Source organism: Abramis brama, assembly GCF_963993115.1.
Source record: "Abramis brama genome assembly, chromosome: 1".
Taxonomy (NCBI): domain Eukaryota; kingdom Metazoa; phylum Chordata; class Actinopteri; order Cypriniformes; family Leuciscidae; genus Abramis; species Abramis brama.
The window spans coordinates 5,515,218-5,587,306 of NC_139963.1; the positions used below are offsets into that span (position 1 = coordinate 5,515,218).

At 37.2% G+C, this 72,089-nt stretch overlaps 1 protein-coding gene across 1 annotated transcript; it reads left to right on the forward strand.

The window, feature by feature from the left end:
• Positions 1-5,680: 5,680 nt before the first annotated feature.
• LOC311080848 (acetylcholine receptor subunit epsilon-like) lies at positions 5,681-41,950 on the forward strand (the record flags this gene model as incomplete). The annotated part of the gene is made up of 6 exons (XM_084111007.1): positions 5,681-5,738; positions 38,830-39,047; positions 39,140-39,184; positions 39,342-39,451; positions 40,527-40,643; positions 41,920-41,950. 6 exons carry the CDS (start codon positions 5,681-5,683, stop codon positions 41,948-41,950), a joined length of 579 nt encoding a protein of 192 aa, XP_083967133.1.
• Positions 41,951-72,089: the final 30,139 nt, after the last annotated feature.

The window sequence follows — 72,089 nt, forward strand, 5'->3', positions numbered from 1 at the left end:
ATTACTCATCACGTGACATTTCATTCAGCTCAATCAACTCGGACATAAATATCAATCAATAAAGAGAAGAAAAAAAACAAAAGAAAACATAATGCACATTGAGAGCACACGGTTAACACCCCCACTTGCTCTCACATTGTTAACAGAGTATAACGCATCATTTTCCAAAAATCAATGCATCAAACTTCATCAACTTACACTTGGTTACAGGCTTTGTCAACACATCTGCTACCATCTCATTAGTGGGACAATACACTAATGTAATGTCACCATTATTTACAGAAGACCTAATAAAATGGTACTTGATGTCTACATGTTTGCATCTTTGCCTGCTCACGGGATTTTTCGCTAAGGCGATTGTACCTTGATTATCTTCATATAGCTTAGGTTGCGAGTACTGACATGTATCAAGATTTTCCAACAGTTGTTTAAAGCTATGGTCTACGATTTCAAAGATTGTTCATTATTAATAACCTCGTTTAGATGCTGGTTATGGTTCTACAGTACAATCCTAACAATATGAAGAGAAAAAAGAATGAAAAAAATCCATTCACTCTATTGGGTGTACAGCTGCAGAGAAGTTGACCAATGTAAGCTGTCCGGCTGGACAGCTTACATTGGTCAACTGCTCTCATCCAATCCCCCGCTCCACTTGAAACTCCACGTGGCGCTCGCGTCTCCACCCCACCCCGCCCCCCTCCTGCGACATGAAATTTCGCGGGCAAGCAGCTGACAGTCTATGGTAGCTAACAAAGTAGCATCAGCTCAGCAGTGGAGATTTGGGACTGAAAACCGACGCTGACACGGCTGACTTTTTGTTGAGCAGGTAAGCATTTATTTATACTTTTATGGTGTGAGTGTTACATAAATAGCTTTTTATCAGTCTGACAACATGCTCATGCTGCCGGTCGGCATTGGAATGTTAGCCGTTAAGCATCGCCTATCACGGGTCAAAGTAATTATATTTCTTGAAGTGCTTGAATATATTTCAGTAGGCCTAGCGGGTTTCTGTTCGAGCCGATCGGAATTTGAACAAGATGCGCTGTTTACTACCGGTGATCACAGCTTGACTGAGTGACGTTGTTCAGGTCGTTTCCCGGTGGGAGGGATCAGGTAGCACAGAGGGGAGGGGTGTGTGTGTGGAGGGGCGGGATGAGTTTTTTAAAACTTCCCATCCGTCTCAGGCTTTCTCGACCGATTTTCAACATCGTAGACTACAGCTTTAAGATAGAGACACTCCTGTATGGTTGTGGCTAGGGCTATATACTCTGCCTCACAGGTAGACAGTGCGACAGTTGGCTGTTTCTTTGTTTTCCATGAAATCAAAGCACCACATTCAGTTAGACTTACACAATAGCCTGTTGTACTACGTCTGTCATTACTAGCCGCCCAGTCTGCATCACTGTATGCTCTTATTCCCAGTGTCTCATTACATTTTCTGTAACACAGTTCTTTGTCAAGTGTACCTTTAAGATACCTCAGTACATGTTTAACTGTGGACCATTGCTCAACAGTTGGCACTGTGAAATATTGTGACAGTTTGCTTACAACAAAACTTATATCAGCTCTACAGATGGACAAATAGATGAGGCTTCCCACTGCCTCTCTATATTTTTTCACATCAATCATCTTTTCGGCATCATTAGTATAGTCAAGTTTTTGTTCACAAGGAGTCGATCTAGGTTTGCAATCCTGCATGTTAAACCTTTGCAATATTTTTGTCACATATTTTGCTTGTGACATTCTCACACAGTTGTCACTCTGGTTAAAATCAACACCTAAAAAATGCCCAAGTCTTTCATTTGGAATCTTTCAGTAAGCATGTCCTTCACACGTCTAAGAACATTTTCATCACTTGCCACAATCAACAAATCATCAACCCATATTACAATGATCACTTTTTCATTGGCTGTTTCCCATGTATACACACAATAGTCAGCTTGATTCTGCACAAAGTGGTTTTTGGTCAAGTACTCATGTAGTACCTTGTTCCAGTTTCTGCCCGATTGTTTTAACCCATACAATGACCTTTCCAATTTACAAACCAATTTTTCATTTGTGCCAGATTTGACTTCATAACCCTCTGGCTGTTCCATGTAAATTTCGTGATCTATTGGTGCGTTCAGGTAGGCAGTTTTTACATCCATGTGGTGCAAAATCAGATTTTCTTGTACTGCTTTTTGTATTATCACTCGGATACTTGTCAAGTTAGCCGTAGGGGAAAAAGTCTCTTCATAATCGACACCTCTCTTCTGACTGTATCCTTTGGCTACATAACGTGCTTTGCACTTTTCAGATCCATCTATGTTATTCTTAATCGCATAAACCCATCTATCCCCCACTGCTTTCTTACCTTCAGGCAAACTACTTAGGGTAAATGTGTGGTTTTCTCTTAGTGACTGCATCTCCTCATCCATTGCAGTGACCCACTCTTTTGATCTGTCCGAGGTTACAGCTTCTGTGAAAGTTACAGGTATATTACATGCCACTCTATAACAGTAATCTATGTTGATCTGCACCTGATCAGTTTCCTCATCAGATGCCTGTTGAGAAACATAGTCATGGAGATAGTCTGGCCTCTTCCTCACTCTAGAAGGGTATCTTGAAGGCTCAGGCATAGCTTCAACTGATTGGGTCTGAGGACTACTACTCAGTTCCTCCTCTTTGACTGAAGCCTGGTCACTTGCTAGACTTGAATTTACATCCTGCCTAGTTCTATTGGCTTTCTGCTTCAGAACATCATCATCATCATCATCAACAATGGTAGTCTGAGTCTGTTGCTCAACACGGGTCTTAGAAAGAAACTTAACTAACCTGTGCTTTTGTACTTTCCTGCTGTCAGGGAAATAGACAATGTATGCTGGACTGCTTTTATCATAACCAATAAAAACACCCTTTTCACATCTTGGATCCAGCTTTCTTTTATCTTGTTTATAAACAAAACACTCTGAACCAAACTTTTGCATCCTGGCAAGATTGGGCCGTCTCCCTGTTAGCATCTGAACTGGTGTATGTTTGGTGCGTCTGTTAAAGCACCTGTTCCTGATTATGGCTGCGGTCTGCACTGCATAAGGCCATAAATCTTTAGGTAACTCACTCTCTATCAGCATGCACCGTGCCATGTCAAAAAGTGTACGCCAATTTCGCTCTGCCGTACCATTTTGGTGGGGAGAATATGGCGCAGAAGTCTCGTGTCTAATACCATTCTTAACCAACAGAGTTTTGTATTGCTTTGCAGTAAACTCAGTGCCATTGTCTGATCGAAGACGCTGAATTTTACCATATGGGGCCATATCGGCAAGAAACCTCTCCGTTGCTTGTAGTGTGTCACTTTTACTTTTAAGACTATATACAAACACGGCACTGGTAAAATCATCAGTGAATGACAAAACATATTTATACCCCTCTCTGGACTCTGGGTGAATTGGACCGGCCAAATCTGTGTGCACTAGCTCTAGAGGCCTTTTAGCTCTTACATCAGGCTTTCTGTTTCTGGTTTGTGTAAACTTGCCTCGGGTGCACACTTCACAAGTTATAGGTTTGTTTGTTGAACCTTCAATTTTCATACCATCAACAACACCTTCTAATCTCTGCACATCATCAAAATTACAGTGTCCCAGTATCTCATGTACACGTTGTTTACCCATGTCATTATACACATTTGTGTCCTCATAAACCATATACAAGAACACACACACACTAACAGCAGGCCCTGACAGGAGGAGGACAGAGTAAAGGTACACAGGACCTACAATTCCCACACTTTTATTAGCCCCGGGTCCAGTGGACCCGAACCTCCTGTGTGTAATATAAATGTGTAGGGGGGGTGTACAGTGTGTTTTCATTGAAAATGTGTTCTGATATATATTCCTCACAGAAAATGAGCCAAGGCCAATGAGTCTCAGTTTGAAAAAATAATTAATTGTATCATTTTTCTTTTGATAAAAAATGAAAACGGGTCCAACAGACCCGAACACCATACAAGGGTTAAACTTGAAGATGTCGGTGACGATATGCGAGGTTGCCCCGCAGTCGACCATCAGGCCCCTCACGTCGACACCCTGGATGTTTGGCTGGGATCCTGCCGCTCCATCGGTCACCCTGAAAACATACTCGTCGGTCGCTTCCTCGGTGACCCTCCATGTTGCGTCCTGGCGCCGTCTCCTCCTGCAGGTTACGTCGCGATGAGTATTACTCTTGCAGTGGCTGCACCAAAGTTTGCGCCGGCAAGCGCGGGCAATGTGTCCCTTCAGACCGCATCTGTAGCACACCACATCCGCTGCAGCCCGTTCAGTTGAGTCAGCACTGGTGGGTCTCGCAGGCCACTGTTTTGTCCGCACAGCCATTACATTATCCTCTGCAGCTGGAGCACGCATCTCTTCGATGTCCTCGTAGCTCCGAAGTTTTGTTTTAAATTCAGCAAACGTTATCCTGTCATCCGATTGCGTTATATGGATGGCGAACTGTTTAAAAGTCTCAGGAAGCCCCTTTAGAACCATAGCCACCAGCAGTCCGTCACTCAAAGTCTCTCCAGCATTTCGTAAAGCCGTGATAGCAGTTTCAGCACGAATAACATATTCAGTCACACTCTCGCTGCTTGATTTTTGAAGCGAGGTTAGCTCAGTATACAGGCTTATTACTCGTGGCTTTCCTTTACCTGCGTAGTAGTCTCTCAAAATCTTTAGCGCTGCGCGCCCATCGTCGGCTGCTTCTCGCATTACAAGCGACAAACTTTTATCGTCCAAGAACTGGATTAATTCTGCATATGCCTCAGCATTTGAAGCCGCTTCTTCCGGTGTCTCCACACCTGCTGATTCCGTAGTAATTATCTCTTTCAGGCCTTGCAGCCGGAGGTGGCCCAAAAACTTAACCTCCCAAAGTTCATAATTATTTTCATCCCCGTCGAACAGTAGCTGTGACCAGCGACCGCTATGTTTTTCTGGCGTTAGGCCTACTCATGGCTCTACTTAAACAAACGCTTGACTTCTTGACTTTCTGGGCCCATAACCTGTTCACAGAGTAAACGCAACAACGTGTCTGACTTGCAACACACACACAGCAGCAGCTGTGCTCACTCAAGGTGATTTTTATTAATTAAACAACCAATCACAAATATACACACTCTCATTACTCATCACGTGACATTTCATTCAGCTCAATCAACTCAGACATAAATATCAATCAATAAAGAGAAGAAAAAAAACAAAAGAAAACATAATGCACATTGAGAGCACACGGTTAACACCCAGGAATGAGTGATGCGCTTTCCGCTTTTAAAGTTTTATAAAATAAGTAGCCTAAGATATGGCTTTAATGGTTTAAAAGCATTAGCAAGAATAAAAGCACATCATATAATGTAACGCATGCAGCCAAAGGATGACAGAAAAAAACGGGTGCTGCGTTAATTGCGTTAAATATTTACTTACCTTTTCCCATTTCTACCAGTAACGCTTATTGAACTTCCCGCGTCTACTACCTGCGCAGATATCGACGGCACAACTGGGTTGTAGGTTGCCAGGTTGAGCTCACAAATGGGTTGAAATTTGTATGATGTGTTGATTGTACATTCAGCATGTTGTCGTTATCATGTGATCTACCAGCGTCAGTTGCGTCGCTTCACTGTCATTCACAAACCCTCTCCCGTGGCCTCATGGGAAGGTAAAGTGTCCATCATATGAACATGAATCTCACTGGAAGTAGCAGCTCATCCGGGGACTTTCTGCCAACTCTCGACTACTGTGAATTCATTTCAGACATACTTCTTTTGTCACATAGTGTTTTTCGCCTGCCATATGAACCACAAAACCAGTCGCATGGGTACATTTTTTGAAATTGAGATTTATACATCACCTGGAAGCTGAATAAATAATCTTTCCATTGACGTATTGTTAGGATAGGATGATATTTGGTCGAGATACAACTATTATGAAGATCTGGAATCTGAGGGTGCAAAAAAATCTAAACATTGAGAAAATCTCCTTTAAAGTTGTCCATTTATGTGTGCGATTGTGCTGCATTCACTCACAGAAATACATGTTTTATATATTTACGGTGGGAAATTTACAAAATATCTTCATGGAACATGATCTTTACTTAATATCCTCATGATTTTTGGCATAAAAGAAAAATCGATAATTTTGACCCATACAATGGCTATTGCCACAGATATACCCGTGCGACTCGTGACTGGTTTTGTGACGTTCATTGATTCATTCTGCTGTTTGTAACCAAAATAATATGGCAATAAATACATTATACAGTTTACTCAATTTTTATCATCTTTCAACTTCTAAAAAAAGATAAATAAACTAATAAAACCAAATGGTACACATAAAGTGCAGCACATGCAATGACTGTGGTAACTTTAACGTTTGAAAGGAGTAGGACACTATGATAAAGATATTTCTTTATTCAAACTGATGTTTTCTATCAAAACACTGTCATATATGTAGATATTTATGAGCAATATCACGGTCATAGCCATGCTAAATGGCTGTAGCATTAATTTTGTGTGAAAAGATTGTTTTATCAATAAAATAAAGCAATAATTTCACATTTATTGTCTTTTAATAATTCAAGCACTTTTTTAAGGAAGTTTTCCAGTACTTCAAGCACTTTGTACGAACCCTGAACAATCTTTTAGACATCAGATTATAACATATCTATTGTTTTATACAGCGCTCTTACCATTCTACTAACTCTGCTCCGACTACATCATGAGTGTGATACTTCATCTGGAGTTTAACCTGTGGAGTTGTGCAGCGTCCCTCAAGTTCAGTCTTCAGGATTTCACCGTATCTGGATTTCTTCATCATGCCAAGAACAGCTTTTCCGCCCTGTTATAAAATTGAATTACTAATAATTGTCTGTGTGAGTGCCAGCTCTTGAAGCTCCGCCCCCTGCGCCGGGAGCAGCAGCTCATTTGCATATAAAGGGACAGACACAAAACTCAGCGTTTTTGCTCACCCTCAAAAAGTGACAATTTTAACATGCTATATACAAATATCTGTGGGGTATTTTGAGCTAAAACTTCACACACACACTCTGGGGACATCAGAGACTTTATCACCCCTTTAAAGCGCTGATCGTGAGTCTTGTGGTAAACAAAAATGAAAAGCGGCAATTCCTTATTATTATTCAATATATTGTAATATATTAACACAATATAATATTCTGTGTATTTTCAAATATACTGTTAAACCATTTAATATATTGATCATTCATATATAGGGAAATATATGTTATTTTCATGAGGGACATTTGTGTCCTTACGTGATCTCAGAGTCCGTGAAGAGGAACTCCTTCAGCATCTTTTCTTTGTTGAAGCTCAGACCGGAGCAGCCGGGAATTAGTTTATCCAGGAATTCAAAATTCAAACTAAAAATGCCAAAACTTTACCAAAAAATGTGTATCTGAATGCATCTGAAGAGAAACTGACTTTAGGACCCAGAGGAACAGCTGATTTGCTCCATATAGAGCTATAAGGCCATAGAGTCATGAAATATCATGTTATATTGTTATTTTTCCACAAGAGGTCGGCAAAGACACCTGATGTAAGATATTTAGAGCTGAGTTAAAAGGGTTATGCATGAAATTGTGAGTTATTTTGAATTTAAGTTGAAATAATGTGAGGGATGTGCTTAAATGACTATTTATTTCTTATTTATTGATCAAATCTAGTCATTTAAAGGTAAATAAAATAAAAAAATCTCCAAAAAATATTGCATTAAAAAATATACAAATATTACAAAAATGAAATAAAATAAGCTTTCTGGACAAATCATGGATTAAATCATCTAGCACTGCATCAGATTCACACATTTGTGTTCATTTAACTCAGAAATAGGTTGTATAAAACGGTGTGTAGTATTTTAAGCCTATAATAGCATGTGTATAGTACCATATTAATATATTTACATATTTTTGAACGGTTATTTAACCTAAAAATGAAAATTCTGTCATTATTTACTCAACCTTTTTGAGGAAACAACATGAGGGTAAGATAATTAATGACAGAATTTTTATTTTTGGGTGCAATAACCCTTTAATATACTTGCAAGTTGCAACCCTATTAAAATAACTACTGTTGACAAAGTCATATGCATTTGAACATTATATTTCAGTTTTACTTAAAAGTCGGCATGAAACAGAAGCTGCGAAAGTCTTTTCTTCCCTATTGTGACGTATATTATAGTGAAGCGGCTTCCGGAACAATAACTAATGTGGGCGTGGCTTGATTTTGTCTGTGTGGAATCATTGGATGGTTGTGGTTTACTATTGGTGGATCTCATGTGAGTGACAGGTTGCCCCGCCCTCGAGCCAGAAAACACATCATCAGAGATGTCACTGCAAGAGGAAGTTATTCTGATTAAAGATTACGCGGGACATTAATGAAAAAAAACCGGAATATTCCATAAAAATAAATAAGAATTGTCGAATTTGATTTCATGGTGACTTTAATCATAATGTGGTAGAGACGTTCTTTTGTAGCTTCTTTACAGTTAGTGGAACTTAATGTGGATTGAACAAAATTACAATATTAATTTGTCACAAAAACAGATCATAAGCGATCAGCGCTCGCTTTCTGCTCATGTCTCACTCTTTACAGAGATCATTTATCTGTTTTCACTCATATAGCGGCTGTTTACTCTGTACATGTCCTTGAAAAGTGGTTTGCTCAAAAACTAAATATTTTTTTTAGAAAAACATAAATTAATTACTGAAAAACAATATGGCTTTAGAGCAAAAAGATCAACAGCTTTGGCATTAATTGAACTCATAGAAAAAATAACATCTGCAACTGAGAATAAGCAACACACAGAGGGGGTCTTCATCGACTTAAGCAAAGCATTCGACACCATAAATCACAGTTTGCTATTGTCAAAATCATACAACTATGGCATTAGGGGTCCAGCTCATCAATGGCTCAAAAGTTATCTTAACAATCGACAGCAGTTTGTTCAAATTAATGGTCAAAGATCTGATTTAAAAGATATAATATGTGGAGTTCCACAAGGGTCCGTTTTAGGCCCATTACTATTTCTTTTGTTCATTAATGACCTCTGCGAAGTTTCTAAAGTATTACATTTTTTGATGTTTGCCGATGATACCAACTTTTTTTATTCTGGAAATAATTTGTCAGAAATTACAGAAAATATAAATTCAGAAATGGGAAAAGTTAAGAAGTGGTTTGACAAAAACAAATTATGTTTAAATTGGGAGAAAACAAAATACACGATTTTTGGTAATTGTAAAAAGAATGAAAATGTAAGAATAGCAATTGAAGGAAATGAAATTGAAAGAGTTAATGAGATAAAATTCTTAGGTGTTATTTTGAATGATAAATTGAATTGGAAAGATCACATAGTTTATATTAAGAGTAAAGTTTGTAAAAGTATTGGGGTCTTGTATCAGGTTAAAGATGTTTTAGACTGTTTTTCATTGCATATGTTGTACAATTCCCTAATACTCCCATATTTTGGATACTGCACAGAAGTCTGGGGTAATACATACCCTAGTAACACAAGATCTCTGTTTTTGTTACAGAAAAAAGCATTAAGGATTATCAACAAGACAGGCTACAGAGAACCCACTAATAGTTTATTTGTAAATTCTGGACTTCTAAAATTCAAAGATTTGGTTGACTTGCAGATTTTGATTTTTATGTGGAAAGCTAAGCAGAGAGTTTTGCCTATGGTCTTACAAAATGTATTTACTCTTGTATCAGAGGAAGATGGACATAGACTCTTTTCGCACGTACTACACAAAAACAGATGTGTGTGTCTATTTACGGAGTTAAACTATGGAACACCTTGGACTATGAACTGAAGTGCTGCAAAAGTGTTTGTAAATTTAAGAATTTGTATAAGAAAAAAATACAGGAATGTTACAAGAAAAATGATGACTAACACGCTTAAAATGATGATAATTAAGTGTAGAGATAGGTATTACTGAAAATACTTGGTGTTTGGGGTGAGGATTGGGGTTGATCCATTTATAAAGCAGCTGTTTTTTATTTTTTTTGATGTGCACAAATAAGCGACAGGTACCATAAGATTTTCTTCTTCCTGTTCCTTTTTTTCTTTTATTCGTTCATGCACGTAATGAATGAATGAAGTTATGTATGACTTGTGCAATAAATAAATAAACATGTCATATATCCCTGCTGAAGTGATTTACATCGAAACACAGCTTTGTTCTCAAGAATATCTTCTAAGAAACTCAACTGTTGTAACTCGAGTTCGCATGTTTGTTCCAAACACACACACACACACACACGGCAAAACGTTGCACAACGTTTTTTAAACAGAAACGGTGATGCGTTGAACACACTGTTCTGATGATGTAAGAGTTGCAACTATGGCAGCTGAGAAGGCCATTCTTTGTGTTCTTTGTGAAGAATTTTCGGAGCCGGATGAAGTCGGTATAAATATGTGTTTAATACTACAAAATATGCCTGATGTTACAGTAACTGCACTTGCCGCCCAGAACAAAAGAGAACATCCCAATCGAGTGAAGGGATTGCTGAAACTGAAATGGAAGCACACATCTTACCTAATTCAGACTAAAACACATCTATTTAGCCTCACATACTGACTTTATTTGTAGTTCATACTGTTTTAATACCCTGTATTTTCTTTCTCATTTTTAGGAAAAGCACTTAATTACCATTGTTTATACCAATACACTTGCAATGAAGCTAAACATATAAACAACTACATCATTATGCTGATATCCTATATTTTTTACAATAAAACTTTAGACAAAAATGTCTTCTAATATCCTCAGTTGTTGCGTATACCGAGCTGCATCAAACACATTTGTAAATTTAATACTTTCCTTGAACCCATTGTGCGAGTTCACTTTAATACCACGTGCTTTATGTTGCTGCTGATTGGACTGCAGTTCTGACTCACCCACCAAACAAGAGAAAACGCATCTCAAACCCCGTTGCACACCGGTGCACGCCGTTTCCAGGAAACATGACGTTCAACCCGGAAACCATAGCAAAACGTTGCGCACCGTTTTGAACTTGAACATGCCCCAGCCAAAGAGTATAGAAGTACCAAGAGGCGAAACTCAATAGAACGTTCCATTGCAACAAACTCACCCATGCGCAGAGCTGCAGCTCCGCCATCTTGGACTGAACGCAACACAGCTGTCATAGAATTGAACGATACCGGTTCAAATTCAAAAGCGGTTAAATGAACTAAAAAGTAGTTTCTAGTTTTTAATATCTCTAGAGCAGACATCCCATGTCTCCCGGAAGATCCGGGAGTCTCCCGCATATTGATAGCGGCTCCCTGATGCCCACAAATTAGCTAAAATCACCCGGAATCTAGAGCGAGCGAGCAAGAGCGCGCAGCTCCAAACCGTGTAACGTTAGAGCACACGGCAGGAAGGGTGAGGGAGCGAAATATCAACATATCAACCTAAAATGTGGAACACAACTTGTTCAGATTTTTTGCTTTCATTTTCTTGCAGTTCTAGAGTAAAATATATTTTGTAATATATATATTTTATATAAAATATAAATAATTATATTTTAAATTTGTACATTTTAATAAACTCAAACTTATATAACTTTTTTCTGTTTCACTTTCATAATTTATTTCACTTCAACAATAATCTGACAAATTAAAACAAGACCAACCATAGGTCTAAATTCCAAAGCATTCCTGAATTACAACCATTAAGTTTGGATAGTGATTTTCATGTTTATGCGAAAAAAAGTTAAAGGGTTAATTTAGTGATAACAATGAATTAATAAAGCGGTCATTTGCCAGGTTAGGTGTTCATATATCTCTGAAAGTATGCGATTTAAAAAGCCAATTTCGAGTCTTGACAATTTCGACCAAATACATAACATTAGCAAACTGTTACTGCGGTTATGGGATAGCTTACATTAACGTTACAGCACCTGTTATCGTTGACGTTAGCTCACTTTAAAGTTAATAAAAACCTTTTCTACTTTACCTCTCTGGATCTTTGGGGAATCTATGAAATGCTAGTTGATTGGTTGTACACTGGTAGTTGATGGCAGAACACTGTTTTCTTTGTTTCCAATTATTTCCAGACATAATGTTAATGCTGTACAGTAGTTGTGCTAACGGTAAAGCCGTTGGTTCAGTCCAAAATGGCGGCCGCGCTACCGAAGCGCCACCTAGTGGCTGTTGTCAAAACTGCAACGGAGTTTCGCCTCTTGTTACTTCTATACTCTTTGCCCCAGCTGACTGAGACTCTTCTTCGCTGGTTTTAGGATGAATGAGCGCGTCTGCTGCCCTCTGGCGGACTGTTTTAAAACAACACGCGCACGCACAGATCTGATTGTTCCAATAGTAGAATATCCTAATATATATATATATATATATTATATATAAATATAAAATAATAAACCTGTCACCTCAGCAGGGATGACTCCAGTTCTGTTGCGACTGCGAGATTGTTTGCGCGCGTCCCTTGTTTTAATTTCCCGGAAGTGATGAAGGCGATGATGCGTGTTTACGTCACTGTTGCTTTTTAATAATAAAACTGATGAAAAACAATATCTTTCAAAAAAGTGTACCCCAAAAGGGTGAGTTGTCTAACATTTTCTTTCGATTTATGTTTCAATAATCTTATTATTGAGTTCTTACATTATGATTTTGAACATCTGTTGTTCCATTGGCTGGTGGACGCTTGTGTTGCATCACGGGAAATGGTTCGCCACAAAATAAAACGAAACATTTGTGCTGTTGTTGCTGCTATTAAAAGCTCGACTAACAGCGAAACTTTAATGTAAACACGCGGAAACATGAAGCTTCATCTAGATGCCGTTGACTCGTGTGGAGTGACTTTAGTGTCCCTCACCGTCACTGAGACTCGTGTTTGCTGAAGTGACTCTCCCTCAGACTCGCTGAGGAACTCATACTTACCTGGCAGGGGAGACACCATGATCACGACGGTGGTTCACCCAAGGCGAGACTCAGCCATTGCACTTTCGGCTTTGTTGACCTTTGCGAATTCCCCAAATGTGGGAATCTCGACTGCATAATTTGTGGTAGTGGGGGACTGCGTTCGCGCTATCCCCTGATCACGTGGTTAATGAAAGAGAATAAGAATGCGATAGTTATCTGTATGTGGTGTGTTAATTCTTAATAATACGCCGTTACCATGAAAAACAGAGCGTTGCTATGGAGCAGGATTCTAACCGTAGAGTAGAGACGGAACGGACTATTTTCTTTGGCGAAAGCAATACAATCGTTTTTAAATCAATAAACTTCTTTATAAATCAATATTTTGTGTCAAATTATTGATTTATTTGGTAGGTAGCCATGTAATAAGCGGGATAATTATCCCTTACATAGAATACAATATGATTGGTATTATGATTATTGAGTATTACATTACTGTGTCTCTTATATGGTTAGGTTGTGATAGACTTTTAAGCCATTTGATTGGCCGAGAATCAACAGTTACCATACACTCCGACCGTAGCATACCAATCAGAGACCAGAGATGCAGGGCAGTCTAATTTAGTCAGTATGTGGCCTTCTGATTGGCCGAGAGTCTACCATCACTGTAGACTACCAATCATATTGTAGATCTCAACTGTAGACTACCAATCACAGCTCAGGTGCTGCAAGCGCTGATTCTGAGGCGATTTACATCTATCAGTAACGAGCACAAGCAGCTTTTTTATTTAATTCTTTGTTTCCATCTACCATCGTCAAGAAAATAATTAAACACAAAAGTGAGAAAAGGGTAAGTCAACATCTGTTTAATGTCCACATAAACCTGGCTGGTAAATAGATGACTTCAGAAAGTTACAGTACACACAGTTTGGCTTTCAATGTTGTACCAGATTTCTGAAAACTGGTGACAAATAGCCTACTACTAATATTTATTATTAATGTTTGAAATACTATCACATCGTATTACTACTTCTAGTACTGTGATAATATTTTACAGACTGTAACGATAATTTTACAAAAGGACACGAAAATGCTGAATTCAGAATTACTAATTCAAAAATAATATATAGGCTACTTGATACGCGACAAAGAACATTAAACATATTAACTGATATTTGAAGTTAATCTATTGCCAACTTTTACATGATTCAATAAACCATACTTCAGGATTATTTAAATATAAAGAGATATATACATTACATTAATCATGCTTTAATGACATTCATAATTATTAGAAGTTATTTTAAGTAATGATCAGCACAGGAACTACCCGTAATTATGACTTAGAACAGCAATCCCACTCCATTCCACTGCCCAATCAGCAGCATTATTAGAATCAGTATGTGTCTCTTCCCAGCAGGCACCGGATATGGACTACAACGTTGGTCAGACGCTGGAATTTGGTTGAAAATGAAAGCCGGGTTGACGTCTAAATCCAATGTTTGTTTGACGTCAAGCTCCAACGTTGGGCAGTCGTTGAATTTTGGTTGGAATAAACCAAACAAAAAGGTGAAATGCATGGCCGTACACCGTCCAGCTTCACTTAAAACTAACCAGATTTACTTAATAATAAGTGAAGCTGGTAATGCTGTTTGTGGAGTTGTTTACTCCTCCTCTGCTGAGATCTTTACAGATTTAATGTGCTGCCATGCATGTCACATTTTTTTGCGGTGCTTATTCCAACCAAAATTCAACATCTGACGTCACATTGACGTACTGTGTGCTTGCTGGGCACCAGGGCCTGAAATTAACACCCGACCACACGCCAAATGCGGGTGAATTCTGCAATTGGCGGGTAACACTGTCAATCTACCTGCCACATTGGCGGGTAGCCAATGAGAATCGACCCTTCGCTGGGAGTTTGATTGACAGGCGATCTGGCCAATCATAATCTGCCGAATCCGCCTTTTTTGTCCGACAAAGCAGTCAGGAGAGTTCATTGTGGAGGATTTGAAGTTGAACTTGAAAAGTAGTGTACTGAGTAGGCCTACTGACATCTTTCCGCAGTTAAAACTACATTCCATGTTTATTTGATGCTATAAATTAACTAGAAGGAAGAGATGATCGGTTCACGAGCAGCTTTAACTGAGGCACCACAGCGATCTGTCAAGACACATTACAGAGCCACAAAACGGTATTGTCTAAATTTCTTTAAAAATGACCAACTTTTAACGTTGAGACTTTGTTTAATATCAAAAGTAACCTGGACTGTCTTGTCTGTCAGCATGTTGTCAGTGTCCTCCTCTCTGCTGCGCGATGTGTTTTTCAATGCGTGAGATCATGGTTTGGCGTGAGCGCGGTGTAGCTTGTCGGACATAGCAACAGTAACTAAAGGGGCCGGGTCTTTGCGAAGGTTTTTTTTTTTTTTTGCAACTGTTGTTCTTTGACATTTAAACGAAGTCAGCCATTTCGTTGGATTTTAGCTAAAAAATGTGGCGCCACATTACTGGAGTAAAGAAAGCATCTGTGAAAGCAGCGCAGTTTGAGTGTTTCGGAGCGTAGCCTATATGTGATCGGAGAGTCAGTTGGGAGTTGGGAACCGGTGAGAAAATGTCCGGTAGCCTACCCGGTAACTTTACCAGTAATAACAATATTAATTTAGTTCTGCTTAACGGTTCCTGAACGCTGTAACTAACAGCTGCCCAGCCATCAACACAGCCGCCTGTGATTTGTTTACGAGCTGGTCTATATCTGTATTCTAAGAGTTATTATTACTTGTATGGATCTCATCTCGTTAATAACTTGACAGCACTTAAATGTGTATTCTTACAAGTTAAAGAACAAATGTTTGTGCAATTCCTTTTTTTCACCTTTTATGAGGCCAGAAAAAACTGGCTGGTAAAAAGTCACTGTGGCGGGTGATCAAAAAAAAAGTTAACTTCAGGCCCTGCTGGGCACCCTTAATCAAATTCAACAGATAGTAATCAGAGGTAATTGGAGATGGCAAAAGTACATCGGCAAAACCTGTACAACAGAGTTTTCAAAGATAAAGTGAAACCACAGCACTATGAGTTTGTATACTGGTTTTGTTTTTCATGAGATGTTTTGTACAGTCAAAGGCCTTTGGCATAACTACTACTGTCGGCTGGCCTACAAAGTGACATCATACCTGCATCACTCTATAGCGAAGTATTACATGTGGAAGTCTCTCGAAAACTTTTCGAACATTTTTACTATTACAACTCTCAAGTTATACTAATTGTGAAACGTGTTGATTATAGCATAATATTAAGACCTATAGCATTATATTTAGCAGAGGTGTATAGTCCAGGGGTCAGAAAGTCCTGCCATATGTTTATTCCACCCATGAACTGATTTCATTAATTAGTTCTATCTCCTGGCTGAATATGCAAATCCAGGTGATTGGAACAAAATACTGAGGAGGACTTTTACTTTCTGAACCTGGACTTTACACCTCTGGCCACATGTCAGCCAGCAAAAGAAATACACCAGAACTGAACCTTATCTGAGCCACAAAACCTGTGTTAAATATGGAGTCATTTCAGCCTTAATAAGCCTGATAACAAGCAGAATCACTGAAGGAAAGAAGAGAACAGAAAAAGAGACGAGCAGAAACACAAGAACTACAACTGACTTCAGACACAGCCTTAGATGAAATCCACTGAAGAGAAAAGAAGACATTAAATCTGTGAAGATCTCAGCAGAGGAGGATTATCAACTCCACAAACAGCATTACCAGCTTCACTTATTACTAACCAGACTGACTTTATTTCTGTCAGACGTCTACACAAGATTTTATTGAGAATTAACAGAGGTTTAACTCTAATGTGTTTCATTTGAAGTCACCATAACAGTGATTAGTGTTTCCATTAGTTGGGCTCTTAACTCTTATTATATCTTTTGTCCTTTTATGGCTGCTTTGACAGTGGGTTTGTTAATCACATATGCAGCAGCAAAAGAAGGTAAAGTGAAATGAGATCACTTCTCACTTCAAAAGACTACTTAAAGGTTGTAGAGATGAGCATTCACAGCTGACAACAGACATGTTGAGTGCATGAATGCAGTGATCTCGTCATTGCAACTCGATTTCTGCACTCAATGTAAATAATAGTTCATTTGATTATAACGAGAGTCCAGAACTTACTGATAAACTTGAGCTGTTTGATTGACAGTTCCAGCGATTGTAAAGGGAGCGTTCTTAGATTAATCACAGTTTAAATAACAGATTATTTTCATCCTTCTAAGAGATACAATTTGAAGTTGCCCGTTTAATCACTAGGGTTGATTTACGGACAAATAAACAGCAATAAATGTTTTTGAGACAAAGAACATCTGACAGGTTATGCAGCTTTAAAAAGGTTATACTGTGTTTTTACACAACCTGGCACTGCACAGCATTTTGCAATAAGAACTTCTGTAGACGTCTTCTGTAGAAGTCAATCTGGTTAGTGATAAGTGAAGCTGATAATGCTGTTTGTCAAATAATAAAGACTAGTAAAAAAACTAAAAAGATAAAGTAAACGTAACATAAATACTGAAAAAGTGGAAGTCAGAGAAGTATAGAGGAAAATGGTTATTTACTGAGTATGGTGAATAGATGAGTTTTAAGTTGCGATTTAAAGGTCTGGAGATTAGGGGTGGCATGGAGATCAGGGACGTGGGAACTATATTGTGAGAGGGGGGGCGGGATTCTTGAGGGGGGGGGGGGGGGTTGCTTGGGGTTCAAGGCGACCGTTATTTAGAATGTCACTTTATGGTTTCCATGGTGACGCGTCATTGCTTGTCACGTGACACACCGCAGCAGCAACAGAGCTGAATGAATGATGATCTGCTTTTATTTCATTTTTTCCCTTTTTTATTCAGAATATTCACAAATGTGTTAGCTATGGCATGAAATATCTGATATTCCGATTGTCAAATACATGCAAGTGGAATGATTTGTATTGTTGTATTGTTGTTTAAACACCTTTATAACGATCGCATCGCGTTGAGCTGTATGCGCGATGGGCGGCGCCATGTTAATTTGTGCCGCAGATGCAGGTCAGAGAATCGGATCTGTTGGATTTACAACACGTGAATTCATCCACTTCTCCCGAAATACTTAAAAGTAAGTGGCTGGTGAACTGGGAGAAGAATAGAGTAAACATTAAAGTTACTTACACAATGTGTATCTGATGTGAATAAAACGTGTCAAATTATAATGGAAAGGATTATTATTACCTCTTCCATAGACATCAGTGTGTATTTTACAAACTCTAAATGTATTTTTTTTAGTACTTATGTGAATTTATATGTCTGAAACCTAAAATAAACAGTATGTGGTTGAAAACACTGAAAAGTTATGATATATGACAGCTCTGAGCGCGCCTGTCTCTGGCTAAATTCAACATTTGAATTTAGCAGTTGATCATGTGATGCACTGACCGTTCTAATCACACCAGTGTGAACGTACGTGCGAAAGGCTTAAAAACAAGAAATTTTATGACACAAAATTTTGAAATAGGCTTAAATCAAACACATTTTAATTCAGATTCTGTATTTATTTATGTATATATATATATATATATATATATATATATATATATATATATATATATATATATAAAAAAACAACGGAAAACAAAAACAACGAAACAAACAGCTAGCTGACCCCCAGAGGGGTGGGGAAATGGGGGGAGGGGGGCGGCCGACCCCCCCCGCCCCCCCTGTTCCAACGTCTATGATGGAGATTAGGGGGCAGCAAAATCCCCAGTGTTAAATTAACACTGCTCAGTGTTTATATAATCCACACTCTCAGAGTGTTTTGAGTAACACTGAAGCAGTGTTAAAGTTAATGAGATAATTAAGTGATTAATTAAGTGATGATTGAAGTTCCTCTGAACTAATGCAATTCCTCAGACGGCTAATCCGGTCTTCCGCTTGCATCATTTCAAAAAATAAAGCAAAACATGTAACAGGATTTAAAATCTAAATCGCTCTCTTTCAAATTCTGCCTTTCAGAGAGATTTAGGACATTGGCTCCATATACAGGCCCGTCACACACCCCAGTGCCTCTCCACATGGACCTGACATCCAAGTAAATCTTCCTCTCAAAGCATTCATCGAAGTATTATTATATTGACTGATTATTTCTCCTCCGTTCAGGAAGTCACTAAGAAAACACTACCAAAACAATCGAAGCTCTATTCATCCTCTCATTCCACCGATTTCTCAGATAATCAGAATCTACTTGCAATTCTAAAATTTATTATAAAGGGACACTATCCACTTTAATATCAAGCATAACAAAACGGATCCGTTAATGACCATTCGATGTTCATTGTTGATATACCCACACCCCTCCAACCTAACCAGTCTGTTTCCTTATTTTCAGTTCACAAAGTTCCAAAAAATGATCTCCTGCCGATCCCCTCTTCGTCAACCACATCTCTTTTAAAAACATTGGTTCCAAAACGCTTTCCAAACAGACATCATTTCAAACCTGTGACACAGACAAACTCATCAATTACCCCCTCAGCAATCTAGTTGCTGCTCATGTGTTCATGAATCAATAAATTCCACCTGCTCTCCTAATTTACTTACCCAATTAAAGAAAAGTCCCCCTCCACCCTATATCTCCGTTCAAGTGCATGGGTTTCCTTTCAGGTTCTCCAGTTAAACTTTCATGTCTCACTGTGCAACAGCAGTGCTTTCTCCCCTCATCAAAATACACCTCTCTCACTACCGCAGTAGTGATTTCAGCTACTGGTCTAGCACCCGGTTTCAGAGTAAACTTCATTTCTCACTGTCATAGCAGTGATTTCGGCCACCTCTTTCACGCCAGCGTTCAGAGTAAAATTCTTCTGGTTACTGGTACAATATTTTGATTTCCATTATTTTGGCTACTGGTCTAGCACCAGTTTTCAGGGTAAACTTATTTTCTCATTGATGTCTGTTAAGGAAATTTCTACTATCCTTTTAAAAAACAAATATCAGAATATCTGATCTGTTGCAATAAATTATTATTAAAGGATAAAATCTATTAATAACAAATAACCACTTTCGGTCAGAAAAACATTAGGGAATTATTCTACCTTACGATGCTGAAAACTATATTACCACCTCATCATCATCATCATCATCATCATCATCATCATCATCATCATCATCATCATTGTCGTTTCTGGTTTTATTTGGAACAATTTATGTGTTTTGATAAACACTGTTACAAAGACCACTAACTCACATTAACAGCCAAGTGTCAAACCGCCCAACTAAAGGAAACACTGATCACCATAATGGTGATCAACATGTCAATAAAACAACATCTCAACCTCTGTTAATTCTCTATAAGAACTTAAGTCTAAAGCCACATGACAGAAATAAAGTCAATCTGGTGAGTATACTCTAGTCCAGTGGTTCTCAAACCTGTCCTGGCGTACCCCCAACACTGCACGTTTTCTTTCTCTCCCTAATCAAACACACCTGATTCAACTCATCAGCTCATTATTACATGGGTTAATGAGCTGATGAGTTGAATCAGGTCTGTTTGATTAGGGAGAGAAAGAAAACGTGCAGTGTTGGGGGTACGCCAGGACAGGTTTGAGAACCACTGCTCTAGTCTATATATTCTTTAACCTCTTATTCTTTCAAGGTAAAGGACTTGAGTAAAGCTGTCAGTCGAGTTGTTTAACCCCCCTGAGGTCGGCTATCGCGCCGGCGCGATAGGTTCGTTTTTTTCCTTATCAGTGCAAAAAAGAATCAAAATACTAATATTAATTTTTATGTTATATGCTTGTGTTATACATCAATCGATCCTGTTAAGTGTGTATTATTTTTGTGTATACTCACAATAAAAACAAAGTGTTGTGCTTTTTGCCAAATAAAGAAAAATAAACATGATGTGAGTTCTGCCTTCTCTCTGTCAGTGAAGTCAATTCTGAAACGCGTCCGAAAATGAACCATGACTCAGCGAATACTCAGTCAAACAGGCATACAGACACACAGGCATGAAGCTTGAATTCTCTTCTTTTAATTGAAGTAATTTTTATAAAAAACAAATATTCTCTGTTTATGTAATCTGTATGAAAAGAGCGAGATGTCAGTCGTTCTCATCTCAGCTAATTATTTTTAATGTGACTCCGCCCACGGAGAGCGCGCGCTATTCAAACGCAAATGACTGAGGCAATCCATACAAACTGTGAACGCCCCCATATCAGCTCGAGAAAACACATCAAGCTTATTCAGATCATTGTACTTGTTTACACTGTCTCGCAGCGCTGTGAGGAATAATAATAATGGAAAATGTACCTCAGAAGTGCTGGTATTTCGAGGAGCAAAGGATGGAATACTGTAGTAAGTTTTTTTCATTCTCAAGTGAATCGCGTTTCTGTGTGTGAATGAATGATCCGCTTTTAGCAAACTATTGCTATACTGAGATGAGTAAAAATCGACTGAAATATGTTGTAATAAAATGTATTTGTATAAGCAACGTATTAAACTGCAAATTAACATTTATATTCCTTATAATAAAAACGAAAGACCTATGTTACAGACATATGAAAGACAACATTTCATTGACTAGTTTTGGATAGATTATATATTTTTACTGTAAAATATCTGCCACCTCAAATAAGCAGAGGTGGAAGTAACGAATTACAACTACTCACGTTACTGTAATTAAGTCGTTTTTTTGGGTACTTGTACTTTTTTGAGTATATTTTTAAATCTGTAATTTTACTTGTACTGAAGTACATATTAAACTAAGTAATCTACTTCGCTACTTGTAAAATCACATTTCGTTACTGAGTACAATTTGAATTGATATTCAAATCTTTGAACGGCATTTCGGTAGCCAATAAAAATATTTGATCGTAAACGGACCAATAAAACCCCTGATATTTGGACTGAATTAAAGCTGCCGCAGTCGCAGCAGGTTTTGAAGAGCTTATCATAAGTGAAGGAGGCGAGGAGCTCAGAGTGATTAATGGCTGGACTGAAAGTTTGGAGAAACAACAATCTACATAGTATTGTCAAAATATCTATATTTTGATACATATCAATACTGAAATATCTGTCAATACTCATTTTGGCCAATACACCGATACGATACCAGCTGCGCGTTCTCATTCTCTCATCTCAACGACAGCGAGTTTGACACACCCGCCTCCTCTCAGCGCGGGATTGCAGATAGGCCTATTACGCATAATTTTATTAATACCTGCAAGTTTCTATGGCATATTTTAATGGCAAATGTCACGAGTGCAATATTATAACGCGAGGGCACATTCATGTAATCGCAGAAAACTGGACGCGAGCTCTCAAATGTACGAATGAACTGGACTCGGATATTGAGTGTGCGCTCTCGGACTGTCTCATATCATGTGCAATCGCGAATCTCTCCAAGTGGTTCTCACTGCAGACTCAAATGACGTCCAGCTCCAATCTCTCCATGCTCTTGAATTAAACGTTGTCAAAAGTTATGAAAAATCTAGTCTTTTTTGCAAATTAAATTCAGTTTGAAATCAAGCTTCCTTGTGCTGTGTGTGAGCTATTGCAACAGTGAACGTTACCCTATTGTAAAGACAAATACACTGAGTGAGTAAATATTTAAGTTAGATTATTGTAATGGTTATTGATCAATGTTTAAATATGTAAACAAAAGCCTAAATTAAAATCTCACAGTATAAAGTGGACGTGTCTCTTCAGAAGACTTGAATTAAACTTTTCCATTCAAATAGATTACTGTTACAATGAGTGTTGTGCTTTTCGAAGCTTTAAAATAATGATTGCCTTGACAAAATGGATGGACAAAAATGTAGATATTAAAATATTTAGTATGTGGTAGTTTTCCCGATGGTATTACAAATTATAGGCTAGGCCTACTGAATACCGACATATTTCACGGTGTCATATTGAAGTTAGAAATTCCAGTGTCATGACCACTAATTAATGTCCTTCGACAATAAGGTAAAAACGTGTTAAAAGTAGCTATTTTCTACATAAATCTATGATTTGGTTGAATATTTATTGGTAATACATGAACTATCGCCAGCTAAAAAGTAACTAGTAACTAGTACTCTGAGTAGTTTTTGAGAAGAGTAATTTGTACTTTTACTTAAGTACTTTTTTGACACCAGTACTTTTACTTGTAATTGAGTATTATTTCAGCAATGTAATGGTACTTGTACTTGAGTACAAATTTTCAGTACTCTTTCCACCTCTGCAAATAAGCTTTTGTTTGCCAATTTTTGCTAATATGTTAAATATAGTATGTTTTGACAATGTAGGCTATATTCAAAGTAATGAATCCTTAACTTTGAAATATGTATAATAAAATGTATACTTTAGTTTTTACAAAGAAAGATTACACTTGAATTGTTGTAATTGTAACCTTTTTTTATAAAAAAAATATATATTTACAAGGTAGATGTAAACAAATTTTAAAAGGTAAATATAAGCCTTTTCTTTAAATAATTTTTATTGTGTTTTATTATTGACAAATTTGGGGAGAGGATACATATTCCAAAACGGAAAATACAGTATGAGAATTAACTGCACAATTACTAGACATGTTTTCCTTGGATATTATACAATTTGCAAGCACAATTTGTGGAAAAAATTAAATAAAATTGAGATGCTTCCAACTGTGAACCAATGCTCTTGCATTCTTTCTTGTGGCTATAGGTGACACACCTGAATGAATGGCTCATTAAGTATGCGGGCACCATTGTCTCCTCAGGTGTGAACCACTAAATATGCATGATGTTGTTGGATCGTTGACGCCCTTTGCGCATATTGCCTTTCCAAACAAAAAGTATTTTACAAGATTTAAATCAATGTATTGTGTTATGTGAATGATTAGGCAGGATGATTTTCACATCATTTTGAAGAAAAAACTCTCGGCGACAACTCCATTAGTCAAAAGTCTTATTGACACATATTTAGTATGTGTTTTGTGGCCTTATTTCAGAAACTTTAGTTTTTAGTTTTTTCAATAACCATGCATAACCATTATTCTCTCAAAAATACAAACATGCACATGCACGTTGCTCACATATTATGGTAGTCCTGTTTGTGCTATATAGAGTGAATTTACACCTTTGCCATTAATATGTTTATAAGCAACTGAAAAAAGCACAAATGTCAGGGCATGTCAGAACATCTCAAGGACCCCAAAAACCCCTTAGACCCCAGAGGGTTAATCCTCCTCTGCTGAGATCTTCAGAGATGTAATGTCTTCTTTTATATTCAGTTGATTTCATCTAAGGCTGTGGCTGGAAGTCAGTTGTAGTTCTTGTGTTTCTCTTTCCTTCAGTGTTTATGTTTATTAACAGCAGGTGTTCATAACTAATGTTCAATAGTTTAGGACATTCTTAACATTCTGTCCTGTCAATCATCATTACGAGTGTACTATATAAGCAGCATACACAACGTCATCTCATAGATATATTCTTCCGGCAGCCCTTCTCCTTCCAGTAAATGATCTATATCCTGTTACAGGGCTGCCAGCTCTCACGCATTGAGCGTGAGACTCACGCAATTGACACTTTTCACACGCTCTCACGCCACACATCCATTTTCTCACGCACAGAAAAATTGCGGAGCAAAGAGGTACTTTTAATATTAAACTAATTCTCAGCTCTTAGATTCCGTCAATTTTATTACGAAATTCAGACAAAAATACGTTTGGCGCTTGTAAATGTGACGTGACAGATCGCTGAGCGCCTCAGTTCAAGTGCACGTTGAAGTCAAGTGTTCGATCATCTGTTACTTTTTTATTTAAAGATGCAGTACAACTTACCGAAAGTATACATAATATCGACCAATTAGTGTTTTTCAACCACGGAAAGATGTCAATATAACAGCAGGAGAACAATTATGTCACATAACGTTACATTTAGCTCAGGAAAGCCATTTAATGACCATAGCATGTTAATTGAATAGAAAAAAATAGCTAGAGAGGAGATTTTGCTGAGCACTATATTACATATGTATTATATTTTTACTTATGTCATTAAATAATTGTCATTATAACAAAAACTGCATTATATTTAATTTAATTTGTTATTTTTAACCTTTAATAATACCAGCAGATTGGGCCCTCTATGTTTACAGCATTAGGTGAGATAATTTTTTTTAATTAATTTTAGATTAATTTTTGTCAAGCAATAATAAAAACTGTATCCTACCAGTCATTGTACAATGTAAACATTGTAACATGTTGTCACTAAACTTCATAAAATTCAATTTAGTTACCAAATGTTTTGACAATCACAATTACACTTATTGTGATGCAATATTTGTTTTTACATACCAGCCCCCCCCCCCCCCCCCCCCTCGCCAAAAAAAAAAAAAAAAAAAACTCACTCCAAGCTAAACTCAAAAGTTGGCAGCCCTGCTCTTATGCACAATTCCATCATGGGGGGATTTTAACTCGGAGCTCAAGCCGAGTCTCAGGTTTGAGCTTCCTCCAAGGACAGCATGCCAAGTTAGTTTACCAATTAACCTTTAAGGCTGAATGGGCAGGCAAACTAGTGAATGCATATATGATTATGTTCATGTTGAATAACAGAGTATTGGATTTATTTTATTTATTTTATAAAAAACAACAACAACAACAACAACAACAACAAAAAATAGACTAGAAATAAGGAATTTAAATCATATTTAAACCATGACATGAATGTATGGTTATTTGAAGTACAATACTTGCTCTTGTCGTTACGGTCAACAAACAGTAAGTGTGATGTTTAGAGATAAATTGAAACCTTGTCTATATGATAATGATATGGCTTTTACATTTATGTTATTGATGGTGTCTGTATTTACATATTTCATAATTTAAAAAAAAATCTGGTGAAAAAAACTGAATATTTTTGTTTGTTTGTTTTTTTTGTGAGAAAAAACAACAACAACTGCTTGTGCAATAAAAGTCCTGTGACATGAGAGGCAAAAATGAAACTATCCTGGTTCCACCACTAATTGGGAGTGGGAGTGAGAATGTGTTGATCACTCACAGTGTATAAATATGACCAAATGACTGACATCTGTTCAAGAGTGAAGCCTCATCCTACAGCAGAAGTATCTCAGACACTTGGGATTTTTTCTTATTGAACATGCATCTATACTGGCTTATATTTTGTCTGTTCTCATTGGGTAAGTACATATTGCTTAATGATAACACTTTACAATAAGGATCAATTTGGTAACATTAGTTCATTACAGTAAATGACAACAAATAACAACATTTTACAGGACTTGTTAATCTAGATCAGCTTTTCCCAACCCTGCTCCTGGAGGCACACCAACAACACTGCAAATGTTCGATGTCCCTCGCCATATATTTCTGGTCTTGGATTCTCTACTAATGAGCTGATGAGTTGAAATGTGTGTTTGATTAGGAAGAGTTAAAAAAATGTGTCTTGTTGGTGTGCCTTCGGGAACAGGGTTGGGAAACACTGATCTAGATATGTTAATTTATAGATATTGTTCATTCATGTCTGTTAATAATATAACCAATGCCGATTGGTCATATATAACCATCCCAGTTACTTTGCACAGGTCAAGCTACATGAAATCAAAGGGGAGGGGGGTCGCCTTTTCTGTGTAAATACCAAAATGTATCTAATGTGAGAGAGGTCTATCAATGAACAAACAAGAGGGATGTTTCTTTCAGCATGTATTCAAACTATTAACCCATATGTAAGACTCCACCCCCATATATTGCAAGTCATACAAATATATACATATACAATTTAATGATTTTTCCATGTGCACATATATGCATGTGTGGTAAATTGAAATGTCTAGCACATTCCACTACTGCTTGAAAGCATGAACCGTTCGTGAAATGAAGGAAACCAGTCTTATCTGTAGATGAGCAGAGTTATAAAGTTTGATGATGGTGAAGTAGATTGTTGTAGAGATGGGCAAATGAAGCTTTGGTGAAGCACTGAACCACTTAGAACCACATTGTTTTGAAAATGGGTTCATTACTCGAAGCTTCAGTAAAAGCGACCTCGCCTGGTGAAGTGCCAAGGCTAGATAGTGGACGGGAGGCTTTAAGACGACTGAAATAAATCTCACACACACACACACACACACACACACACACACACACACACACACACACACACACACACACACACACACACACACACACACACACACACACACACACATTTTTTGGACTGAGCCTGTTTCTTTTTTTGCTCACAACCTCTCCACATTTAGAGAAAGTTCGTTTAGATGTTTTTATACAGACTTGAGACAGCTATTATAGTTACAGTTCTTTAACTCTACTTTTAGCCTAATATTTAATAATAATATTTAACAGCCAGCGCACATACCTTAGCGATCAGAATAAAGTTTTCCCACATGTCAGAACGACCTCTCTTCCTAGATGCTTCCATAGTAATGAGAATAAATCAATACGAACAAACAAGCCTAATGCTTGTCACTGTGCATTAAAGTTTTTATGCTTTGAGCACTACAATTCAGACTCGAAACGAGGCGGTGCCAGTTGCAGTGGCAGCACTGACTGGTTTGCTTGTGGCAGTGGCATTCAGAGAATGAAGCAGTTGCTGCTTCGGATGTCATATGTCACGTGATTTTTCCGTACCAAAGCAACCTTCGGAGCAGTGGTTCAAATGGAATTGTAGTTAATGGTTTGAAGCACGTTTCAAAGCTTCAGTGTCAGACTGCCATCACTAGATTGTTGTCCTATAATTGGATGTTTGGTCAGTCGTAAGGTTTCCCACCAAACAACCAAAGGAGTTGATTCAGCAATATAAGCTGTGTCCTTGGTCGTAAACATGTAGAGCTGTCCACAGCCGAGAGCTACGTCATAAAACAATCCTGCTTGAGCAGAAAACAAAAAGGTTTCTCAAACAGGTTTGGGAAGTAGACAACAGACAACGATAAAACAGCTTCAAACAGAACCTAGCACAAACACTACTACTTCCTGTTTTATCCAATACAGAGTGCACTAAGTGTGTCCCCCTAGTGGCTAGGATGAACATAGCAACCAGAATTGCCATGACTGAACCCTGTCACTGCCAGTGACTGCTAAAATTGCTAAAAGCAGTGATGTCTCCTCTCCAGTACCTCACTATTCAGAATTAATATTCCTGTAACTCACCCTTTAAAACCCTTACTCGATGCCTCTTTTTCTGTCCAGCGAGCTTTGGTCTCCCAGTGGACGTAGCATGCATCTATGTTTTTTCTTTCTGTCCAGTGAGCATTTGGTCTCACAGCGGACGAATTGAGAAAATCTCCCGGTCGAGTACTCACAGGAACTGGCCACAGGAACAAGAGACCCCCAGTTCTCAAAGTTAGAGAATAGATTTCTGTCCAGTTGCCAAGGAGAGGGGCCTGAGTGATGTTTTCTCCCCTTTTTCAAAGACCTCCATAACGAGTTGTGTCTTTAATTGGGGAAACCATATACATTGCGTGTCTGCACCTTCGATGTCGACTTGTTCTACTATCATGGGTGCAAGGCACATGGTTATACGATGATGACTCAGGTTAAAGATCTATCCCCTGGGAGCTCATTGTCATTTAAAATAAAGCCTACACTCCCCACCAAGCCATGCAGAACAACATCCACGCTGGTGGGGAAAGCATTTCAGTCAAGCGGGTCAGGATGGTGCTCCGCTGCAAATCATGGTGTTGTTACAGGCATACCAGGCTGAACTACTAAAAGATCTGAGTGTTCAGGACCATTGATGATGAGGAGGCCTTCTCAGAATTCTGTCGGGCCACAGATTTGTCTCTCCAAGGGACTAAGCACACCGCCCATATAATCGGCTGTTCTATGTAAGCTTTGGTCGTCACAACGAGGCATCTGTGGCTGTAACTCACAGGCATCAAAGACAGAGAGAGAGTGTTCCTGTTTGAAGCTATATGCCCCCAAGGCAATTAATCCTTTGTTGTGTATCTTTGGATTATGTTGTGTTGTAAATAAATCCAAACAATCAAATAGCCATTTTAAACTCTCCTCATTCTTTGTTCTAGTTCCCGCACAGTCCCACCTGACAGGGCCATTATGGGAGGGTCTTTGTCTTTCAAGGTGTGAAACACATCAACGAATGTCTTACACATTTTAAATCAATATATTGTTTGTGGGCAGGGTTAGGCAGGATGATTTTCACATAGTTTTGAAGCAAAAATTCTAGGCTACTTGATACAATTTTCAAAAGTCTTGTGAACAAATAATCAATATGGGTTAAATGGCCTTATTTCAGTGACAACATTTTTTTTGTTTTTTCACAAACCATGCATAAACGTCATTTTCTCAAAACTACAAACTTTTACGTACATGCTGCTTACATATTTTTGTAGCAGAGTTTGTGCTGAATAAGCACAAATGTCAGAGCATATCAGAACACCTCGAGGGCCCAGAAAACCCCTCAGACCCCAGAGGGTTAAAATAACATTCAAACTATAAAATAACATAAATATTTATATCGAAAGCCACAGCAGAAATGCAGCTCACAGCAGTGTTTTGTGAACGAATTTGCAGCTTTGAACAAATCGTGAGAGTCAATGATTCAATGACCCATTCATAAATACAACCACTTTCTTCTGAATGAATGAATGACTCGATGACTCACTCATAAAGACAGTGTCTTACCGCCACCTACTGGTGGTTTTAATTAAATATTTAAAATATCACTTCGTTTTTTCCATCACTGCATATTCTCCATTGAACATTTTTTTTATTTTTCTTAGTGGTGGGCCGTTATCGGCGTTAACGTGCTGCGTTAACGTGAGACTCTTATCGGGCGATAAAAAAAATATCGCCGTTAATCTATTCTCAAAGTTGGGTTGGGAGCTGGGTCTATACTACGCAAGCTATGATGACTTTCACCTTGATATTTTAGTGCGGATGTAGCCTATACCTAGCCGAATTTGGTTCGGTGTTCGGTACGCATTTTCAAACCGAACGGTTTGTTGGACCATTTTTCCTGCCGACTTAAATTTCGTTATTTCAAATGTAGGCGGGTCGCGCGTGGCAGAGACGCTGGCGCGAGGGGATGGGTAGGTTTAAGGTTGAGGGTAGGGTTAGCTGCCTCTAAGGAGCAATTGGGGGCTTAAAACACCATCGAGCCTGGCGCGACCACAACATTCTCGACATCAAATGGCAAACGTAATGTAAGCGGAACGAAACTGAGCTACTCGTTATTGTGTGGTTGACGGACCGTTGTTTATCAGTTTGGACCAAAGCAGCGCAAGCCGATCTCGATCAAGCGACACTGTTACTACACATCGCTAATACGAGATCCAGTAAAGAAATCATTTGAATTCGCTACTTAAGTAATAACATTGCTGTGAGATCTAGTGAGAAACATTCACATTTCTCCGTTATTAACGGATCAAACAGCGCGTGGAAACCAGGAAGAAACATTGTGCCATGAATGAACTATCCAGTGCCACAGATCTGCAACATTTACCATGGATTTACTGTAGTAACACTAACTGCAACCATGGAAGTTTGGCAGGAATAGGCTATAAATGCTTTCAAGTAACATTACGTTGGTTTTATTTTGACATTATGAATAAAATTGCTGCCCTCAAATGTTAATCTGAACTAAAAATAGACATTTGTTTATAACTACTTCAATATTAGGCTACATTTCATTTTTTCCAAGGAGCTGTTTTGTTTTATATGCTCATAAGAAGTCTATTATAGCTCCATCATTGCTCAAAGTAAAAAATAAATAAATAAAATCATACTTTATTATGTTAGTTTTAATAATAAAAAAAAAACTCTGTCATTTCTTCACAAGTTCTGTTAAATGTCACTTTGTATTTAAGAAACACGTGCCCTTTATTCATTATTTGGGTAGCACAGAATTCGTCAGAATTCAAATGAGCCATTTTAATCTAGATTAATTCCAAGATTACAGTGAGATTAATCTAGATTAAAAAAATTAATCTATGCCCACCACTAATTTTTTTTTAATTTTGATTTAAGAGGGCAAATATTGTCCCTTATTGGAAAAGATGTGACTGCAGTCTAAGTTTAAGAGAGGGTCTCAAAAGTTTAAGAACTACAGATCTAGCCTATGAGGCGCATGAACATGCTTTGTCTCTAGGAGTTAGGGCTTATTCCACCAGGGGGGTTCCATCCTCCAGGGCTTTTGCAAGAGGCAACCCCGTGCAGCAATTATGTGATGGGGCAGGCAGGTCCTCTCTGCACACAGTCTCTCCCTATGGAGGATCCCTTTCTCTCCCTATGGAGAAATCACTTCTAGTCAATGACTTTATAAGCACATACAACCTGGACTTTATATTTCTAAATGAAACTCTCTCCTGCCATTGAAGTTAGATCTGTGTCTGTCAAGAAGAGATGCCTAAATGAGAACACTAGTGTACTATTTATGAAGGCCATATCCCTAAGACCGAGCATATCTGCTGACTCGGTTGATTCTCTCCTTGATTCTTTTAACTCAAAGGTTAAAAATGTAATTGATGATATTGCTCCTGTGAAAGTCAGGAAGAATGGTAAACAAAAAGCACCTTGGAGAAACTCAACAGCAGTGCAAATTATGAAAAGACAATGCAGAAAATCAGAGCGCATGTGGCGAAAGACAAAACTTATAATCCACTATAACATCTATAGAGACACCATTCGTGCTTTCAATATGGAACTAGGCAAAGCTAGACAGACTTTCTTCTCCAATATCATAAACAGAAACCTAAATAATACTCGAAATCTCTTCGCTACTGTCGACAGACTAACAAATCCCCCAAGCGAGATTCCCAGTGAAATGCTCTCCGACAGCAAGTGTAGTGAGTTTGCTACCTTTTTCTCTGAGAAAATCAATAATATTAGAAAGGTGATCAGCACATCCTTGAGTTGCGCTGGGGTCAGTCAGATCAGACTTCAACCTGAGAAAGTAGTTACTATGTCTGATTTTGAAGAAATTGATGGCAAAATTCTGAAAGAAACCGTTCAGCACCTTAAAACATCAACCTGCGCCCTTGACACACTTCCCACATCTTTTTTTAAAAGTGTGTTAGACTGTTTAGAAGCAGATCTCATAGAAGTGGTAAATGCCTCACTTTTCTATGGAAGTTTTCCAAACTCCCTTAAAACTGCTGTTGTCAAACCCCTCCTGAAAAAGAGCAATCTGGATAAGACTATATTAAGCAACTATAGACCGATCTCAAATCTTCCTTTCACAGGCAAAATCATTGAAAAAGTTGTCTTCAACCAGCTGAACAAATTCTTAAACTCAAATGGATACTTTGATAATTTTCAATCTGGCTTCCGATCGCATCACAGCACAGAGACAGCGCTCATTAAGATAATAAACGATATTCGCTTAAATACTGATTCAGGCAAATTATCAGTGCTGGTTCTACTCGACCTCAGTGCTGCATTTGACACTGTCGATCACAAAATACTTCTGGACAGGCTGGAAAACTGGGTGGGGTTTTCTGGGACAGTTCTAAAATGGTTCAGGTCATACTTAGATGGGAGAGGTTATTATGTGAGTATAGGTGACCATAAGTCTGAGTGGACGCCCATGACATGCGGAGTCCCTCAAGGCTCAATTCTTGCGCCACTCCTGTTCAACCTGTACATGCTCCCAATGAGCCAAATAATGAGAAAGAACCAAATCTCTTACCACAGCTATGCAGACGACACACAGATCTACTTAGCCCTATCGCCTAATGATTACAGCCCCATTGACTCTCTGCTTCAATGCATTGATGAAGTCAACAGCTGGATGTGCCAAAACTTTCTACAGTTAAACAAAGACAAAACTGAAATCATTGTGTTTGGAAACAAAGATGAAGTTCTCAAGGTGAACGCATACCTTCACTCTAAAGGTCAAACAACTAAAAATCAGGTCAAGAATCTTGGTGTGTCTTTAGAGTCAGACCTTAGTTTCAATAGTCATGTCAAAGCAATAACTAAATCAGCATACTATCATCTGAAAAATATTGCAAGAATTAGATGCTTTGTTTCCAATCAAGACTTAGAAAAACTAGTGCATGCTTTCATCACCAGCAGGGTGGATTATTGTAATGGACTCCTCACTGGCCTTCCCAAAAAGACCATAAGACATTTGCAGCTCATACAGAACGCTGCAGCCAGGATTCTTAGCAGAACCAGAAAATATGATCATATCACACCAGTCCTCAGGTCATTACACTGGCTGCCAGTTACTTATAGGATTGATTTTAAAGTATTATTACTAGTATATAAATCATTCAATGGCCTAGGACCTCAATACATTGCAGATATGCTCACGGAATACAAACCCAACAGATTACTCAGATCATTAGGATCACATCAGCTAGAAGTTCCAAGAGTTTACTCTAAGCAAGGAGAGTCTGCTTTTAGCTATTATGCCAGCCGCAGCTGGAACCAGCTTCCAGAGGAGATCAGATGTGCTCCTACATTAGTCACATTCAAATCCAGACTCAAAACACATCTGTTTAACTTTGCATTTAATGAATGAGCACTGTGTCACTGTTTGTCCGACTGTTTATACTGTGTCTTATTTTAGTCTTTATTCTAAACTGTTTTAATTATTTTTAGTTCTTTCTCGTTTCTTTATTTTAAACTGTTCTTTATTCTAAACTGTTTTAATTATTTTTAGTTCTTTCTTGTTTCTTTATTTTAAACTGTTTTGTATATTCTTATTTCTTCTGATTATTTTTAATAGTATGTAAAGCACTTTGAATTACCATTGTGTATGAAATGTGCTATATAAATAAACTTGCCTTGCCTTGCCTTGCCTTTACCACTCTACAGATAAAGCGTTGTCGGGAAAATTCGTTTCGCGTACCTTCCCCGAAGTGATGAAATAAAATAAAATTCTGTATCAAAAACTATAAGGAAACACCAGTACTTTGTTTAGGCTTGGTTTGTAGGGAATTCCAAACCTGAGCACATATATTCAAATGCACATAACTATAGAACCAATTCTTAATGCGCATGTGAACGCCATCAGCGTTTCTCACAGGTTCGCGTTTAAAGTCTGTGTAGAGAGAATGGTGTCGTCTTAGCGACCCCTAATTTAATAACAAATGATCGTTGCGACGGAAGCGAATCAATCAAAACTAACTTTAGCTGGAAAATAACTTTATTAAAGAACCGCTATAAAGCCAAAACAATCTCTGTTACCTTAAATTATACGTTTATCTCTGTAAAGCTGCTTTGAAACAATCTACATTGTTAAAAGCGCTATATAAATGAAGATGACCTGACTTGACTTGACTTGACTTGCACACATTTATCAGATTTCATAGTTTGAATATTCATGGGCTCACATGTTCTTGAGTCAACATCCCAAGCTCTTGTCTGAGACCTCGCCAGTGTTTGTGAGCACACACTACACAACCTTGAGGGGTCCAGACACTTCCAAGTGCGACAGACAGTATTGGTATTCTCATTCCCATTGTGCATTTTCTCTATCCCAAAGTGATAACCTGAAGGTGCACCTGTTTCAGGTTTATTTATAGCCTCTATAGTTACACTGTAAAAAATGTAACTGTGATTTTTACGTTAAAAAAACGGCAACTGTGGTTGCCAGAACTTTACTGTCAAAAATACGGTAGCAACCCGTTATTGGTTTTACAGACTTAACTTAAAATTTACAGTAATAAACCGTATTTTATTATCTGATATAATGTGAATTTACCGTCCTATTGAAGTTTTAATATCTGTTTTGTACCATAATACACTGATAACCACCAATCACAGCAGTGATGATAGTCACATGATCAATCAAAGCTCATCACAAGCAGCTCTTCCACAAGAAAGCTAATACTATAGAAGCTGCACAGTGTCATTCACACAAACATTAAACACCATCACGGTAAAACACATGAAATTTTAAAAATGCAATAAACATTAATTTAACAACATTAAATGTAACATAAAACCCTAATGTACATAACTGATTAGAAAAAAACGAAGAAAACTATGAAGACACAAACATAGTTATTTCAACAAAAATACATCAAATGTGAAGTGTCACACAGGGAATTGTGGGAATGTCAATTTACGTTTTTTTCACTGTAAATTATACAATGAGTTGTTCTTTTTCACTTTCAAAAACTGTAAATTTAATGGTATTTTACAGTAAAATTACATTAAATGTACCATTAGATCTATCACAGTTAATTACCGTATATAGTACGGAAACTTTCTGTTAACCAATTAACAGTTTTTCACTGTAGCATTTTTACAGTCTTTTATCGTTAAAATTACAATAATTTTTTACAGTGTACTTCTGAGGGCAGTATCTTCATCTAAAAATAAAATTAAGAAATTATTTTGTCCAGACGGATCCGGTGTTTTGGGATCCTGAAACCGCTATTTTTTTTTAAACCGGGTCCCAGAGTGGATAGATTTGAAAACGACACCCTTGCATTTTCGCGTGTACAGCCAAAGCCAGCCGTATATTTTATGAAACGATGATGTCATCACCCCACGTGTCGACCCTACTCAGACATCGCTACGTCACGTAACAGAAACAACAACTGCGGACTACATGCTTGTGTTTGTGCTGCAGAAGCTAACGAGCCTTTTAGTTTTTTATTTATTATTTACTTGAATGTATTTTTACTTTATTTCTTTATTTTACTGTTGTCATATTAGGACATTTCATATTTTGTACCAAGCCATTTATAGTTGTTTAGATTGTTCAATAAAGTTCTTTATTGAAAGATTGTTCAAAGAACGAGGGTAAACAAGATCGGTTAGGGAAAGCTCTGGCTTCGTTTGGATGTGGCCTTAGACTTGAAAAGCTTGGCTCTTGATTTATGAAGTATTTCAAATAATATGAGGTTGAAATCCTTGCGTGAATTTCAGTAGTACAAACATATCATGTAACAGACTTTTAAGTAGCTTTTTACAAGTACAAACAAGTAAACGTGAACAACATATTAATTTTAAGCATGCTTATGCAATGCTTAATGATAGTTGACAAATGTTTATAATTCATTATAAGTTAGTACACTGTGAATGTAGAAAATGTTTTTCAAAATATCGTGCTTGATATAATAATAATAAATAAAAATGATAAATACATAAATATTTTAAATATATTGCAGTAGGCCTACACATTTATAAAGTATATATTTTAAACCCACTAAAAGTTTCATAATTTTGCTATGTTCTTGCTGTGTATAGCTAATTTCTTAAAAGTGTAAATAAACATATATTAATTACCATTAAATATAAATATGCTTGTATTTAGCATATTTCTTAAAAAAGTGTAACACACTTTGATCTCACAGTAATCTCTCCATATAGTCACAATGTGAGGTCACAGTGAGCTAAAAGTGAATTCACTGTGTGCTCATATTATGGCCACGTGATTCACCACAGCTAGTAATGTTACATCGCTAAGACGGCAAATTTTGGTTGAAAATGAAAATTAGGTTGACGTCTAAACATTTGATTGATTGACTGTTAGTTATAGCAAGAACAGTAAGAGACATTGTAATCAGATGATGCCAGCTGCTTGATGTCAGTTCAGTGTTACATATACTCTAATGATGGGAAGTTCGGATCATTTTACTGACTTTTTTGATCGATCTAATTCAACAAAATTAACAAATCTTTATTTGAGTCATTTCGTTCATTTAAGTGGCTTTAAATGTTATGCTCTTAACAGCTAAATTCCCTGAAAACGTCCACCTACGCAATCTTGATCATATTTTAAATTAAGAAATCTTTATAATGCAGCCAAAGATGATTTACAGGGAACATAAATATTTACCTTCCGAGTCTTTGGTCCATTTGTCATGTGACACACGCAATGAATGAACCATCACTAATTTACTTGTAGTGTGGACACTACAGGATTTTCCTGTGGGGTTGAAAGGGTTAACAGTGTAAGATAAAAAGACACACCCACAAAATGTATTTTAACAGTAATAAACTGTAAATGGATAGTTTTCTGTAAAATTGAGTTTTGTGGAATTTATGTGTTTCCATTGGGCGTATTTTCAATTTCAGTTTCAGTTTGCCCAATCTGAAGGGTAATGGAAACGTGGCTAGTGAATGTGTAGTTGCTGATCCAGTGAAAATCTCCTTATTTAAAATATATTTTTTTAGTGATCTCAAATTAAATACGTTCACAGTAATATTATGCTCACATTATTAGAGCATTATAAATATAAGTAAATACATGTACTGTAAATGGCAGTAGGTCAATTTAAAGCAGCTGTTTTCTGCAAATGAAATGAGTTAACTCGATACAATTAACAGTAAATTACAGGCAACAGTGTTATTTTACCATTAATTTGCAGGACAACGTTTTACAGTGTACATTATATGCATATTTATCCATTTCATATTTCATTTAATATCCAATCCAATCCACTTTATTTCTATAGCACATTTTACAAACATAGAGTTACCAAAGTGCTGCACAAAAGACTCAGAACATACAAAAGAATCAGTATAAAATCATTTCAACAAAATAAGAAAACATATATATATATAATCGAATAAAAATTATATACCACAAAATAAACACCACAGAGGACCACACAACTCACGCGGAGTTAAAAGCCAGAGAATAAAAATGAGTCTTTAGACGAGCCTTAAAACACTCAACTGTAGGGGCAGTTCTGACATGGAGGGGCAGAGCATTCCAGAGTTTAGGGCCAACCACAGAAAAGGCCCTGTCCCCCCGAGTTTTAAGTCTTGACTTGGGGACCGCAAGCTGGAACTGGCCCTCTGACCTCAGTGTCCGAGCTGGCGTATAAATTTGGATGAGGTCCGAGATATATGTTGGGGCCAGTCCATTTATAGCTTTAAAAACAAACAATAAAATCTTAAAATCAATCCTAAAGCGAACAGGAAGCCAGTGCAATGAAGCAAGAATTGGGGTTATATGAGCGCGCTTTTTGGTTCCTGTTAAAAGACGTGCTGCAGAATTTTGGACTAACTGTAAGCGTGAAAGTGCATTTTGATTTATACCAATATAAATTGCATTACAGTAGTCTAAACGAGAAGAAATAAAAGCATGTGTAGCTTGTTCAAAACTGTTAAAAGACAAAAACGGTTTAACTTTGGCTAAAAGGCGAAGATGATAAAAACTAGATTTCACTACTGCATTTATTTGTTTGTTTAGTTTAAAATCACTGTCTATTTTTACCCCAAGGTTAGTTATCACAGGATGCACAAAATCATCGAGGGGGCCCAAATCTATCATGGGGTTAGTGGGGCCAAACTGCATAATCTCTGTTTTACTCTCATTTAATTTTAAAAAATTTTGGGCCAACCACGCTTTGACGTCATTTAAACATTCAAGTAGGGGTGTCAGGGGGCTGCCTTCATGCTTTCTGATTGGCATATAAATTTGACAATCATCAGCATACAGATGATAGGAGATGCCATGCTTTTTAAAAATTTTTCCAAGTGGAAGGAGGTACAATGTAAAAAGAATAGGACCAAGAATTGATCCCAATTGATTAATAGTAATAACATCTTTTACTATTGCACTAAATGAACAACATTCACATTCGAATGACCAACAACAAGAAGTCCAACCTATACAAAGTAATTTGATTATGCAAATAAACGATTGACTCTCCAATGGAATAATGTACAGGGAGTGAACATTTCCATTATAAAAAAAAAAAAAAAAAAAAAGCCACCTCTATTATCCCAATCTCAAATCCAGGAGATTGGGAATGGTAGAAAAGAATAATTCATATTTTAAACTGTGGAGTTGAAACTTACGGTATGTTTTTTTTATTCTAGAGTAACCTCTAATATAAATATGTACAAAAAAAAACAAAACAAAAAAAACAACAACATTTGGACGACCCCCTAAGAGCAATAGTCTATTTGTCTTTGTGTGTGTCTGACAAGAGTATGAAATGTAGAAGAATAAATGTTTAAACTTGGAGAATATATTCTGCTGTGTTTCTGAATGTCTCATATGCACAGGGCCAGTGACTGATGCTCAAGTGACTGCTGCTAAAGTCTGCAGTGCTGTTGAATATGCTCAAGCTAAAAGGGATCTTTTTGAACACCTCGGCTTGGGCATTAATGACTTTCAGAATATCAGAATGTGGCCCTTGATATTCAACAGTTATGGCTCGTACTACGGTTCCCACCCTGCTGAGATTTATTTGGACATGTATGTGACCTCCATCATAAAAGTGGTATGTGTCCAGCATGATTTATCTTCTCATTCAAGTCATTATGGGATGTCAAGCAGTTGTAATATCATCTCTCAACAAACTTATATCTACAGGATGAAAAAGCCCAGAGTCTCACGACACAGGTCAAAGTGCTAACAGTAAGTGTTTTAAAAAAAATTATTTCATTCTTATTTCACAAAGTTTTACTTCATTTACAGAATTTTGTCACATGATCAGAGGTTTAATTGGATTTTCGAGCATACAGTATCTGTCTTATAATCACTCTGAACTTCTCTATAATTCTAACTTTTCCAGCAGTGGCCAATTTGGGATATGCAGTGGGCTAGAAATGAATTTTGTGGAATTGAAACATTTGCTGCCCCCAAAAATATGTTTTGGACTCCAGACATTGGTATACTGGAAAGGTATAAAAAATGACTTATGTCAGAAACTTTTATTTCAGTGGTTTTTGCCTTTTAGTGACAAAATGATGGACAGAATAAGGGTACTGGTATGACAAAAGAGAAATGACAAAACAGATTCAAAGACTTGGTTCATACTGAAGATAAAACAGCTTTTTCTGGTCAAATCAGATATTTAAGATTGATTGTTCACATTATCATTTTGTAATCTGTTTAATCAGACAGTGATCATGGCCAAAAAATTATGATTGTATCAAAACATAACCAACACCACCTGATCAACTTTTCTCTTTGTTTATCTGGCAGTTATAACCCAGATACAACAGCCAAACAATATCTAATGTTTACAGTTTAAGGGTCTAGAGCCCAACTAAAGCAAACACCGATCACCATAACGGTGTCTTAAACAATTAGGTTGAAGTCAGTTGTAGTTCTTGTGTTTCACTTTCCTTCAGTGATTCTGCTTGTTAACAGCAGGTGTTCATCACTAATGCTCAATCTTTATTGATGAATCACTTGATTATCTCATTAACTTTAACACTGATTCAGAGTTACTTTAACACTCTTTAGAGGGGGACCATATGTACTCTGAGCAGTGTTGATTTAACACTGATTTTGCTGTATATTATTTTGGTAATTAGTGTCCTTTTCGAGTCTCCAAGTGTCCTTTCTGTAACCTTGAAAAAGCTTGCAGAAAATACAGTTTTGTGAGAATCATCCTTCAATACAATAGTTTATTTAGCTGGATATAGCAAATGATGACACAAAAAAATATATACAGTCCTGTTCTTTGAACGTTTAAAAATGACAAACACTTGTTATGTTGCTTACTACACTCTGCTGAGGAAATAGAGCTTTAAAAATAAACATGACTTACAGCCGTCACCATTTTTCAAATAAATGACCAATTTGAAGCTTCTGTGACGTATGTGGCCGACTAAAGTGTGCAGCCTTCAAAACGAGATAAAGCTCTTGGTTAGCTGGTTAATCAGTATCTGCAAGTTACTTTTGATTTGAATACTGTCTTTAATCACCATGTCTTTATTAATCAGTGTTAATTTATATTTTATTCATTTAGCATCAAGACTGATTTTGGAACAAAGGATTCTCCAAATGTGCTGTTGTTCTATTTCGGCGCTGCAGTCTCAGTTGACTTCTTATCTCTGACCACGGCCTGTAAGATGGATCTCTACAGGTTTCCCTTCGACACCCAAATCTGCAATATTACATTTCAGTCTACAGCATATTCAAGTACATCTCAAACACACAAATCAGTTTTGACAAACAAACACAAGATAACATGGTTTATTCTTCTAAACTATTTGACTTTAATATGAAATACAATTTTAATGTCTGTTCCCACAGAGCGGGATGTTACAATTAAACTAATGAGTGACCAACCATACATCAATAATTTCTCACAGGGGCTTTTTCAGGCCCAGGGAGAGTGGGAGCTCCTCGATATAAGTTACACTAATTCTACCATCATTAGGTGGCTTGAATTCGATCAGCTGATATATCAGGTACAGAGCACAGGATATGGAGTGCAAGCCCATATTAAATATTTAAATAAATAAATAAATAAATAAAAAAACACACGAAAGATCAGCTAGTTGATGAGTTTGTGAAAAATATGCGCATAAATGACATACAATTTGCAAAATACAATTTGTACATTTTAATTTTAACCTTTAAGGCAATTCATTTATTGCCATTTTCCAAAAAATTAGGGCGCAAGTATTAAAATTAAATTTTTAATGTGTGTGCTGTTTTTTTTACACCAAAGTGTGGAATTATATTATAATATATATTACAGAATTTTATCCATTATTTTACTATTTAATGTTCAAAGTCAACATTTAAATTCTATGAAGGTTTTGCTTATAAGTAATACTCAGAGGTGGAAATTAACGAATTACATTTACTCAAGTACTGTTATTAAGTAGTTTTTTTTGTGTACTTCTACTTTTTTAAGTAGTTTTTAAAATTTGTAATTTTACTTTTACAAAAATACAATGCATTAAAATGCAAGCAGGGTTAATGCAGTGCATATTTTTTTCAAGTAGTGCAATTCAACAAGCTTTTTTGTTTCAAAAACATTTGGCATTATTTTACTTCCATAATAGTAACACCAAAGCAGTGTTAGAGTTAGTTAGATACTTTTATTTGAAGTATTGTACTTCGCTACATTTAAAATCATATCTGTTACTGAGTTAAAATAAGTTATAATAATACAAAGGTTCTCAGTTGCCAGGGGGCTTGTTAAATAATTAGCTATAACCTGCCGTATTTTTCGGACTGTAAAGTCACGTTTTTTTAAATCATGAAACATGCTGTGATTTATTCCAAAGTGATTTAGGCATATCTAATGCATTTAACATCAAATAATCTACATTTTGACGTTCAAAAGTAGGCGCACCAAGAAGGCTATTCGCTATTATATGTCTTGGTTAATCTTTGGTGTGCGCCAGAAAGATCTTCAAGGAGGCCGAGACGCGCTAAAGCAGTGCATCATGTTGTTTTCTTAATTTTTAAAAGGCATGACATTTTGTAGTCATGTTGTCATTTTGTAGTGAATGTACACAAACAAAGCTATACATTTTACTGTTTCGAATAATGTCATATTATCTGTATGACTATAAATGACAGAGTATTAAGTTATTTCCTGTGCTGAGGAACAAATCCAAGTGATAGCACTCACACAATATTATCAGTTTACTTCTGGCATTGCTAACTTGACATCGCGGCAATACTTAGCATCCAAATGTTACAGAGAGCAACCGTCAAAGACGCTATTTTATGATGTGATAGTGTTTCGCAAAGTTTGTCTACTCTTCTACTACACACTCAAAAGTAGGCCCTTCACTACAACCCGTCAAAAAAAAAAAAGTTTGGTTTAACTTGAAGAAATCATGACAGAAATATATTTCTATTGCAGCCCTACAATAGAATGTACTTTCTCAAAATAATAATAATAATAATACTAAAAACAACAATAATTATAATACAATTTATTTGAACATTATTTAAGGATTTTTTTCCCCCATGGTTTCATTTAATAAATTTGTTTTGCAGCCCTTTGCCAAAAAATGAAAGGATATAAGTTTAGTAAATTTTCAGTTGATTACCACCATTTTTGATCATATATTTGTATTAAATCATGAAAAGAAGAAAGACTTTTCTGAATAAAATACATTTAATACGACTCTCTTATTCTCAAACATTTTAATAAATTATTAATGATACAAATAAGTTGTTTAACTAATTCATAATCGGTTATTGAATTTAGTTGATTAGACATATTTTACTGAGATTTTTAATAAACAAACTAAACAAATGGTTTTAAGTTTGTTATAATAAAGCATTTGTTCAACCAAAAAACCTGTTTTTATTTTAACTGATGATAATAATAACCATAATTTAATAATATCGTTATTTTTTTTAATAATTGTTTAATATTGTAAACCGTTATATTTTCTGAGACGGTTATCATTCCAATGGAGAGTCCCCCACACCACTAGCCTGGGAAAACCCAGACAACTTCCGGCAAATTTAGATTTTCTCTGCAAGTAGTCTGGCAAAGAGCTCATTCAAGCCCATTTCTAATCCGTCGAAATCGCGGCACCAATCAGAAACGTTGAGGCGGGCTTTACACGATGACGATCGCTCTGATTGGTTTTAGGTCTATCCAATTGCGCCCAGAGGCATTTGAGCGACGTCCGTTCAACCTTTAAATGCATTATTATATTCAAATTGCAAACACATGAGGACAGTCTCCATGAAAGACCCACTGGCAGATGAACGTGCTACTACATTTCTCTCCAAAACGGTATAGGAAATTAAATTAGATTTAATAGAGGATTTTAACTGTGACAAGATGATTGACAGGGCAGTTTGCGTGACAGGATGCACGCGACAGATCCGTCCGATAAAGATGACGAAGTTGTATGTCCCAAAGCTTGCCTACTTTTTTGCTACACATTCAAAAGTAAATATCTTTTCTTCACAAAAAGAGTACATACTTTCATGGCGTAGTGTAACTTAGGCGAATTGGGACGCAGCATATGGCTTTACACGATGACGATCGCTCTGATTGGTTTTAGGTCTATCCAATTGCGCCCAGAGGCATTTGAGCGATGTCCGTTGGTGACGCCCCTTTGGAAATGAGTTATTAATGAAGCTTTGCCAGACCATAACTCAGTTACTACTGAGAATAGTCTGGTTTTAACCAGGCTACCACCCCAACCCCGCTGTTAAAAAATTATCAGTAACTTTTTAAGTTTTAAATTAGCTACTTTTTACTTACTTTATTATATTAGTTTTTTTGATTGTCTTGATTTATGGAGAATATTTATGTATTTTTTAAGTGTTCCCAATGTTAAAGTACATTTTGATGCTAATGTTACACTAATGTCTCTCTCTCTCTGTCTCTCTCTCTCTCTCTCTCTCTCTCTCTCTCTCTCTCTACATGACAGATCAATTTAAAAAGGAGACCTCGACTGTATGTCATAAACATTATAGTACCGGTATTTTTCTTCCTCTTGCTGGATGTGGCCTCCTTCTTCATTGACACAAATGGAAATGACAAGCTGGGCTTTAAAGTGACTTTACTGCTGTCTATTTCTGTGATGCTGCTGATTCTTAGTAACACACTGCCCTCTACAGCTGAACAACTCCCTCTGATCGGTGAGTCTAACTTTGACCTGAGTATTTACATTTTTTAGTTGAAGCTCAAATTAAATCACAACAATCAAACAATATGCATTAAACCTAGAGTATTCTCTTTAAATTAAATATAGCTGAGAATTTAAGGCAGAACAGTTGCAAATACTATTCAAGTCAAATGAATGTTGATGCCTCCTGTCACACCATGGCCTGTCCAGCAGAGGGAAACACAGCACAAGATCAACCTCCTCCAGACTTCCTGATTTTTTTTTATTCTTAAACTTGTTAAACATTACCAGAAAGGCATTGTTGTGGCAAAAATTCATTAAACAATCATCAACTGCGTAAGAGACACTCTGAAATTCAAATGATCATTAAAAAGTGTTTTATTCTTGCAAGAAGGCCCAGTTGCCACACAGAAGTCACCAGTACAGTCTGTGAAACAAGTGCGACGACGAGAGGGAGGGCAGAGGAGCCTTTAAACTGCTTTCAAGGTCTTCTGCTTACAGGCACTTATCTAAACAAGGAGATGCTTCCCTGCTAGTTTTCTGATACTGCTAAGTTTGATCTTACAAACTCACAAGTTCTAAATTGACCCTAGGGGTCAGAGGTCCCTTTTCAATCTGCCTCCTCCTGACGTCTCACCTGTTTCCCAGTGTTTAAAAACACACACACATTAGTCATATGTTGGCAGACCACATACAGTCCAGCAAAGAGTCATTTCAAAGTAAATGAAAATCAATACTGTAAATCAATGAAAATCAAAATTTTCCACAACACTTCCCCTTTTTTATCATTCATTGATAACTGATCAATCAAAACACATCCATCAGTCAATAATAATAATAATAATAATAAAAGTCTTACACTTATACTCTTCATCTCTGATTTTCATATGACTGATCACTCGTCTTTAAACTTGTAGAAAAAGAAAAGATTAAAATTAAATAAGCTTAGGCTGTTTTTTGTAAGGATAGGCCCTTAATTTTATAGCAAGCAAATAAAGGTTTATTCTGAAACCGGGCTAAATGAACAGGCACTGCTATTGCATTCCCAACACTATAGGTCGGACCCTCAGTCATCTCAGTATAAACAAGAAAAAGTGTAGTTTATATTTAGTAGGAAAAACAAGTCAATTCAACCCCCCTAGTTGAGCCATAAACCCCCCCAATGAGCCATAAAAATACAAAAAGATAAAAAGTAGATAAAAAGCCCTCATTTTCAAACCCTGTCCTTGTACGCCACCTCGTGACACGGATGACTGCTACTTTTAACCCTCTTTACACATTATCATCGTCCTTAGAAAGAAAGAATAAGAAAGTAAGAAAATAAGAAATTGAAAAACACCCCCCAATTTACCATGTTACTGTAGCTTCCGCTACTTCCACCGTCTGCCTAATTTTGTTCATCCTTGGGATAGGCTGTCATTTTCGCCAATTGAACAGACATTCCAGTACTCGTATTCACCCATGAATAACAAAATTATCAGAGTAACACATACAATCATAACTCCTATACATTCAGCCTTTTCCATTAATCCACACCCATCTACATTTTCCTAACCATATTTTGTTAACTTTTAATTAAATCGGGCAATGGTTTTACTTAGTAAGCTCTATTTAATACCCTATTTAATCAAATCTAACCAGAAGAGTCTTAGGATTTTATCCATTCTATCCAATGTGGTTGTTAAAAATTAACTCTGACTTTTCCATTACAGACCGACTGTCTTTTTTTTCCTTATGACCATACTTTACATCATTGAATAGATTTTCCACTTTTCCTGAAAACATTTGCACCAATCAAATCATTAGATATCAACAATAAGCCTTAGTTTGATTTAATCAAATAAAATCATCAACATCGTCACAAAACAGATTCTTCTGCTAAACTTAAACCATTAGTTGGTCCACATCCTCCTCCAGGTGTGTTAACCATCTCGTTCGCCCCATGGACATTCCGTCTTCACCAGGGTTACTCTTTGCGAGTTGTTGCAATGGGCTTTCCCTCGCTGGCAAGGGAGGTACGTTACTAGCACGTCCTTGATCCCTCACTTTGTGCTGTGCTCTATGGGATGGTTGAGGCTTGGACCCAGGTGTCACCCTCTCCAACCATTTTCTGATCATTACAAGATTTTTCAGATCCCGACCGCACCTCCACTGGAATGAACCATTTCCTGCCTGCTGTCACCTTTGAATGCAGACCCTAGCTATTTTGTTATTGACCGCTTGTCTGGCCGGTCGTCCCTTTTGGTGTGACCTGTTGAATCAACAGCCTGAAACATATTGTCACCCGATAATTTTGCTCATGTTAACAAAACAATATTTATACATTTGGAACAGAATCAGTTCTGTTTGACCTGACATTCTGCAAAAGGAAAGTTTTAAGTTATGCGCTGCGCAAGGTGTGGCACCTCTCTGCCATAATAACCCAGGCCAGGATAGTTCAGCCAAATTCATCCATAGCCATTATTTCACTGGGCACAGTCTGCCCTGTATCAAAAGTCTGCATGCTCTCTAAAGAAAAACAAATGCAGAGGTTATTGTCAGATAGTAAAGTACACATAGTTTCTTTTGTCTGCTGTGCTGTCGCGTCCTTCGCTGCCGAATCTGCCCTGTCGTTTCCTGTTGAAACAGTCCTTGTTATTAGCACACTTACAGACAGCAAATTTTGTTAGGGAGAAGAATGGCTTTTTGCAGGGCTTTTTCCCAATTAAACCCTGTGTCCTCCCAAAATGTATTGTCCCACTTGTGCGATTGCATTCATCAAATTTGAACCCCTTGGTATGGCAATTGTTACCATCCCCCTTTTGATGCATGATCTAAATTCGTGCATCAATTTAACATAATGGTGTTTGGGTAAACAAAGTTTTCAACACTAACCCAAATGTTGTCCTTCAGCCAAATTTCCCCCAGACATCTTTCTCTGCCTCTGAAACAAAACGTTACGTAAGCCACAATCTCATCTTCTTATCTAATAATTTGAAGGGCACTGGCCCTGAGTCTCACTGCTTTTCAGGCCTGTTATTTGGTCTCTTAAGTCAGTCATCTACAAACATTTTCCAATGTCGAAGTCATCAATTGTTTCTATCAGGTCAGGTCGTGGTGTACAGACTCAGTCAGTGTCAGTCAAACAACATCCTCCTCTTTTGTTCACTATAATCATAAATGTGAGGGGCTCTCTGGATAATTTGATATTGACCTAGCCAATGAGTCACTTTGTTGTTGCCATCAAATCTATAACATTGTCGTTCATCTTAACCCATGATGGACGGCGATCTACAACTTCACAATTCCCATTTACATAAATACTCAACCTGATCTAGAAAGTAATTCAAATCTACTGCACACCATAAATGACCAAAGTAATAACTAACAGACAGAGCTTGATGATCAATCAACTGAAACTTGCCCCGTGTTCTGTCTTGTCTTTTCATCAGATTTTTGCTTCTTTCAAATTTTCCATTTGCCTTAACCCATCTGTAATGATAAAACTCATCCCAGAGGTCAATGACACAATATACACACTATGGGGACAGAATAGCTCCTTTAAACTAACACATACCAAACATGAATCAACACACACATAAAACATACAATGTTGTCACCATCAAACACACACACATACCTGACTATGAACGGCTCATATTCTCATATTCATATCTTCTGGTGTTTACTCTAAACATATTTAAATTTTAAATAAGATTTTAAACTTCTCATTTTCCTGTAGCTTTTATCTAATTTTACATGGTCTCTTTACCAGTTTCAAAGCACGTTTGTTCATTATTCATTTTCTCTTAGAAAAGTCAGCTGGGTTGTTTTGGTTCATTATCATTATTTTGCTTCAGCTTGCTTTAGCAGGCGGATAACAGAAAGACGGACAGTCTACCATCCCTTCCTCCACTCAAGCAGTCTCTCTCACTATACACAAATAATCTTTTCAACAGCCTCCTAAGACTGTAATTTAGACAAAACATAATAATAAATTCATTACAATAACCTTTGACCATTAACCTTTATCCAGACTTTTCTTGAATCTACAAAAGCTGTCTTCTTCTTTAGCCACCAACATGTCTAATGACCTTCAGGAGTTAAAACTATCTTACAGACATATTATTTCAATATCAACTTCTATAATATTTTCCCTTGCCCATAAGGCAACCAGCATCATGTTCCTGACATAAATTAAGTTTTGTTACTGTCTCCACAACAAATAATGACTATCACCTCACGGTCTCAGCTGGCTCTTGAAAGCCCATTCCCATCAGCTCTTTATCTATAATCTTCATCAGGGTGATGTCCCCTGGCATAGTTGCAAACACTTGTCATAATGAAAAACAAGCCATACAATGAATGCGGTTTCTTGCAAGTGGTATAGAGGAACTCACATTTTCTGGGTCAGACTGCCGTAACTCCTCACAGCTCATCTCCCCTCTCAATGATTTGTTGATGCTACTGGCCTCACAGTCACCACTCAACTCTAATACCTTTCTCACATAAAACACCTCCCTTCTCTATTGGGCAGGTGCCCCAGTGGCGGTGAAGCCCTGGCTTAGGTTGTCCCCCTCTGGCCATCGGAGAATCTTACCCGTCTCTGGGTCGACACCTCATGCACACTGGTAACCGCTCTTTCCCATCACAAAATCAGTTTTCCTCAACAGAATCAGTTGTTTTCTGGAGCTTAGGAAAGGCACATTCAAGAGTCAACAGAGCCATCTGGACTGCCTAATAGTGTTAACACAGGGAGACAGGTTAATAACAACAGTATTTAATCACTTAAATCTTTTAAACATCTTCAAATCAGCAAAATCGCAATACTGAGATTATACTCAGTGAATTTAGTTATCACAACGTCCATTCAGTGTACTGTTACATCTGTAGCCGGAGCCATCAGCCCTGTTTCATGGTGGAGGCTAAAATCAGACAAAGAAGTTACTGGCCCTGAATTAAACTAGTCAAAAACGTCACTTCATCCATGTCTATGGTTTTCAACTAAAACACTGTGCCTTACTATATTATGACACAGGCTCAGATAACAGCTTTTAGCTGACATTGAATGAGAGAGACTCTGAGGCATTTAGGACTGGTACACTGCATTCTCATAAACTTCTAAAATCAAACTTTATCTACCATCTTTTAACTCTAGCCCAGCTTAAGGCATCCTTGCCAGAATTTACATGTATTTTCAAACAACCATATTTTACATTTGTCTTTTGCCCACATCAGGGAATTTAGACATTACATTACAAATTTCCTCTCAGATCTTGTCTCTGGCTGTTTCAGCCACAGCACTCACCAGATTCAGATAAGCAAACTGTTTCAGCCAATCACAAGCTTATCTTTTGAAAGCAAAACATCAGCTCCTAGTTCTTTCATGGTCAACACTATTCCTCCACGATCAAAACACTAACAATCTGTTTGTTTAATCAGATGCCTTTCTACACATTTTACATTTAGCAACTGTTAATCCAGTAATACTGCTTCTACTTATTTGATCACTGTATTCATCAATTCACTAGCTCTTTCCTTCAAAAGGATTCCCTTATAGGACTTCAATCTTTCAACCTTCTTTTAACCTTCAATCTTCGTATGACTTCCATCTATCAACTTTCCTTTAACTTTATTTTCTCCCTTATTTACTTGCACGTTCTTTTCACTTTCTTTAGCACTGCGTTCACATTCTTAGTTCTTTTCCAGACGAAAACTTTAATATCGTCATTTAAATACTGTTCTACTTTCAAAAACCCACATTAATACACGTCACTTTCACGTTATCACTTTCTTTTCTGAGTGTCCATTTACAATTACGGGCTAAATGGCCCCGCTGACCACAATTAAAACACTCTCTTTGCCTATAGTTTGATCATTGAGCTTGCAAACGGCTCCAACTTACTGCACACCCTTGAAGCAGTGTGTCCCCATCAGGAATGTAAACAGAGCCACTGATACGCAGTTGTCTGTATTCTTTTACAGTCCACCAGTGGCGGATTCAATCGCAATAGCCAAATCATAATCTTCATCATTATCATTGGCAGCACATTAATTTTCATAAGCTGCACAGAAAATCACTCAACATATTCTAAGGGGTTTTCACAATGTTTCTCTTTAACTTGAATCACATTTGTCACATTTTCAGTTTCTTTCTTTGTTTAGCCAGTCAAGTTGTTGTTTAAATTTCCAAACACAATCAAAACCCTGACTACCCTTTACTTAATAATTTCTCCACATTTCTTTGAAGTCAGAGCTTCAGAGCACTGCTGCTTACAGCGTTTGCTCTCTTCTGTCTCACTGTTTGTTTCAGGACTCTTCATAAAGTATAAAATGTGTACTATATGCCATCAATTTCATTAAAACTGGGTTGAAACAGTATTCCTCTATCAAATGGTTAGGCTGCATATTCAACTTAATGTTATCATTATTTTCTCAGTCCCACTTATCTCTGCTGTTTCACAAAAAAACAAAATATTATTACTTATATCTCAATTCCTAAATCGCACAGACAGCCATTATAGCTGCTTGCTCCTTCAACTCTTGTTATGAAAATTCTCTAGACATCATTATTTTACCAGTAAAATATAATTGTTCCCCATTCTGCTTAATAAAACGTTTGTTCATTCCTCATCTTTATGTCACTTAATTTGACTTAACAGGCGTTCATAAATAGTTCCATAAATTCTATCAGAAATTTTATTTTCATAACATCAATTTCTCCCTCAAAACTTTCTCTGCTCGTACCAAAGAGACAAATTCACGTTTTTGAACCCCCAAAAAGAAAAGAATTTAGCTGTCTCTTACCAGAGATGTTTTGTTGCCACGGGTTCGTTTTCACTTTAATTCCAGTGGTTGCTTCCTCCGGACCCCGGCGGAACGGCCCCTCGTACCTCAAAACTGTTCGGGGTAGGGCTGTGACTCTGAGTCCAGGAGGCCAATTCACCGTCCGCTCTCGGGTCCGAAGGGCACATCCAAGGAATCCCACTCTTCTGACACCAAATTGTTGTGGCAAAAATTCATTAAACAATCATCAACTGCGTAAGAGACACTCTGAAATTCAAATGATCATTAAAAAGTATTTTATTCTTGCAAGAAGGCCCAGTTGCCACACAGAAGTCACCAGTACAGTCTGTGAAACAAGTGCGACGACGAGAGGGAGGGCAGAAGAGCTTTTATACTGCTTTCAAGGTCTTCTGCTTACAGGCACTTATCTAAACAAGGAGAGGCTTCCCTGCTAGTTTTCTGATACTGCTAAGTTTGTTCTTACAAACTCACAAGTTCTAAATTGGGCGACCTCTGACCCCTTTTCAATCTGCCTCCTCCTGACGTCTCACCTGTTTCCCAGTGTTTAAAAACACACACACATTAGTCATATGTTGGCAGACCACATACAGTCCAGCAAAGAGTCATTTCAGTGTCTTACTGAAAGTAAATGAAAAACAATACTGTAAATCAATGAAAATCAAAATTTTCCATAACAGCAGTCATAACTGAAAGATTTACAAAGACTGAGCTAGATTCAATTGTCACATCACATTATACACACCATACCAAACAATGAGTAAGTTACAGACAAAGAAAAAACATGAATGAATACATAAATGAATAAAAAGAAAAGGAAAAGTAGGGTAGTAGGAGTATATGTAAGCAATAAGGTACGAGAGGCTGTGCTATATCGTGAATAAGTAACGGCTGAAGGGGTTGCAGGCACAACAACGCCCTTCAGCCGTTACTTATTCACGATACAGCACTTGCCTCGAGTACCTTATTGCTTTTATAAAACGGTTGCCACACATTACAAATATTAAAGCCGAAAAATATTTCATTTTTCGCTCGTGGCTGGACAAATATTTTTTTGCCGAAAAGTAAAATCACTAAAAGCATTCCTTCCGCTGGAAAAAATAGTCCCTGACCGTAAACAGCAACAGAAGTTACATACATTATTTCGCCAATAGATGGCTGACAGATGACACGGGAAAACCCCTTAACGGTAAAAGGACAAGATATCGCAGCGGACATTCAAACGGAATATTTTATTATGAATATAGGAGTCGGACTGACCTGAAGGAAAATGCAATGTCTACTGTGAATGCAGGCAACTTTACACTCGCTTTCTCGATCTCTCACAATACTCCACTATACATGGATATCCTGTGACGTCACACATTAAAGACGGCACCATCTTTAGAACCGCCCAGGGACCGGAAGTAAACAGTAAAGATGCCTTCTATCTGCTGTGCCGTGGGCTGTGATAACAGCAAGTAAAAAAAAAACGGGACATACGTTTTATAATATTCCTAAAAACACTGAAAGGAGACATAAATGGTTAGCTGCCATTAAAAGGGATCAGTGGACTCCCACAGAACACTCCAGACTGTGCAATGAACACTTTATTTCGGGTAAGTTAGCTAGCTAGCTATGTTACCAACCCTACGATAAGATAAGATGACATGCCACATAACAATGTTGATGATGACAGTGATTCACAAAGTAAGATCAGTCACAATTATTTAATCTCTGCTCATCTATATTGCATTATTTGATTTTTGGTCAAGTAACGTTACTTTCTGGTAGAGCTAAGTTACAGGGAGGCTACACCAGGCACGTAACTGAAGTGTTCGTTCGCGTTGCATCTGCTGTAACCTTCTGCTATGATCAGTGAACTGACTACTACCGTACGTAAAAAAACCCACAAAAAAAACTAGTTTTCTAAAACTATTTTTTTGCGCGTCGCGAACGGAGCATTTCACTTACCCGGTGTAGCCTTCCTGTTAGTGTCACACACTGTTCATTAATGTGTCACTATATCTCATTCTACACCTGTAGGTCAGAAGAGCGAGAATCCATTAAACCCCGACTATGTGCCAAGTTTGTTTGCTTATCTCACACCTGAGCAACGCAAAAGAAAAATAAATAGTTACAGCAAATTTGAGCAAGTGCAAGCTGTCAAAAGAAAGAGAAGGACACATGATGTTGGACCGGTGGCACACTGTGACAACAGCAGCAATATGCAGATTGATGACTGTGGGTACACCTCAGCTCAGGAGGGTAGTGACGTTAGAGGTGCTGATCACAGCTACTGTTATTCTGCAGTCTATACTGAGAGCAGTGTACCATGCTCCAATGAAGCCTGCCATGAAACTGTGAGGAGACTTACAGAAGAGTGCACTGCACTGAGGTCAGAGGTTTATCAGCTCAGGGAAAAGGTTAGCAAGTTATCCTTCAGCCAGGAAACCTTCAAGGACAATGATGACATGGTGCAGGACTTAACTGGCCTTCCATCCTTTGCCAAGCTGATGGTTGTCTTCACTTTTGTGTCAGCGTTCCTCAAGGTGGGACCTGGATTGAATCCCTTTCAAAGCTTTTTAATGACTCTAATGAGAATGAGACTGAATTTACCACTGCACTTCTTTTCATATATATTTCATGTGTCAAAGCCTACTGCAGGCCGAATTTTTAACAGTACGTTAAATGTCTTGCATGATAAGTTGTCTAGATTCATACTGTGGCCCAGTAAGGAACAGATTCAAATTAGTTTACCCATGTGTTTCAAAAATAGTAGTTACAGAAATTGTACATCCATAATAGACTGCTTTGAAATTTTCATCGAGAGACCTAAAAACTTGAGAGCCCGAGCACAAACATACTTACAATATAAGCACCACAATACTGCCAAGTACTTGATATCAATAACTCCACAGGGAGTCATATCGTTTGTGTCTCGTGGCTGGGGAGGGCGAGCAAGTGACAGGCACATTACAGAGAACTGTGGCTACCTGGAAAATCTGTTACCTGGTGATTTGGTCCTAGCAGATCGAGGGTTCACAGTAGGAGATGCTGTGGGATTGTACAGTGCTCATCTCAAAATACCTGCCTTTACTAGAGGGAAAAAGCAACTGCATCCAAGTGAACTTGAGTATTCAAGACGGCTAGCAGCTGTTCGAATTCATGTTGAACGAGTGATTGGTCTTGTGAGGAATAAGTACACAATTTTACAAAGCATATTTTTGACTGCAACTCCAGGAGAGCTTACATCTCTTGACAAGATGGTCAGAGTGTGCTGTGCTCTGTGCAACATTTGCCAATCTGTTGTGCCCTCACAATAGCATGGGTGTCAGTAACATTGTTTTCCTTAGTGTCACAATGCTAAACAATTGTGTATAAATGTAATATATATTTGGATCTTTGTATTTTATACAAGGCTGTTACTTTTGTGTTTGTCTTGTTTACTTGTTTCTAAAACAAGTAGACTATCACAAATGTGTATATATTGATATTGGCTGAAATTACTTTTGAAATAAATTGTTATTCATTTAGTTACAACACTTTAGTGATGTTTATTGTACATGGTCACATTGCAGTAACAATACATGTGCAATTTATACATTTTATATATATATACATACATACATACATACATACATACACACACACACACACACACACACACACACACACACATATATATATATATATATATATATATATATAAATACACACACACACACACACACACACACACACACACACACACACACACACACACTTCTAATATTTAAGACTGGTAATACTAAACTTGTTTTCTGCACTCCACACATTTCCATGTCTTAGGCACCCTGGTCAGCTTAAGGCAGGTCTTGTGAAAGTGCTTTCGCCTACAATTTCCAGATGTGCAAATGATGATGTGCAAATGATCTGTGCCTGCAGGTTGACCACAGTAGCATCCCACTTCAGGCTGTTTTGTGGCTGTGGTGTATATGGGAGTAAGGCGTGGTGCTGTATACCATTTCCCCAGCAGCTCAAGGAGCACTCCAGTCTTGATGAAATTCACCACTTTGCCATAAGCATCGTGGAAGAAGACAGGATCATATGGAATTCGCTGGGTGAAAACTTCCTGTGGTGTCCACACCATGAAGTCACAGTAACTCACCTCTGCAATGTGCATTTGTGCCTGCACTTGATACATGCACTTGTGGAAATGTCTCAGTGCCATGACCCCATCTTCTCCTATGCCAAGACAGAATGAGGAATCCTTGCAGCTTTCAGTGAGGGAGCAGTTCCTGGTTTTGAAGGGGCATTTTATCTCTAAAACGCCATCTCCATGGCAAGTGCAGGCTACCACACCATCAGGTGATGCTGCAATCCAGGGGAGTTCTGGGTTGATGATGAACCCTGATGCCCTCACCTGGAAGTCTTCATGGTGGTCTTGCATCATAGCAACATAGCTTTCCCTTGCTCTGTCCTCATTTTGTTGACCCCATCTGACAAAGATCAAAATGTAAGAACGTAAGCATGCAGGTAAATACAGTATGGTGCAAAATGTGAGGGCTTGTAGAATACGATGTGAGAACTTGCAGAACAAAAAATCTGTATTTGTAACTTGAAAATTTGCACTTGTAGAAATGTTTACACACCTGCCACAGAAAAAAAAAAATCACAAATGTGTAGATTGATATGTACATGAACATGACAGCTGCAAACATGTAATGCAAAAGTCGAGGCACACAGATTTGCCACTTTGTGATGCAAGCTCTCTTGACAGTGTTTTTTTTTTCTTTGTGTGAATTCAAATTCAGATCACGTGTGTGAATATTTTTTACAAGTGCAAATTTTATCAGATTTTTGTTCTGCAAGTTCTCACATTGTATTCTACAAGCACTCACATTAAAATGTGAACATGTCTATCATTTACCAGGTGTTGCATTATGACAATTAAAAAAAAAAAGCATTGATTTACTGGCTTATAAACAGCGGCTTCACAAACTTGCAAGCACTATTGTATACAAGCTGTAAGCCTTAGAACAAACTAGACCAATTAATCTTGCTTTATGCATGGTTGTCTTGCACAGTAGGTCTATGAATAGCTCTCCTATGAAACTGTTCTGTTATCGATGTATCTTGTTGCCTCAGTGGAGAACCGAGAAGCACGGGGATAGCAAATTCTTTTGATCAAGGATGCAGGTGTGCCTGCTCTGGCTGCCTCACTGAAAACTGACGCTGTGACTCTTCCTGCCCTCTGATCAAACCATACTCTAGATTTACTTTGCTCCCTGGTCTCCTCCTCAACTATCAAACACTGGGGAAAAAGTTAGTGACACATGACTATTTAGAGATTAACTACCACTGAAGTGTATAGATTGACTAAAACTGATTACATTCAAGAAAATCATCCATAGGAATACTTTCAAAATAGAAAGGCTTATCATTTATTTCACCTGAACTGATACACTGAAATATTAAGAGTTGTACCAAAACAGCAGTTGTACATGTAGATCATCAAAGACCTTGGTACTCTCAATCAGCAGCAAGGAAAAGTCCATCTCCAGCCAGGTGCTTGAGTACAATGTGGAAAGAGGAGCTGGCAAGTCCAGTTGCATCACCTTTGGGATGTACCTGTGATAGAGAAACAGAAACAAGACATTTTAAGTGACAATATATAGTGTCCAGACTATTTAAAGTGACAAAAGATCAAATGTACAGTTAAATATTCTAGTCCTGTAGTAATTACTCATTATAATTAGCCCATGTTTTTGTTTTCCCCTGTCATAACTGAGATGAGTTGTAAAGTATTATGTGCAAGCCACAAAAGAGCTTTTCAGTCTCTCTGTGGAGCAGAGCATCTTACCTGTGGGAGTGGCCCTCAGTGACAGAGAGGATGGCACTCTTCTTTGGTTTGGACTCCTGCAATTCACTATTATGAAGCGCCTCAAAGAATGCTTGGCAGTCTTTATCTGATGGTCTGATATCAGGACAACCAGGACCTTGATCTTCACGGCTTGAACATGGCTCTTGTTTATGAGAGAAACTGATGTTGCAGATCTCTTCATATGGGACCCCTCTGACAGAGTTCATACTTGTCTGAGCCCAAGCACAAGGCTTCTCGGTGCAAGCCTGCCCGTTTTTAACATCAGCAGCAGCCAATACAGAGTACAGAAGAGCTGCTGCATGAGAGCACACCTCTCCTAGGCCTGCCTTACAGGTGCAATGAGCCATAAGCACTGTCCCGTCCTCTTGGACTGTGATCCAGGGATGTGTTGGGGTCACAGAAAGGTTTTGTGAATGCTTAACCTTAAGTATGAAATACAAATTGAGAATTATAAATTTAGCAATATAGCCAGATTACCAATGATGTTTAAGTTCAACATATAACATTATCTAAGACTCCTAGCTATTTTCTACATTATGTTTTCGCTAACAAACGTAAGGTCAGCTTTAAAAAACGAAATTCCATTGGCAATTGTTAATTATTATCCTAGCACTGACCTAGCTTTGCCACCTAGCTAGCACCACGTAGCAAGTTAGTAGAGTAGCTAGTAGGGGTGTAACAATATATCGTGTCACAATATATCGCAATACAAAAATGCAACAATATGTATCGTGGATAGTTCACCCAAAATAAAAATGACCCTGTGAGAACATTTACGTTTTCAGAGTCAGTACTACATTAAACTACAATATATTATGTTGAATATAATGTATAATAATTGGGAATATTAGTGGGTCCTGATAATGCTTATTATGTTATAAGTCTTATGTTACCAGTAAAAAGTGGCCTAAGTTACATTATGTTAAATATATCTAGCCAGTGACAGAGTGCAAGCATATTCATCTAAAATAATTCTGTATTTTCAGGTTCAGAATCATGAATATATTTATTCTGGTGTCACCACTGTCCAAGCCTATTCATTTACACCAACAATGTTATATCAAATTTAGCATTTAATCAACAGTACATTTTTTCTTAACCCTTTATTATATGTCTTGGAGTATCGCAATAATATCGTATCGTGAGTTTAGTATCCTGATATGTATCGAATCGTGAAATTAGGGTATTGTTACACCACTAGCTAGTAAAGTTAAGTAAACAAATATCTTACCTTTCCTGTAAATAAGAAAAGTTTCTTCATCTCCAGATGATAAACTCGAGGATCATTCACCCATCCTGATTTAAAATACATGTACGCTTCAGTGCTCTTGTATGCCTTGAGGGACTCCCCGCTGTATGGAGAAGGATTGTGGACGAGGTAGATGTAAATGTCGCCAAAAGACATGTTTGGCAAGTTAACGACAGATTTTAGCGGGGTTTCAATAACAAACAAAAATAATATATTCCATTTTTCTGTCATTCATCTCCGTATATTAATTTCAAAGAAACAATCATCAGAGATGAAGAAGAACCCTGAACATTCTTTATTTTGTTAACTATTGGACATTCAGCCATTTTATTTTATTTAAATATCCACAATGTATTTTTTAATGTATATATGTGTGTTTTATTTGTTGTGGCTCAGATGAGGGGTCATAATGTTCAAGGTCAAGATGTTTATGTTATTTCTGTGTTTTGTCTCAAAATAAGAAACACTTACAGTGACCCCGTGTTGGCTCTTCTGCCTGTTCTTCACATCGCTGGTCGCCCACATTGTGATATGTTGTCCCATTTAGAGCACTGGTAATCCGGATTTGGTAATCTTGAAAACTGTGTATCTGGATCAGGGTGATCCAGTCCAATGTTGCTTTGAAAAAACGGCATAAAAGTAAGACGGATTACCTGATCCTGAACAAGAAAAAATGGGATTTCCAAATCCGGATAATTTTGATCCAGATTAAATGTTTTGAACAACTGGCCCCTTGTGATTAATTATGAAGATTTGGATCAGTTAATCTGATTAACTTGATGTTTGTCAAGCAACACTTGATTATTCATTGACTCTAAGAAAAAGGTATTTTTCATGGCCACATAAACATTATTCTTTCTTAGCATGTACAGCGATTAGAGCGTGCCAAGACCAAAAATTGTAAAATTGACTGTTGCAAGCAGAGAATCAGAACCAAATATGTATTGTGCACAAGTTTTATTGACTACATCATAAAAAAACTAATCTTAATGAACATAATCACACATACATGCAGTGTAAAACTTTTACCTGTAAATTAATGGTAAAATACTGGTAACACTGTTGCCAGTGATATACTGTTAATTGTACAGTTGTTTATTGTAATCTATAGTATGTTACTGTAAAAATGAAAACTCGAGTTAACTCCTTTCGTTTGTAGAAACTGGCTGCCTGAAATTGGCCAACTGCCATTAAATGTTTATTTATAATGAGCTTATAATGTGATCATATGAACTCAATGAACTTATTTAATTTGCATCCACTAAAAAATATTTTAAATAAAGAGATTTACAGTGGATCAATAACTACAAATTCACCAAATTTTAAATAAAGCAATATGCAGTATATTCTCAATGTTTCTTGTTCTTCTCCTGGACTGAAGCACAGGCTCTACTCTTCAGCACAATGGGGACCCCGACCCACAAAAAATAATTTTACAATAAACTACTGGCAACCGTGTTTCCAGTATATAACTGTTTTTAATTGACCGTTTATTACTGTTAAAATATATATTTTTAATGGTTGTGTCTTTTTTAATCCTTTTAACCCCACAGGAAACATTTTCATCTAGAGTATTACTCTGACACACACAGACATCAATAATCAGTGTATGAATCTCTATAATGGTCATAGTTTGCTGTTTTTTACAGGGGTTTACTGCTGTGCGGTTTTCTGTCTCATTGCCATTAGCATTTTGGAGACCATCCTTGTGAATTATCTGAAGTCTAAAGGAGCTAAGAAGAGATCAGTGGAAACAACATCTACTGTTAGTGGCCAAGATGGTAAGAGTCGACACCGCATCTGATTATGAGGGACATTTTCCTGTGTTGAATTGTTTTACTTCATAAATTAAGGTTAAGATTTGTTTGCTTTGTCACTTTGGTAAATATGCAAAGAAAAACAAATAAATTTAATCTTTGAGTAAATTAGACTAGAAAAATGTTAATGTGTTCAAGCATCCAAGTGCCCCTAAAAGAGTACAAGCGGTTTGGATAATGGATGGATGGATGAAAATAGATTAAATTAATTTGAAATTCATTTCCCCATTGAAAAATCTTGTATATAATTTACATTGTTCAGACCACACAAAATAGTGTTTATCCAGAGACTTGCTTTGCTGTTTTCCTCTCCCAGATCAGAAAGAGGAGCAGTCTTATACCCTCGACAGTCTGAAGCAGATCCTCACTGAGTGCTGGGCTGCAACTCAACGAAAACAAAGACAGAAGACATGTCTGTCCCTGATTGGAGTGGCAAGAATCATAGATGTGACCTTCTTGGTTCTTTACATAATCACCATTATTGTGTTTCTGTCTGTGCTTGGAAAGCGTTGGATTCCATAGTAATGTCTTATATGTGAGATATCACACAATACTAGCTTTTATTCAGGGTAAATACAAGTATAAGTACTGAAAAATAATATGACTCAAGTAAGAGTAAATAAGTAGTTTGGTGAAAAAATACTCAAGTTACTACGTTACAAAGTACTTTAGTAGTAGTAGTAGTAGTAGTAGTAGTAGTAGTAGTATAGTAGTAGTAGTAGTAGTAGTAGTAGTAGTAGTATTATACCCAAAATGAGACGAGGTCAGCAATATGGAGCACTAAACACTCTCATGTAATTTCTGTTTTATTCGCCCTCGCGCCTTCGAGATTCATAAAATTATTAAACTTATGACGTTCCAGGAAATCCATTCAGCATCAGTGACATCACATATCGCTACAGCTGGATAACATGCAGATAGAGATGTTTTGACTGATGAAGACAATAAACACACGATTTTGATGATATATATAAAATGTTCGAAAGAGTTAAATGAACACTGAAGCAGTGTTAAAGTTAATAAGCTAATTAAGTGATTAATTGAGTGATGATTGAGCATTACTGAATACACCTGATGTTAAAAAGCAGAATCACTGTAGGAGAAAATCTAACTTTTAAGTCACCATTATGGTGATCAGTGTTTGTGTTAGTTGGGCTCTTGACACTTAAATTATCAACATTAGATTTTGTTTGAATGCTGTAACTGTTATAACAGCCAGATGAACAAAGAGAAAAGTGTATCTGCTGGTGTTGGTTACATTGTTCTTGCCCCATCCACACAACATCTGCATCCTAGTATGAGCCAGTTTCTCTATTTACTTCAACTGCTCAGTGCTCTGGTAATATCAATGGTACAACCCATTCCAGAAGCTGCCTAAATTACAACTTAAAATCAGAATTTGAGCATAGCTCACTTACATTCATTAAAATTTTGAAAGGAAGCATCACTGATAAGCGGTTAGCACCTTTGTCTGTAAGGACCACCCATTGGCCCAACGATGGAATCCAATGGTGGGCGAAGGGATAATGCGTGTATGTCTTTTCAGCGCTCCAGTTAAGTTCACTTAATTTATTGGAATTTAGTTTCAATATTACTTTAGCTCTACGCTTAATCTGACTCCAATTTCAAATGATAATCAAATTTAGATTGTGTTTCTGATTAGAAAATATTCGATTATTCTGAGCATCTCATAATTTCAAATATTCGCTCATTAAGGACCAAGGGTCACTTTGAGACGTCATGTCGCGAATGTGCGCTCACGATCACAAACTATCCAGTCCTGAAATAGTCAGAGGGTGCAGTGCAACTATTTTACCCTATAAGCGGCCGCTCACTGCTGACCTGTAGGTGTAATTTTTTGTAATAGTTACAGTGTACAACATGCTAAGTCAGGGAATAGTCAGAAATCGGAAGGTCTTCCTAAGATGTCTTCCTAAGATGGTCCATTCAAAGTGCCTTCAGTTTGATCTATCCTGGACAGAGATTTGCGGAAACACCAGACTACACTTTAATCTACTGGAAATAATGATTTCTGAAAGATGCAGAATGAATTAAGATGTAACATTTATTTGTCAGGTAAAAATGTATCATGCCAATTACACAAGTGATTAAAAGCCAATTCAGAAATAATAAATACATGACATAATTTACTCAAAGATGACTCTAAAAGTAAGCAATGTATTCCTGACAGAGACACACAGCGGTGTGTCAGTGCTTTCCAACAGCACTGTAAACCCTAACGCTCAAAATAATTAATTGGTTTGAGTAGGACAAACTTGAATTAAACTAATTAGTTCAGTCAAATTAACTTTTATGAGTATTTAGCACTTTATTTTTCTTTCAAGTTCACAGAACTGATATATTTTAAGTAAATATTTTTAAGTTTCATTGTTTTGAGTTTTATGAAATTATTTATTTTAATTTAGACAAACTTAAGTTTAACTGAAACGGCTGGGATGTCTATTTCCCAGCATGCTTTGCCGATGGCACTTGAAAGGGAGAGTAAATGCTAAAATTAAGTGTAGTATGTTTTTTTTGTGTGTGTGTAAGATTTAGTAGTGATTAATGTTTTGTAATGCTAATTTAGAAGAATTTCTGTTAATGTTGGCTTTATGCAAAAAGATTAAAATCTAGATTAAATGAAATCATTAATGAGACTCAAACAGGTTTCATGAAAAATAGGCACATTAGTAATAACATTCGCCTTATAATTTACCTTCTAGACTATTCTGATCAAATTGACTCAGGGGCTCTTATTGTGTTGTTAGATTTTTGTAAAGCCTGTGACACCATCGAACACGGCTTCTTACTCCACTCACTAAAAGTTTTTGGTTTTTGCAATAATTTCATTGATGTCATAAAAATGTTTTATAAAGATATTAATAGCTCTATTATTCTTAATATGGGAACCTCTAAAAGATTTGGGATTCATCGTGGCATACGACAAAGCTGTCCAATCTCTCCCTTTCTGTTTTTATTAGTGTCTGAACTTCTTTCTATTCACATTTTGAATAATCATAACATTCTGGGACTGAAAATATTTGATAGAGAAAACAAAATTTCTCAATTGGCAGATGACACTGCTTTATTTCTGAGATAAAAAACAAGTTAAAACAGCCCTGGAATGTATATCCAAATTTTCCAGATCCTCTGGTTTAATGTTAATCCTTAAGAAATGTGAAATATTATTTATACACGATTCTATAGATCTATTAGTTGAAAGCATACCAGTAAAGGACTCTGTTAAATACCTTGGCATTCATATTTCTAAAAATAAACACACGTGAACAACTGAATTTTACACCTAAAATTAAAACAACTAAAAATATCTTTAACAACTGGTTACAAAGGGATTTGACTTTGTTTGAGAGAGTTTTGCTTTCCAAAGCTGAGGGTTTTTCCAGATTTGTTTACCCAGCTCTCTCTCCCTTTACGTCAGTGATAAAACTTCCAAAGAAATTAATAAAACCTTTCTCGACTTTATTTGGAAAAATAAACCTTGCAAGTTAAAAAAGGACATTATATCAGGCAAAAGAGTTGATGGTGTCTTAAGATTTGTTTGATATTAACAATACTTTTAAACTTAATTGGTTAAGAAACTGTCAAAGAAATGAAAATTCATTATGGTTCTTTATTCCTCAGTCCATCTTTAACAAGCTTGGAGGCTTATCTTTTCTACTGAGATGTAACAATCAGCCTGGGAAATTACAAATTAATCTATCCAAATTTTACCAGCAAAAATTGGCTTCCATCACAATTTTTCTCCACACAAAATGCTTCTCTGGAACAATTGCCTTATTACCTCTAGGAATAAATCTTTATATTTACGCAAATGGTTTGAAAAAAATATATATTTTGTCATGGATTTGTTTGATGAAAATGGAAATGTTTTGTCTTATGAAGATTTTATGTTTATCTACAATTTCCCCATTCCATTTAAAGAGTTCCAGCAAGTTGTTAAAGCTATTCCCAATGGGTTAAAACATTTGATGAAAAGTCACTTTACTTTTGGAAGTAGCGAAAGGAAACTTCCTGAGTTAATAGTTGATGGTATCAAACTATTTTCTCATTCATGTAATAATAAAAATATCAGATTAATTTTTCAATCCAAACATAAAATTTCTCCTAGAGGGAAATTCTTTTGGAATGCACAAATCGCTGATATTCATTGGAAAGAGGCATGGTTAAATCCAAATAAATTTTGTATGCTAAATGAAGTTAAAGAGGTACATTTTAAAATACTTCACAAAATCTACCCATGTAAAGCTTTGTTATCAAAATTCATGGACATTGACAACAAATGTATTTTTTTGTACTGTACATGAGGAAGACTTGGCTCATTTGTTTTACAACTGTGATGTATCTTTAAAATTTTGGTCTGACGGTTAATTCTTTTCTTTTTGCCCCAAGAAAGGTGAATTATAAATTATCTCTAAAAGATGTAATATGTTCTTTCACACACAGAAGCAAAATGTTTGAATATGTGGTGAACGTTTACATCTTGTATGGTAAATATTACATCCATAAACAAAAATTTGCAAAATGCATACCTAAATGTAATTTATTCTTAATCGAGATGGAATCGCTAAAGAAATCGTTAAAATTAATTAAAAATAAAAAGAATGAAATTTTGTTAAAATTTATGGAGAAATTCTTGATACTGTAATGTCCCCACTATGTTTACTAAATTATATAAATATTGAATGTCTAATTAGGAAAAAGGAGGAAATATAGGTTTTTTTTGTTATGACTTGTCAATTTGTCTAAAGGTGTGATATTTGTCTTGTGAAGCATTGTTGATGTATGCTGAGTTGCTGGAATCAATGTTTTTGAGTCATTTGTTTCAATAATAAAAAAAAGAGGGTAAAACATATGAAGATTTAAAAAAAAAAAAAAAAAAAAAACACTGGATGGATTTTTATCATTTTATGATGGTTGTGTACTAGCCTGGCTAACGTCAGACCAAGTCTCATTTGAGACTTGGTCTGGGAACCACGTGTTCATTTTCTCGTATTTGAGGCGTGGTTTACGAATGCCCAGAGCCGTTTATTGGGCGCTATGAATGTCTGTCAAATGCGCCTGTACGTAGCTCATAGCCAATCGCTTCAATTATACCAGATGACGTATGTAGAGTGACAGAAATTCGCCGAGGAAAAAGACGATGGGCCAAAGATTTATTTGTACACGATGGCGTTTAGCGAATATTACCGTTTGTGCAAGATAAACATGAGAGTAGAAGGTAACGTCGAGTCTGATGCCATGTTGGATCCATAGATATAACAAACTGCTTCGGTGTCGTCATCGTCTTGCTGCTCCCTCCCCGTTCTGTGATTGGTTCCCTTTTTCAGGGGAAAATCTGGTCCATGGTGTCCAGACTGCCTAGCAGCGTGAATAAAATCGCGCTGCGAGCAAGGCAGTATGGGGAAACCCAGGCTAGTTGTGTACAGGCACTGCCAACACACATTTCAGTACAATCAACTTGTAAAAGTGCATGTACCATTATATGACCCCTTTAAAGCTCTGTCTTTTAAATAAGTCAAAATACGTTAAACATAATTGCCTATAATGAGGCTATAACAAAAGCAAAGGCCATAATCATAAAGTGAAGCATAAGTTCAACCAGCTCAACACAAAAACAGTATCAACAATGCTTCTATTCCCTGAGAGAGTGAGGATAGATTTTTTTTTTTCACTTTAAATTAAAGTGCAGTATTTGGAAACATATATGACAGGAGTTCTTATCTAAACTTAAAGAGCTACTGTATATAAATATTAAAAACAAAAATGCTGGCTATCAATACAAAATGTTGCATAAAAATCAAACACACTGCACTGTTTAAAACAACACTCCTCTGTTCACTTAATTTTCATATTCTTCTGCAAGAATATCAGTTTGTCCACATTTTCTGCCAAGAGGCGAGACCTACTTGCAGTGACTATGTCCCCTGCCGTTGAGAAAACACGTTCACTTGGCACAGATGTACCTTGGACAGCGAGGTTCCGTTGGGCCAACTTAGCAGTGTGAGGATACTTATGCTCATTGTTCTTCCACCATGGGTCTTCATCCACAGAGATGCACCCTGTGGCCTTGTATGAGGTGACCTCTTCATGAATGATGTCTGACAAAGGCTTTGTGCTTCTTTCCTCTGTTGTAAAAAAATCTGCAAATATCATTGCCATGGCAGATTTTTTCTGGGGAGGAGAGGTCTCTGATGGCCCCGGCTCCGCTCCTGAGGAGGAACTGGCCGCTTGGGCTTCACTGCGTTGACCCTGATGAGTATATGACAAAATAGCCATTTTGGAAATGTTAATGACAACAAATAGCTCTCATGGCAGCAAACAATTATTCTCCACTGGGCAGTTGTTACAAGACAGAAGGGGCAGACACACGGATAAAGGTAATGTGAGTTTATTTTGAACAACCAGATGAGTGATCGGCAGTGCAGATGAAGGTGAGTGGATGTGAAGATATCCAGATGATGTAGACTTGAATGATTCAGTTTGTTTTCTTGCAGATGGAGATCGGAAGGAGACAAACAGAACCGGAGAAGACTCTGGAGCGCACACACACTGGAGACGAGGAACAACAAGGAAGACTTGGAGAGGTGACAAAGGAACAGGTAAGTAGCATAGGAGTCCTGAAGGTAAGCACAGCGTTAGTGTCTTGATGCAAACAATACCGGACAATGACTGAGAGTGAGAGAGGTGCTTAAGTGTTGGAGGTAATTGCTGGATTGATTACGTGCAGGTGTCTGGCGTGATTGTGACAGCAGTGGGGAATAGAAAAATATTACAAAGGCACAAATAGATGAAATATGCTTGGCTTAGTCAAAAACCAAAAAAAACAAACAAAAAAAAAACAGCAATTATCATTAGGATAATTGATGATAAAAATAAATTTGCTTTTTAAAAAAAATAAAAATCAATATTTATTTTTTAAATAAATATTAAAAATTAAAAAAAATGTATGTTATACAAAACAAAAACACAATACCTGCTTTTCAATGTCCACAATGTCCGTGGTGAGATTTTCTGAACACAGGCTTCTTCCAGGTAAGGAAGGGACTTGAACCTTGGATCCAGTGCTGTGGCTCTGTGCAGATAATCCTGAACACCTGGGTCATTGTATCTGCCTTTAAGGTCTTTAGTGATGGCTGCCTTAGCTTCTTTGATGATGGTACTGTCCTCTGCACTCGATGTCATAGATTTCAGTATCATCTTCTGCAGTGGGATAATCATTAAAACTGAGGGGGATGTTTCTGTGATTACATTCTTCAGAGGTTTGAGAATATTAATGAGGTCTTCTGCCAGTTTTGTCTCACTTTCAGTTAACAAGGCAATGTCCTTGACTTTCTTCTTCATATCCTTGTCCATCAGGGCAGAGTAGATGGCAGCCTGTTGCTCCACATAACGTTCTAGCATGTCATATGTGGAGTTCCAGTGAGTTGTTACGTTGTGTATTAGTTTGTGAACGAGCAATTCCAGCATATCCTGCTTGGTGTTCAGGGCATGGGCAGCTGTTGTGCTTCGGTGAAAGAAGCTAACCACCTTCCTAACCTTCTTAATAGACAGATAGATCGACAGACAGATAGACAGACAGGCAGATATACAGATAGATAGATAGATAGATAGATAGACAGACAGACAGACAGACAGACAGACAGACAGACAGACAGGCAGAAATATAGACAGACAGACAAAAAGATAGATAGATAGATAGATAGATAGACAGACAGACAGACAGACAGACAGACAGACAGAGAGATAGATAGATAGACAGACAGACAGACAGACAGACAGACAGACAGACAGACAGAGAGATAGATAGATAGATAGATAGATAGATAGACAGACAGACAGACAGACAGACAGACAGAGATAGATAGATAGATAGATAGATAGACAGACAGACAGACAGACAGACAGACAGACAGAGAGAGAGAGAGAGAGAGAGAGAGATAGATAGATAGATAGATAGATAGATAGATAGATAGATAGATAGATAGATAGATAGATAGATAGATAGATAGATAGACAGACAGACAGAGAGATAGATAGATAGATAGATAGATAGATAGATAGATAGATAGATAGATAGATAGATAGATAGATAGATAGATAGATAGACACATAGACAGACAGACAGACAGAGAGCTAGATAGACAGACAGACAGACAGACAGATATACATATAGATAGACAGTTAGATAGACAGATAGACAGACCAGCAGGCGTAATGATATGACGCAGCGCCTGAAAATAGTCCCCAGCTCGGTAGACTATAGGGCAAGGGTCGGCAACAGGCGGCCCGCGGGCCAAAACTGGCCCGCCAGCAATATTTTCTGGCCCGCCGGATTATTTTGAAAGTCCGTTTTTTTTTTTTTTTTTTTTAATCAGCCTATTTTTATTTTACAATAACGGCTTACAAATAGGGCCCCGTGTATCATTCGTTCAATCGTTTTTTTTTTTTTAATTAAAACCCCAAAAAAACACAAAAAAACCCGACTTTTTCCATTATTTATTTCCTGAACTAAAATGAAAAAAACGAATAACGACTCGTTTTCCGATTTTCTGATTGTGTGCTCAGATCAAAAATAGAAAAAAATAATGATGGGTTTAGACAAATTTTAATTTTGATTTTTAATTTAACACATTAGCAGACATATACCAATGAAATCATTTTAAACAGATCAAGTACTATTGTGGTAACAGATTACAGCCATTTTAATGTATGTGAATATGTGAATAGCAATCATGCTCTCCTGTAAGTCTCATACGCTTACAGTCCGACTTTTGAACTTTTTTCATTATTATTTATTCGGGTATAACACAGGAGACATTTAATTATTTATTAATAAATTGGTGTTTTATGTGTTGCTGCAAAGATGAAGTTGACGAAGCGGACTCATGAACGCCAGAGAGAAATGCACATTTAATATGGATTACATATTCAGAGAGTTGCCTATTTCTTTTGGTTTTGAATATTTTCGCTTAAAAGTAGACATTTCAAGCTTTCTATAATAGATAGCCTATATTTCTCAAATCTGTGAGGCACAAGCTGAGTTTCGGCGCCCTCCAGTTCACGTGCAATGCAAGTGATAGTGCTGGCGCCTTATTACATTGTCTGCTATATATTTGCTTCTTATTTATTAAATACAGACAATTGGTTGATAAAACATTGATCAAAATTAAGATACAATTTATACAAAACGAAAATCTTTTAAAAAGAGACTTTCTACAAAACAAAACTCATGTTTTACCCAATCCATGTCTCCAGACATATTGCGTATCTCATGATGTATCATATCTTTCTCATACTGCATGCTCACTTTCATAATCCACATTGATTAAATTAAAAAAACATAAAGACGTCACATATTTTCCAACTCAGCCCTCGGCCCTGTTGCAACAGTCGTTGTTTAGGTAGGCTACCTTAAACGCGCACGTACAGTCTCAGAGTCATCGCTGCAACCAGGAGATGAAGAGAGCTGATATCCACATCACCTAGCACATCTTTGTCTCTGCCACCCCAAGATGCTATAGCACGACCAGCGCCGTTGCTTGGAGGGCGCCAGCGCCTCTGCCTCTCAGCGCCTCTGCCTCGCGAGTGGATGATAGCCCTGAAGACGCCTAGCAATGGTATACCTTTAGTGGTAGCTAATCTTTAGTTAAGTTATACCTTAAGCTTAAGAGTCATCGTAGCGCGCTAAGAGAAAACGTTATTGGGAAACGCAGCCCAGGTATGATGCCTATGACGCGTAATGGAGATTCCAAAGCGCTCTTCTTTGGTCAGAACCATGGAGAGCGATCGCGGATAGGTCCGTCCTATGCACCGAAACTTTTTACAATGCAACAGAATATTTAAAGAGCATCAAGCATTTAAAATCGATATTATGTATACGCACAGATAATATAACAGTATATTAGTCAGTCAAGTTTATTGTCGGACTGTAAGCGAATGAGGCATGATTGCTATTCACACCTTTATTAAAATGGCTGTAATCTGTTACCACAATAGTACTTGATCTGTTTAAAATGATTTAATTGATATATGCCTAAGATGTTAAATTAAAAATCTATAGTATAGGGTTTACTATTTTCAGGCGCTGTGTGATATCATTACGCCTGCTGGACTCATGGTACGGCAGCAAAGTTTCTTGATTACAGCTCATACCTGTATTTACATCCTGTTTTTGGTCGAAGTCCACAGTAGTCGATTGTCGAGTTCTCCACTGTTGCTTAGTTACCTATGATCATGCGCGTGAACTCGACAATCGACTACTATGGACTTCGACCGAAAACAGGAAATAAATACAGGTATGAGCGCTCGCCGAATTAACTTCATTTTTATTCATATCTTTCACATCTACTGCAGTCAGATTCACCGTGTTCACTCTGAAGGAATCACTCACATTGGCTGTGCACTTGTAATGACACATCAAGGATGTTAAGAGGCTAAAAGCAGGTTTAAAACTTGTCCCATTGAAGTCAACAGGGTGCAAATTTTAAAAAGAGAATAACACGGTGTAGGCAACACCGATTTGTTGTCGTTGTTTTCTGTACTGACAGCACTCCAAATTTACAAAAAAATGAGCTCAATGTTAAAATTGACCGGAGTTCTCCTTTAAGGATGTTGGTTGAAATCTAATGTAGAATGCGGTGTGTTATTTCTTAATAACAGACTGCTGCTAAGTATAACAAGAAAAACAGAAAAACAGAGCGTTGCTATGGACACAGGATTCTAACCGTAGAGACGGAACGGACTATTTTCTTTAGCGGAAGCAATACAATCGTTTTTAAATCAATAAACTCCTTTTTAAATCAATATTTTGTGTCAAATTATTGATTTATTTGGTAGGTAGCCATGTAATAAGCGGGATAATTATCCCTTAAATAGAATACAATATGATTAGTATTATGATTATTGACCTTAATTAGTGTCTCTTATAGAGCTGGTAAGTCCCGCCCCTTCCGCTAACCCCACTGGACCTCTAGGTTGAAAAATCGTCAATGCAAGTGAATGGGAGAAAATAATTATTTTCTGGTCCCATTTGAATTGTGCCATGAATGTGAACATATGTTGTCTGTGAATTTTTTATATAATTTTTCGTGTAAAGAATGCTACAATTTAGCGGGTAGAAGTTTGACAACATATGTTCATATTCATGGCAAAATTCAAACGAGACCAGAAAATAATTATTTTCTCACATTCACTTGCATTGACGATTTTTCAACCTAGAGGTCCAGTGGGGTTAGTGGAAGGAGCGGGACTTACCAGCTCTATATGAATTTAATAAAGAACTCTGTCTCGTATTTTGTCCAAACACACCACGTCATCTACGTCAGTTGACCTGTAAATGCGCAAAAACTGTTTCCATTGCAGTTTTGCGAAATATTTCTTTTTCGAATTGCCTGAAAACCCCCCTCATGCAAGACTTTTTTGCGATAAATGGGAGTTTTTGCGAAAATTACATGTTTCCATTGGGTGTATTTTTAATTCGCAATTTCAATTTGTGCAATTTAAAGGGTAATGGAAACGCGGCTATTGAGAGCATCGTTTAAATGTCTCAATAACGGCTCCCCCCGCCTGAACATTAGACACTTCTACACCAGAAACTGTGTTTTCAAGCGCTGATTCTTCAGTTACCGCGATCACAGGTACATCATCATTTTTGTCCTCCGAGGCGTGTAACCCTGACACACCCGGAGTCTCATCGGCCGGCCCTGCTTCATCGGGTTCAGTGTTATCAACTACATCACTTCTGACAGCAACTACGCCACCATCACCTGATGGGTTGTTCGAATTTTTCCAGGGACAAGAACGGATTAAATGACCAGATTGCCCACAACTACCCAGCCATTACACATTATTACATTTATTATTAACCAGTTTGACTTTATTGATGTCATACATCCACAGAAGTTCTTATTGAGATGTTTAATTGAAAACGTTTGGTTTGAAGTCTCCATTATGGAGATCAGTGTTTGCTTTAGTTGGGCTCCTGACCTTTAACTTTTTAACATTAGTTTTTCTTTTGATGCTTGATTTTTTTTTGCAAGCCACACTTGTGCACACTCACATGGTTTGTGAATACAGTTTGATTTACTGATTATGATGACTAAATCATCATATAGCCTGCATGTCCACTTATTAATCACATTCAGAGTTTAATACTGTATCAAAAGTGTTACTTCAGAACCACTGTGGAACAGTTACAGTGAGAGCTACACTGTCTTGTAGAAACACAGAGATATCAAAAATCAGCACGTCTCTC